This window comes from Diceros bicornis, chromosome 16 (genome assembly GCF_020826845.1).
Source record: "Diceros bicornis minor isolate mBicDic1 chromosome 16, mDicBic1.mat.cur, whole genome shotgun sequence".
Classification (NCBI taxonomy): domain Eukaryota; kingdom Metazoa; phylum Chordata; class Mammalia; order Perissodactyla; family Rhinocerotidae; genus Diceros; species Diceros bicornis.
This window is the reverse complement of record NC_080755.1, coordinates 63,159,967-63,232,055: the sequence shown is the minus strand read 5'-3', so window position 1 is coordinate 63,232,055 and position 72,089 is coordinate 63,159,967. Positions and strand designations below refer to the sequence as shown.

Sequence of the window (72,089 nt, the reverse complement as noted above, 5' to 3'; positions counted from 1 at the left end):
GACAAAAAGTAGATGGGCAGTTGCCTAGGGCTGGGAGGATTGAGGAAAAATGGCAAGTGACTGCTCATGGGTAGGGGGGTTCTTTCTGGGTGACACAAATGTTCTAAAATTGTGGCAATGATTACATAATTCTGAATATACTAAAAGGCATTGAATTGCACACTTTAAATGGGTGAATTGTAAGGTATGTGAATTATAGTGCAATACAGTTGTTATAAAAATAATAACCATAGGGCCGGCCCAGTGGTGCAAGCGGTTAAGTGCGCGCGCTCCACTGCGGCGGCCCGGGGTTTGCTGGTTCGGATCCCAGGCGCGCACCGACACACTGCTTGGCAAGCCATGCTGCGGCGGCGTCCCATATAAAGCTCAGGGCCAGTCTTCCTCAGCCAAAAAAAAAAGGGGAGGATTGGCAGATGTTAGCATAGGGCTGATCTCCTCACACACACAAAATAATAATAACCATAACTATAAGCACTCATTCGGTACTGTAAGTATATTACTGAGTACGAGAAATGTCTATAAAGGAAGCTAAGCAGCAGGTGAAATCAAGGTGAAAGTGAGCCATGTTCATTCATGAATGGATTAAGAACTTGGTCCAGTAGATGGTGCCAATGGGCTGTTCATGATCTCCCTCTGCCTTATATTCTGATAGGAATGAGGCTGGATCCAAAGCCAAAAGCCAGGGCCTGCAAATAAATCCGGAGGAAAGGACTCCTGCAGACCGACAGCGGCAGGAAGATGGAGCTCTGGGCCCCCAGGAAAGGCTCTTTGAAATGGAGTAGGCTATTTTTTGCAGCTGATCCATCTAAATTAATATTTGAACTTTTATTTTTCATTCATTCAATTTCCATTAAAAAATTACTTGATGCTCCTCTTCAATGAAAAATAAAAAGGGAAATCTGAAGAAGAAAAGGAAGCCACGGGAAAAGAAGGAAAACAGTGATTGTAGGGACTGAGACTATTTCAGATTTCAGGGGGCGCCTCCTCCCTTCCCAGTGGGAAGAGCACAGCGGGGGCTGATCTTCCTAAAGGAGTGTTCCTGGTGACGGTCCTGGCCACAGGGGTCTGCACTACCTCCCTTTCCTCCTTGCTTCTTCCCCCTCCCTTTCCTCCACAGAGTGGACAAAGCATGCTATCCACTTGCTGTCCACAGAGTCCACAGAGACTGACATCGTGTGATAATTCTGCCTTTAAGATCTCAGGCGGGACCCCTGGGCCACGTTTGCTCTCCTCGAGAAGAGTCTCTCCTGTTTCTTTATCTTCCTGTTTGTTTTCTTGCGTTATAGCCATGCTTGACCTTGAACTAATCACCCAACAAAAGTCTAGAGGTTTAGAAAGGCTATTCCTGGCTTTGGCCTTTGCAGAAAGAAGAGGGAGTTGCTGGAGAATGGGAAGGTGATGATGGAGTCCAGGGACCAGAGCCAGGAAAGCCCTGGTCTTAGTGTTTTCTTGTGGGATGGGGGGTTGTGGGGGGCGGACAGGTAGCCCAGCCGGGCTGCGGGACCCTCACAGAGGAAAGCCCACCTGCTCCATAGGTTTCTGCTAGTTCCAGCTGGATGTTCTTAGATTTGGAACAAAAGTTTGAAGTGTCCCTGTGTTGAGTCTTGTTTTTAAATACTTTAACTTTTAAGACTTCTCAAGTCCACATCCTCATGCCACATCCTCTCTGGTGTAACCAAGCCCCACCCCGTCCTTCTCCCAGTCAATTCAGCTTCACTTCCTCAGAGCCTTTCTTCCCACTGCCACTCAGGCCTCCCACAGGACACGGCCTCAATCTTCATTCTCCTCTATCCTAGCTCTAGCCAATGACCGAAGAAAGTTAGATCACCTGTGTGCTTAGCTGACGGTGACCTTGAAATTGCCATGGGCTGCCTTAACCAATGACACTTCTACCTCCTGCTGTGAAAACAGCAGGCATCCCAAAAAGAGGCTGGGAGTGGGGTCAGCTGTTGATAAATCCCACTCCTGCACTGAGTGCTGCTGCTGTTTGTTTCTGAGGTTGAATAAAACAAAGAATAGAAAATGAAAACATTCTTATGAAAAACAGTATGTATCTTCCTCAAAAAATTAAAAATAGATCTACCGTATGACACAGTAACCTCATGTCTGAGTATTTACCCAAAGGAAATGAAAATGGGATAGCAAAGAGATATCTGTACTCCCATGTTCACTATAGCAATATTCACAACAGCCAAGACATGGGAACAACCTAAGTGCCCGTCATGGGATGGGTGAATACAGAAGATGTGGTGTGTATATACAATGGAATATTATCCAGCCCTGAGAAAGAAGGACATCCTGCCATTTGTGACAACATGGATGGAAACTTGAGGACGTTATGCTAAGTGAGATGTCAGACAGAGAAAGACAAATACTGTATGAAATCAGTTATATGTGGAACCTAAAAAAGCCAAACTCTTAAAAACAGAGAGTAGAGTGTTGGTTACCAGGCGCTGGGTGATGGGAGGGACAGAGCAGACGTAGTTTAGGGTACAAACCTGCAACAAGTAGTAAACAAGCCCTAGAGATCTAATGCACGTTGTAGTGAACATAGACAACAATACGTATTATTATCATCAAACTTGCTAAGAGACTGGAACTTAATTATTCCAACCACTAAAAAGAAAGGATAATTATGTGATGTGACAGAGGTGCTAATTATTGCTACAATGGCAATCATATTATGTAAGTGTTTCGAATCAACAGGTTGTACACCTTAAATTTACACAATGTTATATGTCAAATATATTTCAAGAAAAAAAAGAAAGAAAGAAAACAAAAGCATTCTTGCCTCCCACCTCACAGAGCCTCGGGCCAAGGGTGGTTCCTCCCCGTGGGCTCTCAAGAGCCAGTCGTGAGAAGCGTTAGTGCCGGTCACGGTGGGGGTCAAGAACCCACTTACCGACTCGCCCCGAGTCCGTGCGATTGCTTTTGCAGAGGGTGCTCTGCCCGTGTCTGCTTTGATGAATTGTTACAATACAGAAAAAATGCCTTATTGGCCTAGTTCATCTCACCATGACGGGATTAAAAATAAAAAACAAAAACCAAAAGACAGGCTTTACTGGATTCTGCTAATCCCCCTGCAGGTGCGGGCCCAGCCAAGCGATTCCCAGGGAGATAACTAACTCTGGCAGCAGAGAAGGAGCGGCGAGGGCGTGGCCTTCAGGGGCGCAGGACACGCTCCAGTGGGAAGGAAGCAGTGTCAAGGAGCAGACCTCCCCAGAAAGTCCCGAGAACTGCGAGTGTCCCCCCATCCTCTAGTCGGGTCTGACCGGCGTTTGACCCCCAAGAAGAGCCTTGGCTGAGGCCGGGTTTGGCTGAGTCTCACTCAGGGGGCAGGGGGCAGAGGTCACCAGCACCCGGGGATGGAGGAGGGGCTGAGCGCGGGCTGGGCCGCGGGGAGACCTTGGAGCCAGGCTCTAGCTGTTGCTGAGCTGGCTTGGGGCCGGCAGCACAGGCTCTGAAACAGCACAAAGCACCACCACGTGTCCTCAGGAGAAGGCAGGAGCCTGTACGCTCAGCATCGGCCCTTGCAGGGCCCGGGCTCTGCGCAGAGTGCTCCATCCTAGACAGCTAGACATGCTCCTGACCGCGTGGGCCTGTGTCATTTCACAGAGGACCCGAGCCTGCTGTCCATGCAGGCCTCAGGGAAGGAGAATGAACACTGGCATTGTCAGTGTGTGATGTCACCTCAGAAAGGACTCTTGTGACCCTTTTCATTCCCCCCAGTCAGACCAGGGATCTGGGCCTCTCCAAACATGGGCCAGAGAGACAGCACCGGCTCTGCACCACTTCCGGAGCCTTCTGACACCAGGAAACATGCCAGGAGCTTGTAGCGAGAAAAAGAGTAAATGAAACAGCCAGAAACTCCCGTTGTTTCTCCCGCAGGCAGTTGCTAATGTCCACGAAGTCGATACACGGGAAAGTGCCATCCGGCGAGTGAGTGTCACCACACAGAGCTGGATTGGGAGCCCCTCAGGGCAGGAAACGGCCTGTGATTCTGGGCCTGGGACAGGGTGAGGTCTTCAGTTCTGAGGAGTGAAGGCCGTGAACCCCGAACCATCAATGGGGGTATGCCTGACCCTGGAGCCAAAACCCTGAGGTGAACTTAAGATCTTAAGATCTCCTAGCTGTGGTTAGACCAGAGCCACCCCCTTCTTTTTCTTCTTTTAAATTTCATTTGAGTGATTTTTGTGTGAAAGTGTTAATGGGATAAATGTAAAAGACCTGCAGGAGTGACTGAATGACCTCAGGGACAACAGATGAAATCAGGGCCATCTGGCTGCAGAACAAGAGAAGCAGCAGAGAGCAGGAGGAAGGGGTGAGGACAGGTCAGTGGACCTGAGGCGCAGAGGAGAGCCAGGCTCAGGACAGAAGGAGAGGAGGCCAGGGAAAAGAAGATAGAGATCTCTTGGGGTCAGAGGAGGCGGAGCTGGCAGGACTGGTCTAGCAGGAAAAGGCACCGTAATGGAGATCTCACCCAAGAACACATGTCTTTTCTAGAAACCTGTAGTTCCCTAGATACTGTTTAAATGTTATCTTATAGAGCCTTAAGCTCACAGCAAACTTGTTTTGACTTCAAAGCATGGGGTTTTAGTTGTCTTCACAACTGGGAAGCAAGAGCCCAGGGAATAGGAGAAGGATGAATTCCAGGCGCGGCCACCCTCTGGAAGAGCACCACAGGCTACACTCTGTTGTGAACAGAAGTCCAGCAAGGGAAAATTCAGGAACACGGCAGTTTTGAGGAGAGAGCTGGAACTTTCAGTCCCTTTGTGTTAGTGTCCTGTGGCTGCTGCAACAAAGTACCACAAAGTCTTTTTTTCTTTTTCTTTCTTCTCTCTGCTTCCTGGGTGAATTCCTCAGTCATGTTTTCCAATTCGTTTGTTCTCTCTTTGACTGTGGCCAGTCTAGAATTTACATGAACTATTGAGTTTTTTCAATGAGTATTTTTCATTTGTGGGATTTCTAATTGGTTGTGTTTCACATCTATCTTTCTTGACTCTCATGTGCCTGCTTTTGTTTTATAATTTCTTATTCTTTTATGTGGGTGTTAGTCCTTCATTTATGTCTTGAAGATTTTAAACATAGTTCAATTGTATCCATTTTAAATATGTCCTACTCTTTGCATTTCAGTGGCAGTAAACCCAGCTCCCCATTAATTTTGTGGGCTATTGTTCTGATTGTTCATCTTTCTTATATATGTCAGAATTTTAACTTGCAGGCTCAACTTGAATGACAGTTGTTTTATTCTCCCTCTCTGTAATGATTTGTCCCTAGAAATGTGGGGTTACCTCCACCTAGTGGTTCAGGATGCCCAGTCCGGGACCAGGTCTTAAGTTGGTGGCTTAGTGTTCCCAAACAGTGTGCAGTGGAAGGCTGGGCTGTGTCACCAGCGGGGAGACTCACCCAGCCCCCAGGTTTCATGCAGTGGCGCTGGCTCCAGCAGCCCTCTGTGCCTGAGTGCTTTTGGCCCCCGTTACCCTGCAGGAGCCTCAGTTCTAGATGCCATGGCCTATTGTGGACCCAGAGTCCAGCAAAGCTGCAGCTCTGGCCCCTGCTCCCCACTGTATGCTTCTGTTTTGTTTCTATTTGGTAGAAATATTTTTTATGTTTTTGAGTCTACGTTTTTTTTGTGTGTGTGTGAGGAAGATTAGCCCTGAGCTAACATCCGCCACTGATCCTCCTTTTTTTGCTGAGGAAGATTGGCCCTGGGCTGACATCCATGCCCATCTTCCTCTACTTTATATAGGACGCCACCACAGCATGGCTTGACAAGTGGTGTGTCGGTCCACACTTGAGATCTGAACCTACAAACTCCGGGCTGCCGAAGCGGAGCATGCGAACTAAACTGCTATGCCACCGGGCCAGCCCCGAGTCTATGTTTTTTTTAATTAAAAACTTAAAGTATATGTAATTGTCTTGTTTGAAGTGGGGGGAGGAGTTTAAGAGTGAACTCATACTGAATCTGGATCAGAAGTCCCTATAGTGGTTTCACTTCTCAGAGGCAGTCTCCACATGTGCCACCCTCAACATACAGTCTCCACATGCAGACTCCTTGGAAACATGACCCAGCACAGACTTTCCCAGTTAGAGGGGGTAGGACTAGCATGGAGATAAGGAAAAGCTCCCTTAAAAGCTTGTGTTCTCTGATCACTGTACCTTAAAAGATATAAATGTCCGTATCCTGGATATCCTCAGCCTCCAGGGCAGGGACGTGGGATTACTAATAACTGTGGACCCCGAACCATGAGCTCAGGATCCAAAGGTGCAAGGTCGGCAGGGGCGTTGGGCTCCCTGTGATTGCCCCAGGGCAGCCCTCCTGCAGAGGCCCTTGGACTACAGCGTGAGGTGTGTAGTTAGGTAACAAGGTGCCCCAGGCAAACTGTAAAGACGAAGTCTGTTAGTAGCAAGGACTCGGGAAGGCCAGGGCACTCAAGCTGCTCGTGGACCGTGCAGAGGTCTCCCTCCTCACTCCACAACCTTTGCGGAGCTCCATCTGTGCATACCTCCCCCTCACTTCTCCTCTCCTTCCACAAGGCCCCCATTCGCTCAGGGTATTCTGAGTCCCATTCCTTCAGGGGTTGATAGGGGATAATGCCCCCAACTTTATGTGCTACTGGCTGCCGGAAGCAGAGCGTGGTCTTTTTCAGTGCCATGCCTGCATCCAAAAGGCGCCTCTGTTCCAACCAGAGCGCCTCTGAATGGGGAGGATTGTAATCGCTTGAAAGGGCAATTGAGATGGTGGACACTTGAGGCGTTATGGGAGCCAGAGGGGAGAAGTGCTTTGGGGACAGAAGTCCCTCACATTCTGGTGTGTAGGAGTTACCTACCGTCCTGTGTGCAGGGCTGGGATGAGGTTCCTCCTTATGGTTCAATTCTCCCTGCCCCAGCATTTCTCTTATCTGCCCAGAAATGGCAAGACCTAACTTGTAACAGCTTGTCTGGGCTCCATCACATATATGATATGCCATATTTCCCTTCAGGCGGGAGCTCTTTGCTCGGTGCCTGATAGGGTCAAAGAAAGTGTCCGAGAGGACTGAGGCTGACTCACACACCCCCTCTCTTCTCTCCTCCTGTGACATCTCCAGGAGCCCAGCTCCTGCCACCAACCAGTGACCAACTCAATGATTATGTTTTATAAAATATGTCTGCTTAAAAATAGTTTCCAAAATCTTCTTGGTAACTTGAGACCTTAAAGTTATATTAAGTTAAATGATGAATATTCATTAAATATCCAGATTATTTCTAAATAAGATAAAATACTGAAACGTTAATTTCTAAACATAAGTTTATCTACTTTTGGCTTCTTATTTGAGAGAAACTAAAGATATTTGAGTCTGTTAGTAAATATGTTCTTTCACCACATTGAAAATAAATTGTACTATGAGGAAGCACATGCCTCTAGAAATTATGAAATGCTGTAGTCATAAATTTGCTCATCTACTACAGAGTGTTGGTGTGTGACAACTAGTTCACAACTGCTTACCTCCTAGTGTTCACTAGATATTAAAGTTACTAAGGTTTAAGAATTCTAATCTATAGATGTAAGTGAGATTACTAGGAATAATAAAGGTAAAGAAAAAAGCTCTGTATACAAAGTGTGCAAGGAAAGTAAGGTGTGTTTTTGGTAAGAAAAAGTATAAGGTATGAAGATGTGTTCTTGGTAAGGGAAAAGAAGAGTAATTTTTTCCTAGTTTAGAGATAATTTAAAGGATGTTTCAAAAACGTAAAAAAAACAGTAGAATATGGGATAAAAACTAGATAGGTATAAAAGTTGGGAAAAGAGAGAGAGAAAGAGAGAAAAATCTTACGTTGTATGGTCAAGCTGGCTAAAATTACATAAATTTATTACAAGGTTTTTTTTTTTTCAAAAAAGGAGTTTTAATGCCAATAGTGTGCCTATGCAAAAACTAGAATTTAATGTTCTTTCTCTGTTGAAAGGACAAAGTTTCCTTAGATTATTGTAAAAGATTTTTCTTTACTTGTTGAATTATCTGCTTAGAAAACAAAAACAGAAATTAAATAATTTCCTGTACTTCATGTTATCTTAATCAGGTCTTTGATTACTTAAGAAAACTGAATCTTCTCAATATTAAAAGAACTAATTTTTTTTTTATCACTATGTAACTTTCTGTATTTGCCTTTGAGATTTTTTGTCACTTTGGTTAAACAGATAACCAAGTATTGTTTCACAGTGACCTGTGATCATATTTAATAAAGTGTTTTATACTTTTTGATGTTTTTGACAACTTCCCAAAGTCAAATTCTAAATAAAGTCTTGTTGAGCTGGAACCAACTTTGGAGTTTTTGTAGAGGGCCCTTGGAAAACCTCAAAGATTTGTTCTCTTTCCTTATAAAAAGAATAATATAAACTAATTAGGCCTATTTGATATGTTAAATTATGTGAGAAGCATTGTCAAATAAAAGTGATGTTTAACCTTCAGGTTATATTTGTATGAGTATATGTTACTAATATAAGTATTTCAAAAATTGTATACAATTTCTAGAAATTTGTCAGTGTCCTTACTATTCATATAATCTATCATAATTCCAATTTTTGTCTTAAAATATTGTATGCCTCAGAAATAACTAAATTTCCTTGTCACTTAAGCTGTTTTTTTAAATAAGCTCTCACCATATCTTTAATCAGGGTTATTTTAAAGTCTTTTGTCATTCACAGACAGTTATTGTTTTACTCTGATTCTCCTCTGAAAGCATTTGTAATTAGCTACAGGCAAGAATGCTCCATGATGGCACCATTTGAACAACTTTAAGATCATGCCACTGGATGGAGTAAGGGTTTCCAGAACTAATGAAAAATCTGATGGATTCATAAAACTTCTAACCCAAGATCAAGCAAAAGAAAAATTACTTGGGACTGAATGAACTGATAAGGATGATTGTAATTTTATGACTTTTTGTTTGAAATATTGCTGGTTCTTTAATGTTTTGTTTTCCAGATTTAAGGAAACCCTTTTTTCTCTTGTTATCTTAAGCTATCTATAACTTTCAGTAACCTGATAAATTATATCTTTGTAAAAAGAATTGAAACATTTGTTTTTCTCCCTGATCCCCCAAGAATTTGTAAATTCTTATTGAGTGCTCTTATTTTCATGGCAATACAGTTCCTCTCTATATAGGAAAATACGTAAGTTAAATAAGAATCTATTCTCCTTATAACAGGACATAATTGAAAACATTGGTTCCATAACCAAGGCCTTGACTGGAATGCCATATTTGAGAATGACGTGCACAGAATCAGCGATGACCAGACAGTTTTAAGGAACTGAAGTTGACTTTATGGAGCCATTAAAGCCTCCTGAAAAAATTAGCCTGACACCCTGTAAGGCTTACAGGGGTCCTAGCCTTACAGGTGAGTAAGGAAGGTCACTTTCTGGTAGACCCAGGAATCTTAAGATATATTGGAGACCTCAACAAGAGAGGAATTCACTCAAATCTATAAGTATTGCAGGCAAAATCTGATGGCAAGTCCTTGGCTTGGCTTTCTAGTCTAGAGAGGCTTTTAAAAGTCTAATCTGAAATTGCTTACTGAAAGTTCCAGTAAAACAAACTTAAAAAAAGCTGATATGACCAATCGCTATTCTTGCTGCACTTATGTAAATAATCAGGTCAAGTGTAATGAGACTAGACTTATTTTACAAACAAGTTAATCTTACTGTGATTATATCTGACAGAAATGGAGGTGATTGTAGAGAGAAAATTATGTTTCAATAAAAAGATATAGTGTACCCATTATCAGATCCTAGCCATATTCATTGTCTTTGAGGTTTTGTTATCTACCTGTGAACTGGAGTACATCCTGAATTCTTCCAGTTGCCTCCAATATCTGGCTACAACTCTCCAAACTAATGTTCCCAATTTTCTCCCACCCTTTTCTGACTTGGAATCACTAAGAACTAAAACTACCCATTTCCTGAAGCCCTACAAACTGAAGTTGGACAGCTTGATATAAACTTCAGAGAAAGCATCACAATGGATCGTGTATGGACACTTTTCTTGCCTGGTGCTCTGTGAGCCACTCAGAAAGTTCACAGGACACCCAAAACCATCACCAGAGTCATTCAAACTACAGACCAGGAAATTCGTTAGAATCACCCTCACTCCACTGTGTAAAGATGCTTCAAGGCCAACATCTAGAAATTTTCTCGACTGACTGCCCTCTGGACTCAAAAACGGAGTTTGGAGTTTTTTTCTAATCACTAACCTTCATTTTTGTTTCCTTAGAAATGTTTCTTATTAAATACCTGATTGCTTGCACCATAGGGAGACCTAAGTGAGATACGAGTAGATTAGCAGTTGCTTAAGGCTGGGGGCAGAGGTAGGGGAAGAGGGAAGTAATTGCTAAGGGACACAGGATTTCTTTTTGAGGTAATGAAAATATCCTAAAATCAACTGTGGTGATGGTTGCACATATCTGTGAATATACTAAAAATCATTGAATTACACACTTTAAAAATGCAGATTTCCAGGCCTCCACCACCAAACTATTCACACTAATGTTTGTGGGGGAAAAAATCAGAGTTGAGTGTTTAGTGACAAAGGCAGCAGATTGCACCTGGATGTACATAGGTCTCCACATCTTCCTCTGAGTTGTACCTGCCTTTTGCATACAGCAGCTACAAGTTCTGCTCTGTGGTTTTAATAAGAATATTGCTTTTTGTGGAAAGAAAAAATGAATACTGAAAAGTGTGCTATTGTATGTCCTATTTCACTCCACCTAGACAAACTGCTAGTGCTCAGAGTCCACACCCCATGTCAAAATGGACTGTAGTGGAGCCATTTCTAAATGGAGTCAGAGCTGCCTGTCCAGAGAAACTGCCTTGCTGTCTTGAACCTTGGACTGGGCCAAACCTTTGGACTGGGCAAAAACCACCACTGTTTGTATAACTAATTGTTTGAGAAGGTAACAGAGAAATGAACATCCTGATCACAAGACTGAGGATTATGGACTTTCTATTTGAAGATAGAATCAGTAACCAATTAGGCACAGACAGGGACCACTTAGCTTATTAACAACCATAAAAATTCTTATTTCTTTCATCTTTAAACTCATGTAATTATTCCCTTCCTTTTCTCATAAAAACCCCTTACTTTCACTCTGTAATCAGGACGCTATTTGGGCTTCTGCCTGAATCTGTGTTCCCCAAATTTCAATTCTTTGATCCCAAATGAATGCTTTGTCTGTTAAACTGGTTTCTTCTTTTTGAAGGTTGACACCCGGATTCTGCCATTTACCCAGCATAACTGTATTCCAGGCACATATAAACTATTTGAAAATAATGCCACTTAATTATTTGCAAGAATCTACAGCCACTCAAAGCATACCTACCGATAAAGGACTTCCAAGTACCACACCCCTCAGGCTGAGACAGGGAGCGCCTAAGAACATTTCTAAGTAGCAGCATCTCAGGGACCACACAGGGCATCTGCTCTGTTCACCTGGCTCAGTGGCATAGCACACACACTCTTTAGGAAAACGTTAAGTCTAGCACGCTGGTCCCCTAGGCTCTGGACATTGGAGGGCCTACTCACCATTCTTCCTAGTTTGGGATCCATGGGGCTGGAGTTCTAGCCTATAGCAATTCCCCTGGACCTCAAAGGAAAGTGGAAAAGGAGGTCTCATCAAGGCTCTCGGATGGTCACATTAAATATCTCTCTGTGAATTGCTAGTCTGTGCCCCCACCCCTCCCCCAGAAGGAAGACAAGGCTGGCATAGTGACAGATTCACATTTGGAAAACAAAGAAGCTTCAGAGATATTTATTCAATTCAAAGGCAGAGGAAGAAACAATGCATCTCATATGCACAGATATGGGATGAGGTAGTGGCCAGGAAGTCATCTGATGTTATTGAAGGCCATCAGGGCTGGCTCAGGCTGTGTGTGACAATGCAGGTGCTTCACTGGGTGCATGTGCAGGGTGTTGCCTTTGAGAGGAGGCAGATGCATGTGCCCAAGGCCAGCAGAGCTGAGACAGAGGTGACGCAAATATACCTTGTTACCTTGAGCAGCTCTGTCACTGTGGGCTCTCAAGCTAGAATGCTGCAGGTGAGCTAGGGCAGCATTACAAGCTATGCGTTAGTTTGCTCGGGCTGCCATAACAAAGTACTGCAGACTGGGTGGCTTACACAACAGAAATCTAGTCTCGCCCAGTTCTGGAGGCTGCAAGTCTAAGATCAAGGTGTCAGCAGGGTTGGTTCCTTCTAAGAGCTGTGAGGGAGAATTTGTTCCTGGCCTCGCCCTCGGCTTCTGGTGGTTGCTGGCGATCTTTGTTGTTCCTTGTCTTGCAAACACATCACCTGATCTCTGCCTTCATCTTCACATGGCCTTCTTCCTGTGTGCATATCTGTGTCCAAATGTCTCCCTTTCATAGGGACATCAGTCATATTGGATGAGGGCCCACCCTACTCCAGTAAGGCCTCATCACAACTGATTACATCTGCAAAGATCCTATTTCCAAATCAGGTCACATCCTGAGGCACTGGGAGTTAGGACTTTAATAAATAATTGAAAAGTAATAGGATATATTGGAGTATATGAGGAAGCCGTTTGGTTTAAAACTAATTTGGCCTGACCTTGTTTTTCCAAAAGGGCCTGATGTGGCCTGTTGAGCATGCAATGTATATCTGCTTTAAATATTTACTATGTCCCAAAGACAAGAATGCTGCCCTTAAAGATAGGGATGTAACTTCCCCCATATTGGCATTTCTTTAAGGATAAGCATCTCTTCCTGGGAACTAAGGATTAATTCCCAACCTGCTGTGCTCACCTTGTGGCCACTGACCTGCTGACCACTGATCTGCTGTGCCAGCTAAGCATCTGATGACAATTGTAAATGGGACATTCCTATCGTATGTGATGTATGCTCTTTGATCCAAGATGGTATATAACCGCTCTGTACACCCCACTTCTTTGGTGCTCTTCCTTCCTTGCGGAAGGAAGGCCCTGGGCTAGTCCTCAGATCTGGCTCATGATAAACTCACCCCAATTTTGATTTATAGATTGATTATGGATTATTTGCATAGACATTTCTTGGCATAGTCAGCAGGATTTCAGAGATACCCACTGGAGACCACCTGGAATCTACACTGAACTGGCATTCAGTACAAATAGGGGTCTATTGAGCCCCCCCTCCCAGATCACTGCATTCTTCAGGTGACGCTGGTGAGTTCTCCTGAAACCTGGACCTCCTTATTTTAAGTTGATGGTCCAGAGTTTATATGAACTGTTTCAAACCTTAACACTAGATGTCTTAAGGGGGTACCAGTACACACTCTAGTAAGAGAAACCTACAGGGGGAGTTCCTAGGAAAGAGAAAGCTAGGGGGAATTTCCTAGGCCAAGGGAGCCTAGGGGGAACTTTAGAGTGAATGCGGCAGGTTGACCTTTAATTTGGATTTAAATTGGAAAGAATTGTGTTTATAAAGTCTGAACTAACTGCTTGATAGAGAAATGAGAGTCTGAACTTGTTCAGCTCTGAAGAGAAGGGACATCAGCTCCTCCCAGCCAAAAGGCATTCTCAGGCTACTGAGAACCTAGTGAGAGTGTCTGAGGTTGAGCCTTGAGACTTGTAGCGGGCCCATAGGGAACTCCAATATCATTCACATTAATTAATTAAAGGCTCATCTGTGGAAGTGCATATGAGCGTTGGTTGCCCATGCACTCTGAGCCCCTACGGTAGTTTTAGACTGCTGGCAGGAGAAACTGAGGCAGGTAAGAGAGTGTTTATGACCTTTCTTTAGGGAGTAACACTCACAAGCAGCACATTTCCGACCCACTACACTGTCCCTAGAAATTGTCCAGACTTTATAGTAAAATGAAACTAAAAGGAAAATGGGAAATCGAGCTTCTAAAAGCTTACCAGTTCCTGAATGGGCAGCCTCCCCTCGGAACTCCATCTGGCTTCATGCTGAAACTTGCAAATGCTTAACAAAATAAGGATAGCTGTAAACAGCTGGCAAGATAACTCAGGATAATTTAAAATTACAGTGCCCACTGTGGGGCTCCTTTTTAAGAGCCAGATAACAGAGAAATTTTTAAAGAGTCAAGTCACCAACTTCAGGCACAATTGCTCAAACTAAAAGTTCTGGAAGCTGTAAATATTTACAAAGAACAGCAAAAAAAAAAAAAAAATCTTAGCAAGCTTGTTTCATGTCCTGAGGGTTTGGCTTAATATTTGCCAGCTTGAGGTTCCAAAATATGGTCAGATAAAAATGTGGTTGCACCCTATCTTGCAGTCAGAGATAGGGAGAAATGTGGGTTGCACTCCATTTGCGGCTAAGGGTCCTACCAAACTGCCGCCAGCCTCAGGGAAATTACATTGGCCATTAGAAGGAATGTTTCGATTAGATAACATCATTCAAGAAGTGCACTTGAAAGCAAAGACTTCAAAATTCCAAAATAACCTTATTGAAAGTTTTGTTGCAAAAAGCTAATAAAAATTAAGTTACAGAAGGTACCTAAACAAAAACATATTAAGCCATGACTTGACACACACCTCTGTAATCTACTCCCAGAGTTAATGAGACTCTGAGAGATTTTGTGGGAAAGCGCTACATTGAAGATTAATGGAACTGTTTGATACAGCCAGGTAGTTACTGTTTGTCCCGGCTGAAACCTCACAAGGTATTTGAAAGGATTTAGCAATTTATGATCAGAAATTCGGCCAAACTGAAAGCTGATATTCAGAGCCTGATAGGAATTTTCTTTCCAGGACTTCTTCCCCAAGTTAAAATAAAACTAAGCACCCAGAGGGAAGAAAGCAAATTAGGGTGATCTGGTTGGACAGGTAGAACAATTGTCCTCAACTTACAAACTCTTTTTTTAAAAATTTTATTTATTTATTTTTTTCCCCCAAAGCCCCAGTAGATAGTTGTACATCCTTCTAGTTGCTGTATGTGGGACGCGGCCTCAGCATGGCCAGAGAAACGGTGCGTCGGCGCGCGCCCGGGATCCGAACCCGGGCCACCAGCAGTGGAACTTACCACTAAGCCACGGGGCCGGCCCTCAACTTACAAACTCTTGAAAAACTAAAAAGCAGCTCTAGAGGCAGTGCAGATTCCATCTAGTTCCTTTATCTCAAAAATGATCATTGCCTGGCCTCTCTGGGAACCGTTATCTAGACCATCACTAATTCCTAAAACTAAAGGAAAAAAAAAAAAAAAGGAAAAAGTCAAGAAAAATGGCCACAAGAGCACCCTCACCAAAAATCTAGCATCTTGAGTGTCTTCTCTACAAATATTAGTAGAAGAGGCTTAAAACAAAATTTGGATTCATAACTAGGGAGCTTTGTATTACTGTACCTGACTCATGGCAGTAATTTTAAAACAATAGCTGTGAAGTCTCTGTGTATGTGTGTCTATATATATGTTATATATGTGTGATATTTTTACCTCTGGATGGTATAGTTTCTAAAGATCCCTATTTAATTGGCTTAAAGTAAGCACTTACATAAATTATTTCTAAATGTAATAGAAACTAACCCAAATGTCTTTCAAGGTAATGTGACATGAAATAATCTTTGGTAAATAAAAGCTTATTTAAGTTTGTTGGTTTGATTAAAATAGGCATGTCTTCAGAGTTATCAGCATTGGATATGCTGCAGACATGCAGCCCTTATTCTACATTTATTGGTCAAATAAGATGATGTTATCTCTATTACAAAACTGGTTAGCAAAAATAACAACTTAAAATGATGGCTAACTTTCCCTAATGTCTCATGAAGTTTTGAAGACAATCTAAATAATTATTGAGAATGAGTAAACTAAATAGATGTGAAAAAAATAAAAGTGTTGGATGAATTTTTTAAAATAATTGTGTTACAGCATGTAGATTTAAGATAACTTCCAAAATCTCTCTGCTAACTTGAAACTTTGAAGTTTTGCTAGGTGAAATTAAATGATAAAAATTTACTGAATATCCAGGTCATTTTAAAATAAGATAAAATGCTGAAACATTATCACTAAACATGTATAAGTTTACCTACTTTTGGCTTCTTATTACAGAGAAACTAAAAGGTATTTAGGTCTATTAAAAATATGTCCTGTAGGGGCCAGCCTGGTGGCACAAGCAGTTAAGTGCTCATGCTCCGCTGCTGCAGCCCGGGGTTCGCCGGTTCGGATCCTGGGCACGCACTGACGCACCGCTTGTCGAGCCATGCTGTGGCGGCATCCCATATAAAGTAGAGGAAGATGGGCACGGATGTTAGCCCAGGGCCAGTCTTCCTCAGCAAAAAAGAGGAGGATTGGCATTGGATGTTAGCTCAGGGCTGGTCTTCCTCACCAAAAAAAAAAAAAAAGTCCTGTATTTTATTAAAATTATGCTATGAAGAACATGTTTCTAGAAATTATAAAAACTATTTATAAATTTGCCAAGCCACAGAATGCTAATGTAAAAGACAGTTTATAATTACTTCTTAGTTTTCACTAAAAGTTAAGGTCTATATGGGTTAAAAATTCTAATTAACATATGTGATTAAAGTTACTAAAAATTAATAAGGAAAACATCTTTGTATTCAAAGAAAGTAACATGTATGTTTTCAGTAAAGAAGATATAAACAATGGAAATATTTTTGTTTGTTTTGTTAAGAAAGATAAATTTGTCCCAAAGTACTAGGAGGGGAAAAAAAAGAAAGGCATGGGACAAATTCTGAATGTAAAGAGAAAGTTATAGAAAGTTTGTTGAAGAGGAACCCTAAGGAAAGAGTTTTATGCATGGTCAAGTTGGCTAAGATTAAAATAAATTTAACTAAGTGAATAAGTTTTAATGTCAGAAGTAAGCTGGTCCCAAAATTAGAATTTGGTTTTCTCTTTCTTAAAAGGATAATTTTCCTAGACTTTTAGTCTGCTTTTGATAAAGAGATTATAAAAGGTTTTCTTTACTTTGGTTAAATGAATAACTAAGCATTGTTTCACAGCGACCCTTGTTTCAAGGTGACAAGATCAGCAACCCTTTGATCTTGCTTGACCAAGTTTTTTTTTTTTTTTTGGTGAGGAAGATCAGCCCTGAGCTAACATCCATGCTAATCCTCCTCTGTTTGCTGAGGAAGACCGGCTCTGAGCTAACATCTATTGCCAATCCTCCTCCTTTTTTCCCTCAAAGCCCCAGTAGATAGTTGTATGTCATAGTTGCACATCCTTCTGGTTGCTGTATGTGGGACGTGGCCTCAGCGTGGCCAGACAAGCGGTGCGTTGGTGCGCGCCCGGGATCCGAACCCGGGCCGCCAGCAGCAGAGCGCGCACTTAACCGCTAAGCCACAGGCCAGCCCGGAGCGTGCACACTTAACGGCTAAGCCATGGGGCCAAGTGTTTTAAAAGCTTTTGCTGGGCCGGCCCCATGGCTTAGCAGTTAAGTGCGCGTGCTCTGCTACTGGCGGCCCGGGTTCGGATCCCGGGCGCGCACCGACGCACCGCTTCTCCGGCCACGCTGAGGCTGCGTCCCACATACAGCAACTAGAAGGATGTGCAGCTATGACATACAACTATCTACCGGGGCTTTGGGGGGGAAAATAAATAAATAAATAAAATAATTAAAAAAAAATAATAAAAGCTTTTGCTAAATTCCATAGGAAGCATTGTCAAGTAAATGATGATCAACCTTCTTACGTTATATTGCATAGGTAAATATTATTCACTATCTTAACCCTGCTACCTTGCTTCCAACATCACAAGAGGAAAAGACCACAACTGCATTCTATTATCTAATTCTGTTTACAGATGGGTCTTACTTAAATAGTAAGCAAGGACATTATCAAGCTGGATAGGCTGTCGAGCCTCGAGAATGCCTGCTACTTTCTATTAACTCTGCTAACCCAGTGAAAGGTTTTCTTCTACAGGCTCAAGAAATCACCACGGAAGAAAAGAAATAAAGGTGGTAACAAAAGGGGGAAAACAACACTTTTGGAAATTTTCTCCCACAGTGGCTCATAAAGCCTATATTCGTTGTGCTATATGCCCAAAATATAATCTAGGGAAACTATTTCATGAATCACAAGGCCACTCTCCCCTTCCTAAGGGACCCTTTGAAGTATAGCAATTGGATTTCATTTAAATGCCACCATTTCAAGGATAAATATATCTTGAAATGATCTGCATGTTCTCACATTGGGTTGAGACCTTTCCTTGAAGAAGAGTGATGGCTTTAGATAAATTATTATTGGAAAGGATAATTCCTGTTTGAGGAATTCCTGCTGAGTTACACAGTGACCGGGGACCTCATTTCACGGGACAAATAATTAAATCTATTTGTGACAGTTGGCCAATAATGCACCATTTTAACTAATGGTCCTATCAAAACTCAATTGGCAAAGCTTTCAGAAGCTTTTAATCTCTCATGGCCAAAAGCTCTTCCACTAGACCTTTCAAAACATACCAGGCCCACAAATCCAAATCTCCGAGGGTTATCCCTGGGCGAGTTAGTCCCTGATCTCTCCCACACACAAGGTTGGGGCCACAGGACCATCTGCCTCAAACGTCTGGGTCAAAGTCCACACTGCTCCCTCTTGGATAGGGTTTGGCCATGACTGTCTGTTGTTCTTCAGCTCCTACTAAACAACTGTTCCTTTCAAGTTGTGTATTGAACTGTATTTTCATGCATCAGTCCATTTAGGAGCCATTCTCTTATGATGGAGAGTCATAGATTCTACTAAGTATAGGTGATTTATGATGCTGAATATGAACCTGAAAGGAACAGACTGTTCTGGGCTCCACCGTTCATTTGGGCTCATTTGATGTGAAATGGTGATAGGAAAGGAAAGGCAGGCGGGCAACACCCTTCGGTTAGGTTTGCTTCCTGCTCCCACTCAGCATGATCCCTGAAGCCTCAGAGGCTGATGCAGATGTTAAATGAATAGCAAAGTAAGCTCCATGAGTCTTTCCTCTGTCTAATGTTATATAGGGTTTATTTTCTTCTCTCAGTTTTCCTTGGGACAAAAGTCATGGCGTAATGGAGGAACTTAGAGGTTGACTCCCTATTTGGGGAAAACTGACTATCGTCCCCAATATGTTTTCCTTCTCCTATAGCATGATGGGAACTTCAGCCAGGTCTATGTCCCTGCATCCTGTGCAGTTAGGAGTGGCCATGTGAGTACTTTCTAAGAAGCAAATAGAAGACGCTTCTGCTAATTCTGGATTGTGCCTCAAAGTGAAACAATATGTCTTCCTTTCCCCCTCCCTCCTTCCCACAGGCTGAAATGCAGTTGGGATGGTGGGAGTTGGAGCAGAGATCTTGGCCCATGAGATGAGACTGAGTGTGGAGGAGGCACCATACCTGCCCTGGCCTGCCTGTGCGGACTTTATGTGAAGGAGAAATGCGTCAGCTGTCACCGCGGTGAAGCCTTCGTCGTTTGGGTCACAGTAGCCTAGCCTGTATGCTCACTAACAAATACACTGTGGATTAAGGATCCTGACATGTCTAGCATCTCTTCCTGACACCGTTACCAAACAGTAACAAGAGTAGCATGGACTTGACTTTCCCTCAGTCACATGGAAATGCTTAAGTTCCTTCAGGTCAGAAGGGCTCCTCTCAGCTCATTCTCTTCTAGGTCAAGAATGCAGCCCAGTAAGTTCTGTCTTCTAAATGAGACCAGGCAGTTGTATTTTTGTTAGTAAACAATACAGGACAAGCTTTGGATCTGGCAACTGGGGAAGACCTCCCCTATGCAGACACTTCTGGAATGTTTGTGATGAATGCCATTTCATTAGCATTGAGTAAAGCTTTTATTCCCTAACTGGAAACAAGAGTTCAAGTGCAAAGACCCCTCAGGGAGGTAGCTAAGGGAGGGGGTCCCTTGAGCGCACAGTGATTGGTATCAGATTATTTTCCTGGGATAAGCCTCCCAGAGCAGACTAGAAGGATGGTGGGGGGGTTAGGAAGGAGATAATGAGATTACAGGAGAACACAAGGCTTCTGAGGACATTGTGGAGGTGACTCCAGGGGTAGAGGACCTGGGAGGGACGGTGTAAGAGAGGTCATGGGGGGCTAAAGGACTTCCAGTTGTCACTGATGCTGGCCCTGATATCAGTTCCTCTACATTGAACCCAGCATATATGGGGTTAAAAACCAAAAGGCACTCATTCCCTTCGGCGCTTCTCTAAGGTCTGCTCACAGGTAGATACGGGTTGTTTCAGCCTTTCTATCCCTGAATTCCACAAGGCAAACGGAGGTAATAAATTGTTACACACTGAAGTTCCAGCTCATTACCAGTTCTTGAGGTTTGTTACAGGGAAAGTGACATCCAAAAGCCCCCAAGAAGCTGAAGCTCCCAACTCCTGGTTCCCGGCACGGAATCCACCGTTCATCAGGGACACAGACCAACCGAGGACACCTGCAGCTTCCCGTATCTCGGCCAAATGCAGGCTGATGGGAGGACACCCGACTGCAAACCCACAGCTCCCCCGCCCCATTTAAACCTTGTCAACCTTCTAGTCGTTAATTGGCGGCAGTTTCCTTCTTCTCCCCAGGGCCCAGTTTCGGGTGGCGTGGGAAGATTGATCAGTGGAGCCCTAAATCTCCTGCTGTAGATAGATAACAGCTGACCTGGCACCAGAAGGTCTGGGACCCCTCCAATACTCCTCCCCAACAAATAATCACAGTCACGAAGAGTACATTCTTTCCCACAGACTTTCCTTTAAAAACCCCAACTCCTAATGCCTCAGGAAGACTGTGGGACTTGGGGCACGAGCCCACCACAGCTTCATTTTGCTGACAAAATTAAACCAGTTTTCTTTTCCTGGATCCCTGGTGACTGTGTTCATCGATTTGGCTACGGTGACAGCATCCCGAGTTTTTCCAGCTACATCACCATTCTGTTCTATTCAGCGTTGGGTGTGAGAAGACCCGATAAAGAGCACCCCTTTTTCCCCTCCAAGTCCTGACCTGAGTCAAAACAGTCAGCAAAGTGGACAAAATAGAGACTTTATAATGAATAAAGCCCTGCTCCTCTTAGTGGAGTTTACTCTGGTCTTTTACATCAGCTGGGCCAATAAACTATTTTGTTTAAATCACCTGACTTGATTTTCAGTGACTTGGCAGTATAAGGAGTGGGGATGGGGACACTTCCCTAACACCACTCCTCATGTGGACTGGGGAGAGGAGCCCCACATCTGGTTTTCTGAGCCCTGCCCCATCCCCACTGGGAGCCAAGACAACAAACCACACCGCCCTGACACACAAGTGTGCTCCACGAGTAGGTCAGACAGGCACCAACTCTTCCAGAGGCTTCATTTTTACTTTTTACTTAGCATCACAGAATGAGACCAAATAATCCTTCCAGTTAGGTTTAGGTTGTGAGGGATCATAACAAAGAGAAGACAGGAAACGGCTAAGGTCTGGAGAAAAGGACAAAATCTGCATGATAGCGAGGGATCAGAAAGGGTGGCCCCTCAAGGCATCAGATGCCCCTGACTAAATGTTCCAAGTGTGCATGACCCTGAATCAGGAGGCAGAGATGGGACAGGAAAGCATCTAGTCCTTGTTTTAGCCCAACTGGATGGAACCAGAACTTTCTATAGCAGAACTAGTGCTTTCAGACCTTGGCTATTTTCTGGAGACCAAGTCATGCTGACCACCTCTGAGAATTTGGCTGTCATTCAGGGTCATTTATAAGCCTCCAGGACTGCATTCGTAACTGCCCGGTATAGGTAACTCAAGTCACGAGACCAGTGGTTACTCTTGTGTCCGTTCTTGGAAGTCTGTGTATGATCTGACAAGAGAGAAGAGAGAGAGAGGAGCTTCCACTGTCCTGAGCAATTGGAAGACGACAAGGGTAACGGGTGGGATTCCTCTGGTGGCGCTCCATGGAAAATAGAGTCCTCTCAGTTCTTCAGCTGAGACACTTCGTACAGGTATGCAGCCAGCATTTTGGTTCCTTCTATGTAGTTATGCCTAACATAGAAGAACAAGTCATAGTGTTGGCTGGTGTCCTGAGGCCCAGGCACACACATTCTTTCTGGGAGCATCCCTGTCCTGGCTTGCTGGCCCTGAGTTCCGCTTGCCTTTAGAATTTGGCCACCTGGTTCTCAAGTGCAGGTTCAGTCCAACTGCCCCACCAGGGACGGGCCTGGTCCTGGTCTAGCGGAATATACTTAACGTGGAAAGCCTTATTTTGATCATGGGCCCTCCTTTTGCTTGTTTGGATCCGAGGCTTCCACCTCGTGTCCCAGTACCCAGGTCTCTGTCCCCTCCCTCTGCCCTTCAAGCAGGGGCTTTGCCTCTGTCTCAGTCCCTGACTGGCCCACTCCAGTCACTCCATGATGGCCCCCATGTTCTGTCCTCCTCAGCTATTCCTGAACACCTGCCTGGATCTCTGCTCACCACTGCTAACTCACAGACCACCTTCCATCCCTGTTGAATAAGAGAATCCCCATCATGTCTGCATAAGCCTGGAACATATAAAAGTGGCTTATGAAGCCAACAACGATATTACGAATTTTCAGACAGGAAAAGTGCAGAGGTTCTTTAGGAGTCATAGATGAAGTACAGAGATGAACACAGACCACTGGTCGAACCTTGTTCTGAAGAAGCACCAACTCCCCAAGGCCCCTTTCCCTGCCTCCCATCAGAAGTTTGCATCACCTTGAGGACAGGTGGTAGAAAGCACTGGAGGTGGGTGGTTCCAGAAATCGCCACCTCCTGCTCTCCTCTCTTAGCAGCAGGAGAGCAGGAGGCGTAGAGGAGGAGAGGACTGGAGGGGACACCTTGCACTTTCTCAGGATTTCTCATTGGTACCCACGAGAAAACTAACTCAGACTCAGGACAGAGGACCCACAGACTCACCTGTTGAGCTTTTCATTCTGGGAGTGGGCGCCGTCATCAGCTGACCCCACAGGCAACAGCATGACATTCTTGCCCGTGGCCTCCTGAAAAGTCAAAGTCACAGGAATACTGCCACCTTCCCTGGTCAAGTCTGGCTCAACACCAAAAACTGGGGGGAAACAGAATAAAAAACACAGTGAGCTTTAGGGCTGTGACACTGGGGATCACTGCAGATCTACTCAGCAACAGTGTCCAGATCCTGCGCAAGGCCTGAGGACAGCAGCTCTACTCTCAAGGTTGGCTCGTGGTGCAGCCCAGCCTGCACATCGACTCTCCTCAGGGTATCAGTGACGCAGCTATGTGCCCATACAACACAGCAGAGCCCTACTGGACAGGCTAAGGGTCCTGGTATGCGTCCCCAAGGAGACGTCTGACCTGTTTTCAGGGCTTTTCTTCCAGCCATGTAATGTGGGTGGTTGAAGTCAGACACCCAGGGCTTCCCGCCATGGCCCATGTACACCTTGAACTTGTTTGGGCTGTGCAGTTCAGCAAACTTCTTAGTCAAGTAGCTTGTAACCTGAACCACAAACAAAAGAAACACCATGTACCATAAGCTTGGTATCTGATCCAATGCTAGTGATCTACTCCACAATAGCCCACAGTGCCTCTACAACAGGTCTACAAAGGGGCTACCAAGTCTATAAGGGTCTACTAGTTTACAGTAAGTCTACCACAAGTCTACAATAGGTTTACAGGGGGTCTACAGTGAATCTACAATGGGTCTACAGTGAGTCTAAAGTGGGCCTACAGTGAGTCTATAATGGGTCTACCGTAAGTCTAGGAGTCTACAATGGGTCTCACTTTTTTCTGCTAAACACTGATCTACATAACTGTGATAAGAGAAAAAGGGGTTTTATCAAGAAACAAAATCCAGTTATGTGAAGGTAAAAGGTAATGTTTTAATTTCAAGTAATTCACCCTTTAGCAGACGTTCCCATATAATCATAATATTTAAACCAAGTTTTAAAAAAATGTTCCTTGACTTGCTTTATAAAAACAATCGTATCTAGACCAAAAATGGAGCCAGGGTGCTAACCCAGGGCCACCTCCTGATGCAAAATCCCATCCCTCAGTTTCCTCTCCCAGTAGGGAAGACCTTGATTCCATCTCTCCAGGAAACCTTCCTGGCTGACCTGGGGCTATCGAAATTTGCCCCTTCCGGAATCTTCCCCCTCCAGAGATGCTCTTGGATTCTCACCATAACGTATTCAGCCCAAAGTCAGCATTTGACCTGAAGCCTTAGGATGAGGTCAGAGGTCCGATTTCGGCACGCTTTAGCAGTGACAAAAGTCACTTACGTGTGTTTTTTTATATGGCCTTTATCTTTGATCAGTTTCTGACTGCTTATTCTAGTAATTATTAAGTTGGCAAGAGCCAAGAAGTGGGGACGTGTAGGTTTTGGGTTTGTGTTTTCAGTTGTTCAGAGCCCTAGTAACCGTCTTTTGTACTTGGGCCCGGCAGCCCCCTCCCGCACCCCAGCGTCCCTACATGCCTGCTTGCTGACAACTTCAGGAGTCATGTTCGGCACGAGCCTGATGGAGAACTTGCCGACCACTTTCCTAGGAATCACGGTCTTGGCCCCCGACCCAGAGAAGGCGCCTTCAATCCCGTGGAGGGAGAGGGACGGATACCGCCATCTGTGCATCAGGATGTCCTTCTGCAGAAAACCACAGAGTGGGTCAGAGGACACCACTGTCTCTGTCCTTACAGAGGACATGCGAACGTTGTCTGGGAAGTCCCTCAGTCAGCAGCAGGCCTGGGGAGTTTGCACAGCCAAAGGAGGTACAGACCCCAGAAGGGCTGGTGGATGAGCCAGCCCCAAACGTGCTCTGGTACCTGCTACGACACACCACAAAGGGGGCTCTGTGTGCTCCAAACAGCCTCCAGTGTGGCATCTCCTTGCCTCCCTGCAGCTCTGGACTGCTCAGATTAACAAAACTGACTGCACGAGCTGTGGGGCTCCTGCCAGCCATGCAGAATCCAGCGGGAAGTCACGGTCCCACCGACATCAGAGCTCCTGCAGGGCCACAGGTACCAGGAACCAGGAGGAAGAGAAAAGCATGATACAGCCCATTTGTGAAGGCCTCCTAGGCCCTGGGCTGACAGGACAGAACTTGGGGGTAGTTCCTCCTGGGAGAGGAAAGCCAGGACCGTTCACTGTGTCCTGTGCCCAGTGACCACGGACAAGCACTGTCACGCTCTGCTGAGGGGACTGGCACCAAGCAGCCTTCTGTCTCCCAAGCATATAATCGATACTGCCACCTTTCATGCCCCACGCATTCCAGCAGTGGCACAAGACAAGTCAGGAGAGGACCCACAGCCACCTGAAGGGCCGGCTGACAGAGAGACACCTGACAGAGCTCCCGGGGCTCCACAGTAACTCAGCCACTTAATGTGTGGACTTCCTGTTTGTGAACCAAATAGCTCAGTAATATCTGGAAGGAATGTGCATGGCCCTAAAGCAGACACCCTACATAAAAGCAAACGTTAATTTGAAGGCAGCAGGACAGGAGGAAACACAAGTTGTTGAGAGCCCAACTTTTCCCAGACTTGTCCCTCCCCCAGGACGAAGCTCTCCTGGCCCAGGGCATCAGAACCCAAGTGAGTATCGTGGGTGAGGACCTTCTCTATCTGTTCCACCTGCAAAATTCTTACTCCATTTGGCCCTGTTGACTCTCTCTGATGCGCCCTCAGCTTAAGAAGTCCCCCTACCCAGCTCCTTGTCCCCAGAACACCAGCTCAAGGCTCTCTCCCCTGCAGCAGCCTAACTGGTCTCCCAATTCCACTGCCTCAGCTCCAATCCAGCCCCCAGCCCAACGTAATATGTCCACAGTGAGATCTAATCAGCTCAGCCCTCTACTCAAAACTGGTCACGTCCGTCGTATTCTAGGAGAGCATACAAACTCCTCGGCAGATCACAGAGGCCTTTACATCAGGCATTTCCGGTCATAATCCCAGGCCTTACCTAGCTGGCCCTGCTCCACTGCTCAGCCCGTCCTGTCTCCTGCAGGCCTCATTGTAAACAGCGCTCCTCTCGGATGAGGCCTCACCCCTCCCATGCACCCAGCGCTCTAGACCATCTGAGTGGCCTGGCACATCGTTTTAGACTTCTTGGCTTGGCTGTCTCCTGGAGAGATGACACTCGAGGGTTGAGCCTGGAAATATTCCTCTTATGTCCCCAGGGCTGTTGCTGCCGTTGAGTTAGCACTGGCTAAATCAAACGTGAACTTATATCTAGGCCTCATAAACCAGGAATTAAAATAATTAAGAGAAAAGTTATGACAAAATTTTCTCCTAACAGTTAAGTAAACATCTTGTGCAAATACTTTCTACCTTAGCACCCAGCTCTCTTAGGAATGGCTTAAATCACCTCTGCGCCCAGTGGTAAAGAAATTATCCTAAAAATGCAAATAAGGGAAAAGCTACTTGCCACTGTGTTTTCTCTGCATATATTCTCCAGTTCTTAAGTCGTCAAAAGTCAACATTTGACATTTTTAAAAACCTCCCTGCTTCCCGACTGGTAACGTGCTGCTTTCTGGTGCCTGTACCATCTGATAGCCCATGGACACACGGATATGCCTGAATCTCTGCCAGCATCTCCGGCTCCTTCCCACAGCGGTCCCCTGGACAGGGCATGTTATGAGGCCTGGCGGACGGACAGGTCACATGTCACACTAGACCCCGGGTGGGGTGCCAGACCCCAGATGCGACTGAGGCAGCACCTTGCAGTCGTGCAGCAGGGTCTTGGCTCCCACGTCCTTGGCGTACTCCTCCAAGTCAAAGTCGATCTTGTCGTAGAGCGCCAGCTCCTCCTCTGTCACGGGGGCCACCGCTTCGCTGATGCCGGGGATGAGGATCTTCCCTTTCTTGTCCATCAGGGAGCCTGGGGGAGAGCGGAGGACATGCACTCAGCACGTGGGTGGCACAAAGTGAGCTGTGCTTACCGCAGGAGCTGGGGAGCCAGGTGCACAGAATCAGGGAGCCCACACCCCCACGGGCCAAGGGTTCTTTCTAGAGCAAGAGCTGCGGGGTGACGCCTCCTGAGCACGCGCCATCTCTCCGGCACTGTCTAAGCCCCTATGCCCACCAAGTCATTTAGTTATATCCTCACAACCCAGTGAGCGAGCAGTGTCATCTTTCCACCTTAAGATAAAGAGGTTGCCATATGGAAAGGTAGGTGAACTGTCACAGACCAGGATGCACACCGAGCAGACTGGCTCCAGCAGGCTTCCTCTAAAAACCACTACACTACCCAGTATTTCTTTTTTAATGCACGTTCCACAAGAAACCAGCTGCTCCTCAGCCGAGGAGGGAAAACGGAGTGGGACAGAGTAACTCCAGTCCCAGAAACAACATCAGCTCCACATACGGCGGCCATCGTTTGCAAGGGAAGGAAACAGGACTCACCAAGCCGTGGGGTGAGGCAACAGTTACGTCCAGCCTTACATTAGGAGGATGCCAGGAAGAGTGAGCTGCGCTCTCACTCTCAGAGCTGACCACGCAGGAGACCTTGCTGTGGCCAATTATAACATCAAACAGACTGAAGCAGACGCTCTCCGAGAGCCATAACATACAACGGTGTCCAGAGGAAGGACAGACATGTGATTCTACGGGACAGGCCAGACAGGGCCCGGCGGGGCCAGGGGTAGAGAGTTGGGTCTTGGAGGCGAGGCAGGGTTTAGGAAGCAAGGAAGACAAGACGGAGGCGAAACGGAAGAATGTGTGTTTTTTAAAGGGAACAATGAGTAGAGGGCGGGTGGGAGGGAAGGAGAGAGATGTAGTTAGAGAGACAACGTGGTTCACGAAGAATGCTGAAATGCACCAAATGCTGATGACAGCCTGGAAATAAGGCCCACTCCACCCTTTCTCCCAAATCGCCAAGGAGTGACAGAAACCCGTGCTTACCCATCAAAATAATGAGATCTGTCATGGCCTCGTGCACTGAGCCCCCGTACACACCGGAGTGGAGGTCTTTGTCACTGCATTCCACCTGGACAGAAACAAAGGCCACTTTATTTGGCTGCTTAGTGGGAGCTTATTCTTATCACGTGACAGTAAATTGAACAAAGAATATTCACAAGACCTGATTATTTTCAAAATTAAAACTTGCTCCCTCAACGAGCAAAGTAAGGCGTTTCCTAAATTACAAAATTTTGGTGGCAACAAAAAAAATACTCTAGGGAATGCCGACCACAGGTGACAGCATGCTGCAGGGCAACTCCCAGAGCACTCAGAGCTTTTTCCAGCAGTTTCCCCAAGACCCTGCACCTATCTACTGAAAGGGCAACACCTACCAGGAAAAACAGCCCACAGGGACCTGGAGCCTGAGGGCCTGGGGTCAGATCCCGGCAACACTGACTAGCTGTGGAACCAGGGGAAGGCTGCTAACCGCTCTGGGTCGCAGTCTCCTCCCCTGCAAATGGCATCGTAAGAGTGCTCACCTCCCAGCTGCTGCTTTCCTGTGTTGGGTTATTTGTAAGGCAAGCAGAACAGCGCCTGGCACAGAGTGAGAGCTCAGTGTAGCAACTACGATAATTTCCAGCACTTTTCAGTCCACTTCAGAAACACTTCCACATACAGGGTCTAATTTCATCATCAGTCACCCTGTGTGGCGGGTGTCCCACCCTTATCTGAAGATGAGAAGACCCAGGCTCAGCGGGCCAGCCAATGACTGGCAGGGCTACCCTGGCCGGCCTCTCCCGCCCCGTCCTCTTGAGTCTAGTGCAATGTCCCAGTTCCTCCAAGATCACTCCATCAAGAGCACGGCCTGCTTCTTGGTACCTGCCTACCGCAGGCGAGGGAAGGACCAGGAGACTACAGGGGGGGAAACACCACAAACAGGCCAACAGCAGCAGGGTACCTCGATGAAAAAGTAGCAAATGCCCCTGAGCCCGTACGTGATGCAGGGCTTCTTCTTTCCCAGCCAGTAATTGTCAGAAATGCAGACGTAGTCCACATCTTTAAAGAATTTGTCTTTCTGGGCAAAAATCAGCTCGTCCAGGCCCTCGGAGCCCGACTCCTCCATGCCTTCCAGACAGAATCGGATGTTGACAGGAATCTTCTGTGAAAGGAAAAGGGTGTTGGTAGGCATTCACCTTTCGTGTATTTTTATTTTTTTAGAAACAACAGACAAGAGGTCACCAAATGTTTTGAAATCACAAATTTCAAATACCTGACTTTCTCCAGACTAACCACCTGGGTGGGCTGCGTGTCCCGTAGTGACCCTCAGTCCCCAGGCGCTGGGCTGTCAGGCCACAAGCGTGGCTCCAGTGTAATTACACACTCACTGAGGCCTCCTTCCAAGGGCCCTGCCACAGTGATGTCTCCCATTCACAGGGATCTCTGCCCTCACCCAGCACGAATCAGGAATCCCAGAAAACCCTGAGCTGCTCTCTCTAAAGTAAAAGCCGTGACACAGAGAAAACCCTGGCCTTCGTCTGCACCGTTGCGGCCACCACCAGTGCACATGAGGGAGCGGGAGCCTTCCCCTCATTTAGCAGGCGCTCCTGCACCACGACCTCCGACCTCCACCCTCCACGCACCGAAGTCCCTCTTCCTAAAGAGCTGACAGTAGCTCTTAAACTGCCGCTGTCCGGCTGGCTCCTGGGGTGTAGTTTTCCAGGCCCCTCCGACGCTGTGCGGTGAGGCAGGTGGTCCCCTTCCACAGATGAGAAAACGAAGCGGCACCTGAGCAAGGTGACGCCAAAGGTCACAGGCGGCGGGAGGGCAGGCCCCCACGTGGACTCAAGTCTACGGAGCCTTGATCAGAACTGCCGCAGGCAGCACTGTTCACTCGCACATCGCCTCCTCCTCCCCCGCCCCTCAAATGAAAGCTTTCTTGGGACCGGGGCACAAGCAACAGGTGTAAGCAGAGCTGCTCTGGGTGGCTCTGCCTCGAACACGGCCCCCCTCCCCTCCATCACCCCAGACCCTGAGGGGCCCTGGAAGGCGGTGAACCTTCCCAGTCTCTGCCCGGGGGTCCAGCCACTCAGAGGTTCTGGGCCTTGGCTCCCTTCTGTGCAAAATGACCCCCTGGACCAGAGGCTCCGAGACTCTTTTCAGATCCACCAACCCACGTCCTGACAAAAATGCTTACCTTATTATTCTTATTTTATCACGATACAAGATAAAGCAAGATGCAAAAACTATCTATACACTATGATTACAATTAGGTTAAAAACAGTTGAAAAGATTGGTAAGTAACAAAATGGTTAGTCTCTGAGGGTTGGGATTCTAGGCACCATTTTTCTCTCTACTTTTCCATATTTTACAAACTTTCGACAAGGAGCGGATGTTTCATAGTTAAGGAAATATATTTTTAAAAACAAAATTTATGTTTAGGAGGTTAAAAACCACACAGAGAAAGTAACGGGTGTGTTCACATTACAGAGCCCACGTCCTGGCCTGGCAGACGAGCTCCCTCTCAGGTGGTCAAGGACTGAGAACTCAGTCCACGTGTCGGCTGGATTCCTGCCGAGTCATCAACACTGTGACCTCTGAACAACTGTAAAGCAATTACACCTTTAATGCTCCCTAACGCTGGAAAACAAACCTGCAATCTTAAATCTGACCGAGCTGTGCTGATACGGTTTTGGAGGAATATACTTTCTCACATCCCAGTGATCTTTGATCTTTACAGGCTGTTCTGGGAACAGAAAGCCCCACTTTGCAGCGCTCAGACAGAACATGGTGATTCAGGGAGCTGGACGAGGCTGAAGTACCTGGCTTGTTTTCTGAAAGGCTTCCAGGGCATTGATCCAGCCGGCCACTGGCCCCTTATCATCTGTTGCACCTCTCCCATACAATTTGCCTAGAACAGCAATCAGCAAATTCACAAAGTTATGATTATAGTGAAATAGAAAGGAGAGCATATCTACCGTGAACACCTGATAACATCTTAGCACAACCACACGGGCCGTACTAAGCCTTTCTCTTCAAATAAGCAGCCCCATTTTCAGTCTATCAGAAGCCCTGACTCTCCATCCAACCCTTGTTAGACTGTAGCAGAGAATTCGCCATAGTCTAACAGCAAGCCACGCGGAAGCTTCCAGTCTACCCCCCTCCCACCCCCCGCCCACGGCTCCTCCAGTGGACGCAGCAGTCGGCCAGCGCCCACATTCCTGCTGACTCAGGGCACGGACTGCAGACCCAGCTCCAAGAGATCAGCACCAGTTGACTTAGTCGGTTAAATCTACTTCCATAACCAGCTGGTAGCAGTAAGGGTGGGAAGTCTGGTCACACATAGGAGCCATGATGCACCATTATCAAAAGGGAATTACAAATCTCACCCTTACCCAAATTTTGACACCTAATTTGATAAAGAATAGAACTCAGGTTTGTTACTTATTTCTCTAGGTTATCACTTTGAAAACTAAAGGACCGGATATTGCTTCTCTTCGGTGTAATCAGTCATAGTACCTCCCCTCCACACACCTGCTCCTGCGACCTCTTACGAAGGCGGGTGCCTGGGCTGGGTACTGGTCGCTATGAACAACTGGAGAAACAAGCCCGACCCTCCTCTGGGCCCTCTGTCACATGATGCAGAGCACAGCCCGAGGGAGACCAGGGCAGAAGAAGGACAGAACCCCGGCCATCACGTGCTCAGGGCTTGCCTTCTCTCTGGCCCTTGGCCGGTGCTGGCCAGTCCACCGGATTCCTCATTCTTAGCTTGTTTTTAATGTCTGGCAGTTTCAACATGACCCACCCCAAAGTAGTACGAGGCTTAAACACTTAAATACATCATTACCTCGGGAATCTCCTTTTATAAACGAAATTCACTTTTCGCAAAAGCTAAAGAGCTCTTCTAAAAAGCATCCTTGTTCCCATGACAAACACTGACTAACTATGGTGTACAAGAACTGTGCTGGACAGAGGAGCACAGAGACAAATGCAGAGTGCTCCCTACCCTGCAGGGCCCCTGAAACAAGAAGAGACAGCACACCACCGGATGTTTGCAAGCAGGCTTATCCGTGGCTTATCCGTGGTATGAGGAGTTATTCCAGCTTCATCCACGCCCAAGAGTCTACCAAGGGTGTCTCTCTGCCTGTCTGGTGGGACCGGGGAGGGGCTGAACGGGAGGCCTCACAGAGGGTGTGGTGGGCGACCAGTGCTGGCGCAGAAGCAGGTGTCCACATGGCACAGCTGGAGGAGGAGTGACGAGCGGGAGACAAGACTGGGAGGCAGGGGAGCAGTGTCAAGTAGAGACCCAGCACGTTGAGATCACCATGGGGCAGGACAGAGAGGGCGCAGAAACCAACTTCAACAAGCGACGGGAGTGCCTTCAATGGGAGAAGAGCAGCGGCTGGGAGAGATGGCCTGGTAGGGACTGGGGGCTGCGGGAGTGGGGATGAGGGACCAGGATGAAAATCTCTGGGTTTCTGGTGCAGGTGGTGGGGAGACGGCGGTGCCATTCAGAGACACGGAATTCTGTTCCAGACAGTGGCGAGGGGAACAACCCAGTAGATATGTGGGTCTGATGCTCAAAAGGAGCCTAGTGCGTATGGAAGCCTAGTTCTACGGTTAAAGATGTTAGCAGTTGTACTGAGATGATGACTGGGGTGTGGAATTGAATTCCCTCACAGATATTGCTTTAAGTAAAAAGGTTTCTCAACTGTGCACAGTAATGAACACAACTGACACTGAGCCAAGAAAAGGTCTGAACAGAAACTCAACGTATCCAGTTAGAAGGATTTAATTAAAGATAGTCTGGACTTAGCCTGAGGGGGAAAGTACAAATGAAGGGGCTTCTTCATCTGGCTAAAGACTGCCAAGTACGGAAACGTGAAAATCCAGAAATGAAGGCAGGAGGAGCCTTCATACAGAAGGGACAGGGGGAAGAGAGGTCAGCCTGTGGTGGGTCCCAACAGAGTCTGCAGTGCCTGTGAGGGCCTGGCCGGGAGGCACTCAGCGATTCCCACCAGGGTGGGCAGGGCTTGGGGAAAGACCGATGCTTTCCTAACATCCACCACAGAAGCAGCGACACACCAGGTCAGGGGTTAGATCACAGGTTTCGAGGGCGGCACGGCTTCAATTCAGAACACATTTTCTGAGAAAGCATCAGCAGTGGAGGGAAACCTAGCCGACCCCAGGCCACAAAGACCTCGTTTCCACGAGGCATGGAAGGCTTTCTGATGTTTTAATACCTAGTGCTGAAGCAAGAAACTTCCAGAACTCAACTTCTAGATCATGTACAGACAACTTGTTCTGGAAACAGGTTCGCCAAGAGACTACCAGTGATTTTCTTAAAGTAAGAGGGGAGCTGCTTTTCCAGATGCTACAAGTATGTTTCCTCTAGGAAAGCGTCCCTTACCGTCTCGCTCTGTCAGGGTGAAGGGCTCGCTGTCCCAGCCGTCCTCGAGGGCTGCCGGCTGCACGTCCAGATGTCCATAAACACACACTGTTTTCTTCTGTGGGTCGGAGCCCAGTTTGCCGAGTAAAATGGGAGGAAGTGGTATCTCCGAGCCATCAGGGAGCTAAGAGCCGAGAGGGAAGCAATCAAGGCAGCCTTTGTTTAAAAAACCCAGGGTTTATATCAGATACTATTAAAATACCCTGAGTGTTGTTATCTGTTCTCATCAATTCCCCTCTGTGGTAGAGTTTAAGATCATATTGTTCCACTGAGTCATTAATTAACAAGAATTTACTTTCCTATTATCCAGAGCACATAGGCTGAATTATGTTTCTCAACCACCGGTAGTTTGGAAAATTTTTAAAGGCTGATTTTTTTGTTTAACTTTTATGTAACAAAACATATTATGAAGCCTCAGTTTGGGATGCAACTTAGTTGATTATTTTCTAAACTAATGGATAAAAACAACCACAATTTTAAAGCAGAAGATAGCTTTTAGATCTTCTATATGTACATTACAACTCCGCACAGAAAGGGCCATAGACAAGGATATAACGAAATACAATTCACAGGAGCCACACTAAACCAAGCGGTGAGAACTGGGACTCCTGAGCTGTCTCCCAAAGGCCTCATCGGTCTACTACAACCCTGGAAGAAGGTGTGTTAACCACAGCATCCTCTTGATCTGGAATAGAAATGCAGGTGGGGCCAGCCCCGCGGCTTAGCGGTTAAGTGCGTGTGCTCCACTGCTAGCGGCCGGGGTTCGGATCCCAGGCGCGCACCAATGCACCGCTTCTCCGGCCACGCTGAGGCCGCGTCCCACAGACAGCAACTAGAAGTATGTGCAACTATGACGTACAACTATCTACTGGGGCTTTGGGGGAAAAAAAAGGAGGAGGATTGGCAACAGATGTTAGCTCAGAGCCAGTCTTCCTCAGCAAAAAGAGGAGGATCAGCATGGATGTTAGCTCAGGGCGGATCTTCCTCACAAAAAAAAAAAAAAAAAAGAAATGCAGGTATTTGGAAGACAACTGATATCAAACGTCACATCACTCAGGTCCTTCCCACTTTTCAGCACAACAGCTCCACCTCCGCCTTCAAGCCACAGCCCACTCAGGCCATCAAAACACCCTTCACCTATGTATTAGTCTACTTACTAGAAAATACTCTTATGAAACTATACACTAATAAACGTAATACACAAACTAAATTAGTAATGAGGCTAAATTAACAACTTACAATTAAGAGGTAAAATGAGCAGCAACTAAAAATGACAAGCAAATCAGGACAACACTGGTGATGGGCTGACAAAAGCGTCCTTCCCCAGTCCCTAGGGGCTCTGAGCATCTCTGAGTGGACACAAACATTAGAGAACGTGTCAGGCTGCAGAATTCTTGTAAGATATAGGATTCGTCTTTTAGTAAACTCTACTCATAAATGTTCAACTTGAGGGACTCTTGATAGCCCCACAGCTACCCATGTGCAGCCCCTGGAGGACAGCCTGTTGCCACCAGACTACAAAGAGTTGTCCCTTAAACTCACTGCCCTGATCACATAGGATGTGGAGCTCTACAATCACAGCTGGCCCTCAGCTTGCCTCAGGAGGAAAATGATTTGTAAACGACAACAGGTTTTCTCTAAATAAATTTCTACTCAATATACCTCCTCTAAAATACTTTACATTTTTCTAAGAAGCCATTTGGGCCCATAGGTAAATCTGTACTGAAATTCATGCTGCAAATTGCAAATCTCTCTGGGTATCTCTAACTGCTCCCAACATTAAGGAATAAAGTCTGGCTGAGAAACAAAGTCCAGTGTTTACAGGACTAACACACGATCCTCTACTGGAGCAGCTCTCCGGGCAGAAGTCTTTGACAGGATTCCACATTCCTCCTTCCTTTCCGCCCCATGCCCATGGCTACCACCCTAATCCAGCTCTCAGCCCTCGCTTCACTGCGTCAGCACCCAGCGGGCCCTACTCCTCCCTACACGTTGTTAACTTCTTCCCTTATGTCACTTCTTGACTCAGAAGCCGTGACTGTCCATTCCTGAGGTCCTCTGCCTGGAGGTCAGGCCCTCGGTGACCACGTCTCCCACAACTACTGGCCAGGCACCCTTTCTATTCTACTGCCCGGGGCAGCGGCTACGCAGCAGACAGGCCCAACTTGACGTCTCCTGCCCCAGCCTTGGTAGTGAGGCCCAACACCAAATAGCCCCAAATCAGCCTTTCACAGTCAGCGCCTGTCCCCTGAGCCTCGTCCACGAGGGACCTGGTCTGTCACTAGGACCAGGAACTCCCAACGTCATCTTTCCTCCACAAGCCTGAAAAGTGCTCCAGCTTCTGCACGTACAGTGATGACAACCAACTCCACCTCCACACCTGCCCCAAGTCATCATCGCTTCCTGAAAAATGGAGCACTGCTGCCAAACGAACTGATGCGAAGAGAAGATCAAATGTGCTGTCACCTCACACTACAAAGATCTCTGTAGAACTTTTCCAACAGTGATGAAATCTGTCAATTCCTTGATAAAAATTGGCGTAATGTAATTCAAAATAATGTGGTAGCCATTTTAGTCTTTTGTAGAAGGTCCTTTCTTAACAACTGCACATTGCAATGTTAAATAGAATAAATCTATCTACTGTAATGAAACAATTCTTAAAAATTATTTACCACCTGGACTTTTTTACATATACAGTCATGTGCCGCGTAACGACATTTCAGTTAACGAAGGACCGCATATATGACAGTGGTCCCCTGAGATTAGTACCATACAGCCTTGGTGTGTAGTAGGCTATACCATCTAGGTCTGTGTAACAGCACTCTATGACGTTCGCACAACGACGAAATCACCTAATGACACTTTTCTCAGAACGTATCCCCATCATTAAGCGATGCATGACTGTATTAGGAAAAAAGGCAGGGGGAGCAAGTCAAGTCTGCTCCTAAAAGAATATGAAGAAACTTGGTTTATTTCCTCACGAGTGGGGAAAAGTCCCGGGAAGCTGCAATGTATCTTACTTAAGTAATCTTAAGTTAACTACTAAATTTGTTGTCAGAAGAAATCTCAAACAAACAACACTGGACTGGGAATCGGAGGCCCAGGTTTTAATCTCCTCTGCCATGAACTGATTGTGGGTTCCCAGTGGAGACACAGCCCATCTGGGCCTCCGGGGTCTTCCACTTATGAAAAGAGCAGACTGGGCTGAATGTCCACCTGTAAAATCCCAGGACTATGATTTCAACTGACACTTATATCATCTGGTAAGAGAACTAAGATGAACCAAACCTTGTCACGCCCTACAATATATTACAAACTTTCAAAATACATGGTATGAAACATGTAATTAATGTGAGTCTGAAATCATCTGAAACTAAAATAGTAGAATAATGTGGTACGAAATGAGATTGCTCATTGAAGTTAGGAAGAGAACAAACCAATTTCATACGTCAGAATCCTGCATTAAAATGCAACTGAGCCCCCAGCCCCCACACAAAGCAGCTTTTTTTCAGCAGCCAAGTCCTGAAGAAGAGCTATTTCTACCAACTAGGATGCTAGGGACACAGTGTGAGTGGGAGTCTTCACTACTTTCACATCTACAGGGATAGAATGCACCTTCCTCGTTTGCAAGTTGACTGATTTCTAGGGGAAATCTCAGCAGTTTTCTAAGAATGGCCATTACATTAACTTATTCTTGAGTAACTCGCATCAGTTCTCCTTTCTGGAGAAAAAGCCGAGTATCACAAAACTGTTGCCCCAATCCAGCTGAAGAAATCACAGACTTTAGTATCCGAATCAGGCCTTGTTTGCTTGCTTCAAAGACAAGCAGGTTATTGGAAGCAAAAGACGGTTTGAATCTGCTGAGCCCTGTCAAGTCCTCAGGCCGACTCTGCTCACGTGAGGTTCTGCTGTGTGGAGAACGCCAGACTCATACTTTCTGTTTCCCGATATCGACCAGCTCCACGGAGCCGCCCAACTGCTTGATATCCGCAGCGGCCATTTCCATCATCCTTCTGATTTCAGCCCTCTTCTCGGGCCATGCAGACACGCTCTGGATGGCCACCCATTCTGCGAGCTTCTGTTTGGGGGTAGTAAGCAAAAAGGGATTCTGAAAAGGTGCTCCTTAAGGAAGAAAGGTATTCATAATTCTGCCATGTTTTGAGCACCCAAAGTTGGCTTGCTCCCTGTGGTCACTCCATTTTGGACATGTGGACTAGATGTAGAAGAGATCCATCACATTTGCTTTTTGTTTAAGATTTTAACAAATCATTTGTAATGACCCTGTACCAAGAACTAGAGCATAACAGAAAAATGTCAGAATGTGTATTTTTAACCATTAAGTATGAGGTGAATGTAAAATGTACAAAGTTCCATAAATATGTTTATATCTGAATCTAACAAAATTACAACAGAAAGATACAGAAACTACCCAACATTTTCACAGTTCAAGTTAGCTTATTCATCACCCTGACAATGGCCAAGTTCTCTAAAGTAAAATTTTTAGAATGAGAACTCTAAAGACTTCATCTGAAATCTGTCTACTAAGTATAATTTTAAAGCATCACTGTTTAAGTAAATGTCAAGAAATAGATTAATATATAACATTACTGAATCATTTAAAACATACTATATGTAAAACAGTTCTTTACATCTACCACAAGAAACTGTAGATGGAGACTAAACAAAAATCTCAGATTAGCTCTGATATTTCTAGAAACGTATATTAAGACTTTCTGTCAGAAGCCAAAAGTGTAAATTAGTATATATATACTGTAACGAGGAGCTAGAGGGCAAGATCTCTAGACTATATATATATATATATATAGTTACCAGTTTTTCTGTGGTGAGAACACTTAAGATCTATTCTCTTAGCAACTTTCAAGTACACAATACAGTCTTATTAACTCTACTTACCATGCTGTACACTAGATCTCCAGAACTTATTCATCTTATAACTGAAACTTTGTACCCTTCGACCAATGTCTCCTCATTTCCCCACCCCCAACCCCTGGCAACCACCATTCTACTCTGCTTCTGTGAGTTCAACTTTTTTGGACATATAAGTGAGATCATGCAGTGTTTGCCTTTCCCTGTCTAGACAATATTTTTAATACTTGATTTAAACGGCATAATTCATATTAGTTTCTCTGAGCCCCAGAGGATTAAACCAAATTTTAATGTTTACTAGAATAAACATTCTCTTACCTTAATGTAGCGATCCTGATTTTCATCAACATACTTAAACAGGGTAGTGAGGACCGACATCTTTCAACTGGACCGCAGACCTTGGAGATTCCTGGAAGGAAGAACAACCTGTCAGTCCTGCCTCTAGATCGGCCGATTGAGACGACTGAGCGAAGGGCCCAGAAGGCACCTGTTAAGGATCATAAACTGCTACTCCACCCTCGAGCCAGCACTGCAACAATGCAGTCATCACGAGGACTCCAGGAAGTGACCACAGAGGCAGAGACAAAAGCTCTGGGAAAGTTAGAGGCTCAGGTTGATCTCCCATCCTTTTTTCAGAAGGAAAATGTACCCAAAATTGTGTCAAAATGGCAGGTAACTAAAGGAAGGGCCTGAGTTGAAGACAATCTGATAAAAATTAAAAGTAGGTATTTCCCTACTGATCTACTAGCACTTAATTTTTTTTTTTAATTTAATTTTACTCTCTTAAAGCACACGGAGAACTTCCCATGTGTTATGACCACAGAGGAAAGAACCACTTTAAGGATCTCAGCAAAAACGTCACAACCTGTCTCTTATGGCCACAAACCCACAACAGAGCAAATGAAGCCTAAGGAGAGGTAGACAAATTCTGTTTAAGAAAGTCGGTAATCTGAGTCCAGACAGAGCCAAAGGCAACATGTGAAAACATCACAAAGACCTGATTAAGAGAAAGAAACTTCCATCTAACGTACAGACTCCCTCCCAAGTGCATTTTCCAACACCCAGTTTCTCATGTGAGACCTAGCACTTCTGCCCCACCTTACAGGGTACAAGAAATCACTTGACCGATCTTCTTTAAAAATTGGAGTGAATATGAAACAAAAATGACCCTGGTATTGACACATTCAAAGTTGATTTTGTCCCCTTCCTTGAACTGACAATTCAGATGCCATCAAGTGGCAAGACTCAAAGCTAAGCAGTAGTTGAAAAGAGCTCAGCAGGGGTACGAAGTATTTCAGAACTGCAGCAGCAGAGTGACCACATCCTACCACGTCTAGATAGTTCTGAAGTGGGATGCCAGATAAATGCCTGTGTATTGACACACTGTAGTTTTTTTTTCTTGGTATAGGTATAGGATTCCAAAATGATTTCTAGATAGAGGACTCTGTATACCCTGTGCCGCGAAGCGTGGCGCTGTTGAGCAGAATGAGGAAGTTACCCAAGCTGTGTACTGTGAGTTCGCTAAGGATGAGAAATCATATGACTTAGTTCTCAGTGCCTCCTTTCTCCTCTTCAAACACCCACAACAAAGCACAAAACATGCACAAACTTCCTAGGCAACCCAGACTGCTTCAGCTGAGGCTCTTATCTGAAGGAGCCCAGTAAGACAGTCCATAAATGCTGTAGAGGTATTTCATGGGCTTTAATAAGCCAAATTCTCATCCATCTATCACCAAAATTGTAAATAAGGAAGCTATCTAGGACAATATGCTACAGCAGGCACTTTTATTTCGGTTCCTGGTCACTAAGGACCACAAATCCCAAGCTCACTGCGGTATATTCTCATTAATAATATGTTCTCTGCAGCCAAATTATCCAATGGCCCTCCAATAAAGTCACTCAAAGATGTAACTATTTAAGTTGCACCTTTTACCAAAGGCGAGTTAAAACATCGACAGATCGTTCAGCCTTTCATGCCAACTCACCAGGGCTGGCTAAAGAGCAACGCCTCTGAACCACCAATCCAGTCAGAGCAGGTTAGGCCAGGTCCATTTTCTCCCTCCCACTCACAGTTCTGCTATTCCTGGCCCCACTCTCCCCGCAGCAGGAAAGCCATTAAAATGGGACCACTTTTGGATGCCCTGGTGAACCTCATTTGTTAAGGTAAAAGCGCTGGGTTGGAGCGAACAAAAGCAAATATTAATTACCCTTTCAAAATAAATGCCATGTCCACTTCCCTCTTGAAATCTACCGTTTCTGGGGACTAACATAACTAAAATAGGGAAACGAGTGAGAGGAGGAGAAACGACGCTGGCAGCACTTGGAAACATCTCGCAACACCTGCAAATGACTCAGTTCTGAGTGTCCCAATCCTTGCCCCTCATTAATTCAAGGCTTATATTAAATAAATAGCTGAATCACGGCTTCAAATCTCTGTAAAAACCACTAAAACGGACAGGAAACTCCAATATGCCCAATCTAGAGCTTCCTTCCAAACACACAGTTCTGTGAAATTGTCTTTCGCCACTCCTCCCTGCCAGCATCAGGGACAACGAAGGCGTGAAGGAAGGGGCCCGGGCAGGCCCGCCACCTCGTTACACTGCGGCCGCACCAGGATGACTCCCCCGCAGCCCATCTGGGCAGGGGGGCGGGCTGGCGGCCCAGGCTCTCAGGACGTTAGTGCAAGCCCACCCGGGAGCACGATCACCTCCGCTCACGCAGAGAAAACCGAGGCTGGTGGAACCACTGACCCGCCTGCCTCTGACCTGCCAGCCGCAACCTCCCCGCCTTACACGCTGGCAGGAGCCCGCGACCCCCGACCCCGGGCCCAGGCCGTCCAGCAACACCAGGCTGAAGCCTCGCCAAACGGAAGCGCTGGCGAGAAAGGCTCGGCTTTCCGCAGGCCTCGCCGGAAGCAGGGCGCGACTGAGCCGTGCTGGGCGCGTCCTGGTCCGCCCCCGCAACCCACCTCACAGGCCCGCCGCCGCAAAGCCCCGGATCCCCGCGCGGGCCGCACTCTGCCCGGACACCCTCTTCCTGCCACTGCTGGCCACGCGGACCAGACGGTGGTTGGGCCCCGCGCACGCCCGGCCTCCACTGCTCCCACTGGCTGCCGCCCGGAGCCCGACGCTCCCGGCCTCGCCCCCGCTCCCACACACCCAAGCGCGACCCCCGCCGGCCCCCGGGAGCCTCCCCGGCCCTGCCCGCCGGCGATGGCCGCTTACCCACTCGCGGCCGCCGCGCCGGTTCCGCACCACGTGCCCCGGACACGCCCCCTGAGCGGGCCCGCCCCGCCCCGCCCGTCAATCCCCGACCTCGTCCAGAGGCCGCTGCTCCGCCCCGCCGCCGCCCCGCCCACCAATCCCCGACCATGTTCGGACAGAGAGCTGCTGTCGCCCCGCCCCCCCACCGCCCCGCCCACCAATCCCCCACCTCGTCGGGAGAGCAGGCGTCGCCCCGCCCCCTGCCGCCCCGCCCACCAATCCCCGACCCTGTTCGGACAGAGAGCCGGCGTCGCCCCGCCCCCCGCCGCCCCGCCCACCAATCCCCCACCTCGTCGGGAGAGCCGGCGTCGCCCCGCCCCCCTCCGCCCCGCCCACCAATCCCCCACCTCGTCGGGAGAGCTGGCGTGGCCCCGCCCTCTACTGCTGGCACGGAGCCTCAGGGTCTTCGGGAGGGCTGGCATCGCCTCGCCCCTCCCCGGCACGGGGCGGAGTCGGGTGACTGGGCGGGTGTTCCCGCGCTGAGACCCCGGGGAGGCAGGGGTTCCGGGAGCGCGTGTCTGGGCGGTGACCTGTCTCCGCGCTTCCCGCTTGCTCTGACTTGGTGCCTCCGGGCTGGTGCCTCTAAGGTGGGGTCCGAGAGGTGCCCTTCAGTGCGGTTCTGAGGTCCGAAGTGGGGGACCCACTTCCCTCTGTGGGGGACTCCACCCGCCTCTGAGCCCTCAGGCTTTGGGGGGTCCCCATCCCCGCAGGCTCCTGAAGGGTGCACATTTTGGTGTTCATGCACGTTTCGGTTTGACGTAGCTTGGGCACTTTATTCGCAAAGCCTTCAGCAGCACCATGATAGACTTTGGTATTTAAAGTCCAATAATCCTAGAAATTAGTGAAGAAGTAGAGCCACCATTTATTTATTGTCTACTAATTTATCTTTTTAATCCTTACAAGGGTCCTTGACGGTAATGATTATTTCCCTTCCAGTATTCCCAAAAGGCTTTGGCAAAACTTGTGGGGTAATGTCGACCTTTAAAACAGAAAGGTAAGGGGTTTAGCCAGCAGAATCGAGCTTATTCGGGCATAACAGAGCAACTGCCATTCTGGACATGCAAACTATGGCGAGCAGAACCACAGGCAAGCCGGAGGACAAAGGAGAGGAGCCTTTTATAGAGGAAAGGAGAAGGTTGGGAGGGGCTGGTTTTGAAGGAAGGTTCGTTGGAGGAGGGGGAGAGTTCCGGGTTGTGGTGCCTTCTCATTGGCAGAGTTGTGGGGGTGTCTCATTGGCTGGGTTATTGCTGGGCAAGGAGGAAATCTTCCTTCCTCCTGCCGGGGTATGTAAGGTAAGCTTTGATTAGTGGTACCTGCAGGAGAGCTCTCCCTTCGGGGCTTCCTGACTTCATTCTGAAAGAGGTTTTCCTTTACTCCTCACATGTCCCACATTCTTTTTTTTTTTTTTTTTCTTTTTTGTGAGAAACATCAGCCCTGAGCTAACATCTGATGCCAAGCCCCCTTTTTTTTTTTAAGTGAAGAAGATTGGCCCTGAGCTAACATCCATGCCCATCTTCCTCCACTTTGTATGGGATGCTGCCACCGCATGGCTTGACAAGCAGTGTGTCAGTGCATGCCTGGGATCTGAACCTGGGAACTCTGGGCCGCCGAAGCAGAGCAGGTGCACTTAACCGCTTCTACCACCCGGCTAGCCCCATACATGTCCCACATTCTTTAAGTTTTTTTTTTTTTTAATAGTTGCAAAGGATGTAATTTCCCATATCCAGTAAATAGTTTAAAATAAATTTACTGGGCTGGCCCCGTGGCTTAGCGGTTAAGTGTGTGCCCTCCGCTGCTGGTGGCCCGGGTTCGGATCCAGGGCGTGCACCAACGCACCGCTTCTCCGGCCATGCTGAGGCCGCGTCCCACATACAGCAACTAGAAGGATGTGCAACCATGACGTACAACTATCTACTGGGGCTTTGGGGGAAAAAAAAGGAGGAGGATTGGCAACAGATGTTAGCTCAGAGCCAGTCTTCCTCAGCAAAAAGAGGAGGATTAGCATGGATGTTAGCTCAGGGCAGATCTTCCTCACACACAAAAAAAAACTTACCTCCCCCTTAAATCTTACATGGTTTGTTTTCCCTTTGAAATTCTATTTCCATCCATATCCATCATGGAATTTTGTCAAACTGTAACATTTTTATGCTTGATAGTCATCGATGATCCTATCATACTTCTCTGCAACAGAATATGTATAAAAATTTAAATTAATATTTACTTTCCTAAAACTAGAAAGCTCTAAGTGTTAAAATTTTTCTTCTGGATTAAATTCTCAATGCAATGATTATTGATTGATAAAAACCACCTAAGTATATTATACATTTTGGTAAAGAATATTTAGATATTAAAAGTAATTTATTGGAAATATATCTTTTAATCATATTTATTGGGCTTTAAAAAAATTTGTTCAGGTATTTATACGTGAGATTATTGCTGGAATGAGACAGGGTTCAGTAAAAAATGCAGCAAAAAAGTGATTTAGAGTAGAATCCATAATGCAGTACCCATTAAGTTTATTAAAAATTTATGGGTATGTGGTGATAATAAAGAAACGAGCAAAAAAGCTTTGGTAAATAAGAGCAAAAAGGAGGCTTGGGTCCAAGTAAAAAGTAAATATGTGTTTACAGTACCTAATAATCATCTGACAAAAGGTAATGAAAATGTTTCTCCTACAAATTTGAATAACAGTTAAGAAAATAAAAAATTTACTCTTGATATAGAACTCTTTTACTTGGAAATACGATGTTAATTTTCAGGAGGTGGAACTTTCTACCTTCTGCCCTTTGAAATAATGCAAAATATGCACCTGCCCAGTGTCCTTGATTAAGGAAGCATCCTCCAATAATATACTGTGGTACTTCAAGTTGTCCCTTTGTTTGGAGCATTTGAGGCTTTTAAAGAGTTAATAAACATACAACACTTAGAATGATGGTGGCACTGAGCATCTTGGTCTGTTTGGGCTGCTGTCACTACCATAGACTGGTTGGCTTGTGAACAAGAGAAATGTATTTCTCACAGTTCTGGAGGCTGGAAGTTCAAGGCTGGTGCCGTCAGATTCAGTGTTTGGTGAGAGCCGCTTCTTGGTTCACAGATGGCAGTCTTCTTGCTGTGTCCTCACACGGTGGAAGGGGCAAGGGTGCTCTCTGGGGGTCTCTTTTATAAGGGCACTAATCCCATTCATGAGGGCTCCACCCTCATGACCTGATCATCCCCCAAAGGTCCCACCTCCAGATACCATCACCTTGGGGATTAGGTCTCAGCATATGAATTTGGGGAGACATGAACGTTCAGTTTATAGCACTGAGTGTCTTGTAAAGAGAGCAGGAAGGCAGGAAGGACAGCAGGTAGCTCCACTGCCTGCATGTTCTCAGGCCTGTCTGTTCAAGGAGAGAGTACACATGGAATCTGAGCAGCTGGCAATTGATGCCTTTAAAACTCTTTGAGCCCACCTGTAAAAGTCTTCTTGTGCCCCCAGGTATCTCCGTCGAAGACCACAGCCCTATACAGCTGTTAAGTAGATGAGCTAATATTTAAACCTAAGAGTGGACAGCTCGGAGTCTCCAGCAGGTGGCGCTGCAATCCATTTCTTCTTGGATAAAGACTGCTTTGCAGATTGCTGGGTATCCACAAATCTGATCTTAGCTTAAGGAGCTAAGTAGAGAGGTTTCTCTTCTTCCGTACTGGATTTTTGGGGAACAGGGACACTATGAGAGAGAACAAGGAAAGAAGTATGTGGACAGGTGACCAGAGGTTGGATGTTGCAGAAAGAGAAATGATGTGACTTATTCTGAGAATTTAGGGAATATAAGCATTATGAAAGTTACTACTATTGATAACAGATCCACTCATAAAACATTAGATTGTATTCCAATTACCACGATTTTCAGTCCCAGCAGGAGTCACAGAGCTCAGTCTCCAGAATCCCAGTCAGTTCTGTTTAACCAAGCTTAACTAAACACACAGACCAGGGGAGCACCCATCACTCCGGAAAACTGAGAATTTTCCTGGGCACAGAGGCCACTTTGGAGAGCTTCATTCTTCTCCAGATACCTGGATGCAGAGAAGTAGTAGGTCCCTACATTAAAGAATGCCTGTCAAGTAGGATGGCATAAGGAAGAAAGCAGAGTATCGGGCGGCTAGGAGGGAACAGCTACACGTGGCCTGCGTCGCTCCACATTTCCTCAGCCTTAAGTGGCTGGTGAATTCCAGTCCACCCCGCAGGTGGTCTCTACGACTCTCTCTCAACCCTGCTTTCATTCCCATGGCATCAGCTAATCTATTTCTCCAGCCCCAAATGCTTGTATTTCCTCTGACCTGCAGGACCTTCAAGATCGATATGTCTGTCATATACCACACCCCATTGTTCATGACGAGAACCTGGGGCCCCTTGGAGACTCAGGCCGAGAGTGAACTTTTTAGTTTCTCTCATATTTCAGCTGCAGTCTCACTGTCCCTGATCCCAGGGGAGCGTAAGGTTTGATCCAGAGTGAGAGCAACAGCATAGATGTAGGGACAGTGGGCTCTAAGTAACCCCAGGTTCATATTTCACCCCACCATGGCCCCTCTGGGTGTGTGTGTCCCCCAGCGTAGAGCATCTGTGAGCCACGGTGTCCTCTGTCCTCCCTAGGAGGTGGGGATTAGGTCTCTGCCCAGAATCCCTTTCTCTAGAGCAGTGGCTCCTACACGCAGGACGGTACAGCACTCTGTGGGCGGTGACTTTGTACTGAACAAATAGCTTCGTGCTTTCCTATTCTCAGCCCAGGAAGATATTTCAAAAATAAGATTAAACGTGAGTTGGGGAAGGTAGTGCAGCTTCTCACTGAGCCCAGTCTTCTTTTGTTCTGTCTGTTCATCCCCCAGCCAGCCCTTCAGCCTTCACATCACTCCAGGGTAAGGACCATGTCTTCTGAGTCCCCTGGGATAGGCCTTTAGCTTCCACGCGGGTGCTAAGACTGAAAGGGGGCTCCTAGAGAGAGCTTCCCACACACAGCCACTCCACGTCCCTGTCCACTCTGATGACCCAGCAGTTACCCGAGGAGTCCACGTCACTCATGCCTTTGTTTCCTGCTGCCACAATTCTGCTTCCACTTACTCGGATATTGAGAGGTTCATTTTCTATGTCTCGGGTTGAAATTTCTCAAAAGAGAGCATATGATTGCTTTAGCAAGTCACCATTAGGAATCGAGTTCCCCGGATGGGGAGAACACTTGCCACAGATTCTCTCCAGGCCACTGGCCCACATGCTCATGGCTGCCTCTGGGTCCACCTGGTCCAACCCCTAGGAGGCAGAGTCACACGGCTCACAGCGTAGTGCTCTGTGCTTGAGGACCCCAGAGAACAGGCTGTGGGCACAGCAGGCCTCTGGGCTTGTCCTCGGATGGGGGCGGCATAACCGGCAGGCCCTCCCTGGCCTGTCCTTCACCCCAGGGTACTGGACATGTAACAGGAGAGTCTTTTACAGGTGGGACTCTCGGTGGCAGTTGGCACTGGCTCACTGGTGATAGGGTCGGAAAGTAACGATGAGCAAGCAGCAGAAGTTTCCCCTTCTTTCTCCACAGTTTTGGGATCAAGTTGGGACTCTGTTCTGCATTGGTAGAGACAGAACTGCTTTTATCCTCAAGACAAAAGCTACACCTGGACTCAGTACCTACTTCTTGACTTAATGGTTCCAGGGTGGCATTTTCGTCCACAAATCTGGAGGTGCCAACCTGGGCAGAGAAATTGGAGGAGACACTTGAGAGAGATGGAAACCAGCATGGAGAATTCAGCCCTTGAAGTCTTTTAAATCTCTACCACGAAGAAAACTCCAGTTATTCCAGTGACTTCCTCCCTCCCCCAAATAAACAACAAGAACAACAGCAGCACTTCTAACAAAACCCCATCTTCGCTTTTTATTTAGCATTTCCTGCTTTGTGGTCCGGAGCAATTACACACTGCCTTAACTCTAAGGATGTTAAAGAAAGTCAATTTAGCCAAAACCTGCTGAAGCTTTCTCTAAGTCAATAAAATCTACCTTGACAGTGCCAAAGATTTTCGAGTTCAGAGAGCTTGGAAGAGCTTCAAGATGTAAGACATTGCTGTTTCCAGTAATATTTACGGGCTTTTTACAAAGGTCAATAAAAGCGTCCTGGAATTGGAGTCAATATCTGTGTGCCAGCGGTTAACCTTTAGAGTCTGTGGCTGTGGCTCTATGTCTTGTGTTGCCATGTCTGGGCGTGATGGACAGTCTGTCCCCTGCTTTACTGCAGGTATTCTCAGCCGTGTAGTTCTCAGTAGAGAGAGAGTTTGGCTGCCATGTGTCGGAATAGGGGCCTCGTTATCAGTTTAACGCTGGATTTTCCTTTTTAATGTTTGACTTTTCAGAGATACGTTTTTGTTAACGTGCTAGAGTGACAGACACACAGATCTCTGCAATATAACACTTTGGAAAAAGTGTTCTGAAAGTTGAGGTTGTGTCATACCAACCAAAACTGTCACTGAGGACACTGCACTTGGGCCGAGAGTACTGAACTAGTCCAGTGCCTGGCACACGGTAGGTGTTTGTTAGGAACTTGAAGAGTGAAAGGACAAATCAATGGATGGGTAAAGCTGTTCTTTCTTTTGTTCTCTCCCTTCCTGCCTCGGCAAGTCCCCTCAAGCAGGTGTATCAAATTATACATACTGTGTGCTGAGAAGGCTTGAGACTCCCTCTCCTAGTTACTTACTCATCATCTGAGGCTGGAACTCTGAATAAGTGCATAAAATTCTACTTTTGTAAGTCCATAAATGTCCACAGGCAATCAAACACCTTGGCAATTGCATCTAAGGAAAAAAAGTCCAAGATACCCCACCCCCTGGCAGAATTTCAGCACAAACCAAAATTTCTGACATATACACAGTCCTTGGACAAAGGGGAAAAAGTCTCTCCTCAATTCTTTACAGGTTTTGAGATGCTCTGACCAGTTACCAGTGGGTGTGTGACAGCCATGTAAATAGTCTCCAAATGGTTTTATGTTATCAGGTAACCTTTAGATTTAGTCTGGAATTAAATTGAAGTAATTTCCCTTGAGGTTTCTTGCATTAATTAACTCTAGGGAAAATGCAGAAACCCTCATTAGAAAGTACTGTCTCCAAAACTTGTAATGTGTGGTGTTGACAGGGCGTGTTTCCATTCTTTATTTCATCTGACCCTCAGAACCAACACTGAGGCAGTATTTCCCTCTGTGTCCTGCCAGCTTTCTCTTTATTTTTATTCCACCTGTATCATGCACTCAGCTGAGGTGGGGTGTGGGCGACAAAGAGGGAGTCTTCTGTCTACAGTTGTGACAGTGTCCCCTTGATTCTTACCAAAACCCTGAAAGACAATGGAATCCATGAATTTTTGCCTTTTTTCAGGGGAAAAAAAAAAAGCATGACTCTCGATATACAAAAAAGTTAACTTTGGCAGAATTTCCAAAAAGTTTCTTTTTTATTGTGGTAAGAACATTTAACATGAGATCTACCCTCGGAACAGATTTTTAGGTGCACAATACAGCATTGTTGACTCTCGGCACTGTGTTATACAGCAGATCTCCAGAACTTATTCATCATGCGTAACTGAAACTTGATACCCTTTGAATGGCACCTCCCCATTTCCACCTCCCCCAGCCCCCAGCAATCACGATTCTACTCTCTGTTTCTATGAGTTTGTTATTTTAGATGCCTCATACAAGTGGAATCATGCAGTATTTGTATTTCTGTGTCTTGTTTCTTTCCCTTAGCATAATGACCTCAAGGTTCATCCATGTTGTTGCATACGACAGGATTTCCTTCTTTTTTAAGGCTGAATAATATTCCATTCTATGTATATACCACATTTTCTCTATCCATTCCTCTGTCAGTGGACATTTAGGTTGTTTCAGAAAATTAAAAGTAGAGCTACCATATGATTCAGCAATCCCACTTCTGGGTATTTATCCGAAAGAACTGAAATCAGGATATAGAAGAGATATTTGTGCTTGCATGTTCGTTGCAGCATTATTCACATAGCCAAGATGTGGAAACAATCCAAAAAGTATTTTAATTATACCATTTGGCGTTTTTAAGTACAGACTTCACGAAGTCCTTCATTCTTTATACTTCAGAGAAAAACATTAACTTGTTCAAGAAAGAGAAACTGGCATTGCATTTGTAAGTACAGTAGATATCTGAGAAAGTAAAAAGAGAACTGAAGTCATGCTGTGGCCCATTGTATGAAAGGAAATTTTCTAGAACACTCAGAGACCTAAAAGAGGCACCGTAAGCAGGGCCAGCCCGTCCCACATGTCATCACAGGGAGTGAGCTTGGAGAACGTATGGCTGTCCATCACATCACATCACAGTGGAAAGGTCTGGAGTAAGGGACAAGAAGGATCGGTTATCAAGTTTCCTACCGGGGTTCTGCTTACATGTATACCTTTAGCACGATACCAACTTGAAGGAAAATTATTTGCCTTCCACTTTAGCCTCTGGCGTCTATTCTACTCTAATAATGTGCGTGAATGTCCACACTGTTGTAAGAATTTCAAACTGATTTTGAAGCTTTGCAAAATGATTCTAATTGGAATTTTTCCTCTTTTTTAAGTTGACAAATTGTCAAGACTCACCTGTGAGCTGGTGATGAGCCTTCTGGGTTTATATCCTCTCTCTTTCCTGCGAGAATACCATTATTCATTTCTCAATATATTTAAAAATACCCAAATATTTAAGGATTATATTTGTTAACTAATCAAGAAACAACTTTTTTACGTTTAAGGTTGCTTCTCCACTCCCCATTCTGCACTGATTATTTGGAAAAGATCCAAATGTTGAGTTTAATTAAAAACATACAACACTTGTTGTCTCTTCAGATTTAAAAGAAAGGGAATAAAACATAATATAAACATGTGTGCTCACCAAAAATTATACCCAGTACCAGTAACTCACAGTAGATTTCTGCAGAAACCAACTCACGTGTTGCATTCAGTGGCCCATGATTTTTCACACCTTCCCTATTTCTAAGCCAGCGCAGTTTGTTCTTAAGCACATAAGGATGGTCAGGAGAAATGGTTTCAGTTTCCCTTTTTTGATTGACTGACTCTCCAGTTAACTTTCATTTTCTTATTTGAGAAGGGAAGTGTATATTTGGGGATTTTAAAGAATTCATTATCTGTTTTCCTTTGATTGTCAGATTGAAGCTATTTTCCCTGATTGTTTTTCACGTGAGAAAAAAAAACAAACCTTTCCTGTTTCAGAATATAAACAGCTTTAAAACCCTTGGATAAGCAAAGGGAAACTGAAACTGTCTAACGTTCCAGCAAATATCCAGAGTCTGTGTGTTTTAGGTGATAGCGATCTGTCCAAAGGCTGGTGGAGTAGAAGAACCGGGGAGAGCGCCTGCACAGTTCTGTGTGTTATGTATTTACCGCACGAACTCTGCAGACACCGGCTGAAAATTTCACTTCTCCTTTGGGCTTAGCAAAAGAACCACATGCCCAGAGAAATGCTCAGTGATGTGACTGACTTTTCTGTTTGCATTCAGATATTTGGCACCTTCACTGCCCCAGGTAAGGTTTTCAAAATGGTGGTTGGCTCAGAAGCAGTGTTTGCAGTTGTCTCAGTTAAATCGATTATTACCTCTCCTGGGCCCTTTTGCTTTCAGGTCTTCCCTCTAATCGTAAAGCAACGGCCATGTCAAAAACTTCAGGCATCAACATGCAAATTGAGATTTTTTTCCTCCCCGGTACCATATATATGCTCAGCCGCACGCTTGAGCCTGGTTGTTTCTAAGTAGTTTATGTACATGTATCTTAGGTTCCTAGGGCTCTGTAACAAATTACCACAAACCGGGTGGCTTACAAACAACAGAATGTGTTGTCTTACAGTTCCAGAGGCTAGAAGTCTGAAATCAAGGCATCAGCAGGCATGGCCCTCCTCCTTCTGAAGGCTCTAGGGGAGGATCCTTCCTTGCCTCTTCCAGCTTACGGTGGCTCCAGGTGTTCCTTGGTACTCCTCAGCATTCCTTGGCTTGTAGCTGTACCTCTCCAATCTCTGCCTCTCTTCACATGGCGTCTTCCCCATGTGTACCTCTGTGTGTCCTCTCCTCTTCTCATCAGGACACCAGTCATTGGAGTTACAGTCCCCCCCTAATTCAGTAAGACCTCATCTTAATTAATTACATCTGCAGAAACTCTTATTTCCAAATAAGGGCCCATTCTGAGATTCCAGGTGGCCAAGAATTTTAGGTGACACAACTCAACTCAGTAAAGTACTTCACAAAAACCCATATTACGTGTGCCTGTCCTCAAGGAAGCTACAGTTGACTTCATGCCTGATGGCTCCCATCACTCTGCCAGATCTCAATCCACTGATTTAGCCAAATAGACACCCCCACAATCAGTGTCCAGAGGGGTTTTTGGCATCTACTGGTACTTCCAGAAGAAAGAAGAGAAATAGAGGGGGAAAAATGGGGAAAAAGGAATGCCTAGTAGAGACAAGACAGTGAGGCAGGAGGGGACAAAGCAAGCCCCTGGCTGTGGAGCAGGCTTAGCAGCAGAGTGCATCCTGGCCATGAGAGTAAGAGATGGCACAGGTTGCCAGTCCACAGGTCTTGGGCGCATCTTTGAAGCACAAAGATGTGGGTGGAATAATGCCGGAGATGGAATTTTCCACTGATTGTACTCAAATGGAATTGTACGTAGAATATTTGTTCAGGAGAGCACACAGCACACAGGCACCGTTCACCTACTGTGCGTCTGGAACAGGCCATCCTGGGAAGAGCCCTGCGTGCGGGTAAAGCTAAAGCCAAGGCTTTCGGTGTCCACTTTCTAGAACTGAGTGAACCCTCAGAGGGTTTAAGGCCACCATTCCAGCCATCCACAAATGAGGGAGCAGCTGGCTGAACGTTTCAGCACATAGCTAGTTGATTGGCATCATACAGAGACAGCCTGTGATGGAATATTTGGGCCTAATCAGAGATGTTATTTACCATAAAATTAAGGAAATTTAAGGTTCAGGCTCCTCTCCCACAGCCCTCTTCTAAATAAGTATCCACCTTGCACCTAATTTTTATTCATAGTTTTGTATTCCTTTTCCTAAAGAGATCCCCTGAATTCCAAAACCTTCAGGTCCCATAAGCCTGGGTCCAGCCTGGGCTAGTGAAGAATAGTAGAGCTGCCCAGACCACCAGGCATAACGTTAAAGGCCCACCCTCCCTGGGTCCCAGCTGCTGCCTCGAATCGTCATTCGGGATGACGTGTAGGCTTCATTCCAGAAGCTTCTGCCATCTCCTTGTGATTTAAGTTGTGCTATTTTAAAAAATCCATTTAGCTTTTCACTGTACTTAATTTTACAGAAAATAATTGAGGAAACCTTCTGTATCCGCAGTTCTATTACTTCTAGCTTGGGCTCTTGATTTTCTTTGAGAACTATCTCAGTCCAGGAAAATCCCCTGGGAAGCTTTAAAAAATACTGTTGTCTCCCTGCGGGTTTCTGGTGGTTCCAGTGTAACCGGTATTGGGTGCGGCCTGAGCATCAGGATGCCCAAAGCCCCCAGGGCTCCCAGGTTGAGGGCTGCTGCTGACATAATCCAGGTTTGTTTACCTGGTGTGGTTATGTCATCAGGAGAGGCCATCTGGGGAAGAAGTGAGGGGATTTCTGTCCACTCGGGGGAAGGTGACGGATGGGGGCGTTGGGATGAAGGAGCCAGGAGCACACCTGGGGAAAATGGGCAGTAGGAGGTCTCTTCTCCCTGCTACTCTTCCTTTGGGATCTGTTAATGAGACTCCTATGGAAGGCTCTCCTACCTCAGGAACTGCAGGTCCGGGGAGGACTTGGAGCAGGTGGGGAGTGCTGGCAGGGAGGGCTGAGGATGAGGTCTGAGCACCTGTGGGGAGTGGAGCGTGGACCAGACCTGGTGGAATCGCTTTTCCATGGGCTCTGCTCTGCACCCAGGTGCCCAAGCGAGCATGTCATGTTGACTTTTATTTATTTATTCTTTTATTTTTTCTTTTATTTATTTATATATATTTTTTATCACAGTAACATTGGTTTATAACATTATATAAATTTCGGGTGTACATCATTATAGTTCAATTTCTGTGTAGATTACATCATGTTCACCACCCAAAGACTAATTACCATCTATCACCACACACACGCGCCTAATCACCCCTTTCGCCCTCCTCCCTCCCCCCCCGCCCCTCTGGTAACCACCAATCAATCTCTGTCTCTATATGTTTGTTTGTTGTTGACTTTGTCTTCTATTTATGAGTGAGATCATATGGTATTTGACTTTCTCCCTCTGACTTATTTCACTTAGCCTAATACCCTTAAGGTCCATCCATGTTGTCACAAATGGCCAGGCCAGATTTCACCCTTTTTTATGGCTGCGTACTATACCATTATGTATATGTACCACATCTTCTTTAATCCATTCATCCCTTGATGGGCATCTAGGTTGCTTCCAAGTCTTGGCTATTGTGAGTAATGCCACAAGGAACATAGGGATGCATATGTATTTACACATTCGTGTTTTCATGGTCTTTGGATAAATACCCAGCAGTGGAATAACTGGATCATATGGTAATTCTCAATTTTTTGAGGAATCTCCATACCGTTTTCCACAGCGGCTGCACCAGTTTGCACTCCCACCAGCAGTGTATGAGAGTTCCCTTCTCTCCACATCCTTTCCAACACTTGTTTCCTGTCTTGTTAATTATACCCATTCTGAAGGGAGTGAGGTGATATCTCATTGTAGTTTTGATTTGCATTTCCCTGATAGTTAATGATGTTGAACATCTTTTCATGTGCCTGTTGGCCATCTGAATATTTTCTTTGGAGAAATGTTTGTTCATATCTTTTCCCCATTTTTTAATTGGGTTGTTAGTTTTTTTTTTGTTGAGATGTATGAGTTCTGTATATGTCTTGGATATTAACCCCTTATCAGATGTATGGTTTGCAAATATCTTCTCCCAATTGTCAGATTGTCTTTTCGTTTTGTTGATGGTTTCCTTTGCTGTGCAGAAGATTTTTAGTTTGATGTGGTCCCATTTGTTTATTTTTTCTATTGTTTCTCTTACCTGCTCAGACATGGTACTTGAAAATATGCTGCTAAGACCAATGTCGAATAGTGTACTCCCTATGTTTTCTTCCAGAAGTTTCATGGTTTCAGGTCTTACATTCAAATCTTTAATCCATTTTGAGTTAATTTTTGTGTGTGGTATAAGATAATGGTCTACTTTCATTCTTTTGCATGTGGCTGTCCAGTTTTCCCAGCACTATTTATCGAAGGAACTTTCCTTTCTCTATTGTACTTGGCTCCTTTGTCAAAAATTAGTTGTCCATAGATGTGTGGGTTTATTTCTGGGCTCTCGATTCTGTTCCATTGATCTGTGTGTCTGCTTTTTGCCAGTACCATGCTGTTTTCATTACTATAGCTTTGTAGTATATTTTGATATCAGGGAGTGTGATACCTCCAGCTTTGTTCTTTTTTCTCAAGATTCCGTTGGCCATTTGGGGTCTTTTGTTGTTCCATATAAATTTTAGGATTCTTTGTTCTATTTCTGTGAAAAATGTCATTGGAACTTTGACAGACATTGTGTCGAATCTGTAGATTGCTTTAGGAGGTATGGACATTTTAACTGTGTTAATGCTTCCAATCCAAGAGCATGGAATATCTTTCCATTTCTTTGTATCTTCTTCAATTTCTTTCCACAATGTTTTATAGTTTTCAGTATACAGATCTTTCACCTCTTTGGTTAAGTTTATTCCTAGGTATTTTATTCTTTTTGTTGCAATTGTAAATGGGATTGTATTCTTAATTTCTCTTTCTGCTACTTTGTTGTTAGTGTATAGAAATGCAACTGATTTTTGTATGTTGATTTCATATCCTGCAACTTTACATATTCATTTATTATTTCTAAAAGTTTTTTGGTGGATTCTTTAGGGTTTTCTCTATATAAAATCATGTCATCTGCAAATAGTGACAGTTTCACTTCTTCCTTTCCAATTTGGATCCCTTTTATTTCTTTCTCTTTCCTGATTGCTCTGGCTATGACTTCCAATACTATGTTAAATAGGAGTGGGGAGAGCGGGCATCCTTGTCTGGTTCCTGTTCTTGGAGGGATAGCTTTCAGTTTTTCTCCATTGAGAATGATATTAGCTGTGGGTTTGTCATGTATGGCCTTTATTATGTTGGGGACTTTCCTTCTATACCCATTTTATTCAGAGATTTTATCAGAAATGGATGCTGTGTCTTGTCAAATGCTTTTTCTGCATCTATTGAGATGATCATGTGATTTTTATTCTTATTTTGTTAACGTGGTGTATCACGTTGATTGATTTGTGGATGTTGAACCATCCCTGCATCCCTGGAATAAATCCCACTTGATCATGGTGTATGATCTTTTTAATGTATTGTTGTATTTGATTTGCTAGTATTTTGTTGTGGATTTTTGCATTGAAGTTCATCAGTGATATTGGCCTATAATTTTCTTGTTTTGTGTAGTCCTTGGCTGGTTTTGGTATCAGAGTAATGTTAGCTTTGTAGAATGAATTAGGAAGCTTCCCCTCCTCTTTGATTTTTTTGAAAGAGTTTGAGAAGGATAGGTAATAAGTCTTCTTTGAATGTTTGGTAGAATACACCGGGGAAGCTGTCCAGCCTGGACTTTTATTTTTTGTGACGTTTTTGATTACTGTCTCAATCTCCTTACTGGTGATTGGTCTATTCAAATTCTCTATTTCTTGATTCAGTTTTGGAAGATTGTATAATTCTAAGAATTTATCCATTTCTTCTAGATTATCCAGTTTGTTGGTGTATAGCTTTCTGTAGTATTCTCTTATAATCTTTTGTATTTCTGATGTGTCTGTTGTAATTTCTCCTCTTTCATTTCTGATTTTATTTATTTGAGCCTTCTCTCTTTTTTTCTTGGTGAGTCTAGCTAAAGGTTTGTCAATTTTGTTATCTTTTCAAAGAACCAGCTCTTAGTTTCATTGATTGTTTTTTTAGTCTCTATTTCATTTATTTCTGGTCTGATTTTTATTATTTCCTTCCTTCTACTGATTTTGGCTTTTGTTTGTTCTTCTTATTCCGGTTCCTTTAGGTGCACAATTAGATTGTTTGTTGAGGTGGGCCTGTATTGCTATAAACTTTCCTCCTAGAACCACTTTTGCTGTACCCCATACATTTTGGCATGTCATATTTTCATTTTCATTTGTCTCAGGGTATTTTTTTAATTTGTCCTTTGGTTTCTTCATTGACCCAATCATCCTTCAGTAGCATTTTGTTTAATCTCCACATATTTGTGGCTTTCCCGATTTTCTGCATGTAGTTGATTTCTAGTTTCATACCATTGTGGTCAGAAAAGATGCTTGGTATTTCAATCTTCTTAAATTTATTGAGACTTGTTTTGTGGCCTACTATGTGATCTATCCTGGAGAATGTTCCATGTGCATTGGAAAGAATATGTATTCTGTGGTTTTTAGATGGAATGTTCTGTAGATATCTACTAAGTCCATCTGGTCTAATGTGTCATTTAAGGCCAATATTTCCTTATTGATCTTCTGTTTGGATGATCTATCCATTGGTGTAAGTGGAGTGTTAAAGCCCCCTACTATTATTGTGTTGCTGTCTATTTCTCCTTTTAGGTCTGTTAATAATTGCTTTATATATTTAGGTGCTCCTATGTTGGGTGCATAGATATTTACAGTGTTATATCCTTTTCTTGGATTGTTCCCTTGATCATTATGTAATGCCCGTCTTTGTCTCTTGTTATAGTTTTTGTTTTAAAGTCTATTTTGTCTGATATAAGTATTGCCACCCCAGCTTTCTTTTCATTGCCATTTGCATGGAGTATCTTTTTCCATCCATTCACTTTCAGTTTGTGAGTGTCTTTAGGTCTGAAGTGTGTCTCTTATATGCAGCATATATATGGGTCTTGCTTTTTTATCCAGTTGGCCACCCTATGCCTTTTGATGGGAGCATTTAATCCACTGACATTTAAAGTAGCTATTGATAAGTATGTATTTATTGCCATTTTGTTACTTTTTTTCTGGGTGTTTTAGTACTTCTCTGTTACTTTCTTCTTCTCTTGCTCTCTTCCCTTGTGGTTTGATGGCTTTCTTTAGTATTATGTTTGGGTTCCCTTCTCTTAATTTTTGTGTATTTATTATAGGTTTCTGGTTTGTGATTACCATGAGGTTCATATATAATAACCTACATATACAGCAATCTATATTAAGGTGATGGTCTCTTTAGTTTAACCTTTTGCTAAAAGCTCTACTCTTTTACTACCCTTCTCCTACATTTTATGTTTTCGATATCATATCTAATCTCTTTTTTTGTGCTTGTGTATCTGTTACCCTCTTACCATTGAAATAGATAATTTTAGTACTTTTGTCTTTTGACCTTCTTATTATCTTCATAGGTGGTTGATCTGCTATCTTTACTGTATATTTGCCTTTACCAGTGATTTTATTGCTTTTTTTTGTTGATAGTTTCCTATTCTTATTTGTGGTTTTCTCTTTTCCACTTAAATAAATCCCTTTAGCATTTCTTGGAAAGCTGGTTTCTTGGTGATAAACTCCTTTAGTTTTTGCTTGTCTGAGAAACTCTTTATCTCTCCTTCCATTCTGAATGATAACTTTGCCAGGTAGAGTATTCTTGGCTGTAGGCTTTTTCCTTTCAGCAATTTAAATATATTGCGCCACTCTTTTCTAGCCTGTAAGGTTTCTGCTAAGAAGTCAGCTGATAGCCTTATGGGGTTTCCTTTGTATGTAACTTGTTGCCTTTCTCTTGTGGCTTTTAGGATTCTCTCTCTATCTTTAATTCTTTTTTTTTTTTTTTTTTTGTGAGGAAGATCAGCCCTGAGCTAACATCCGATGCCAATCCTCTTTTTTGCTGAGGAAGATTGGCCCTGGACTAACATCCATGCCCAGCTTCCTCTACTTTATATGGGACGCCGCCACAGCATGGCTTGACAAGTGGTGCATCAGTGCGCACCCAGGATCTGAACACATGAACACTGGGCCACCACAGCAGAGCATGCACACTTAACTGCTGCCCCACCGGGCTGGCCCCTCTTTATCTTTAATTCTTGACATTTTAATTATAATGTGTCTTGGCATGGGCCTCTTAGAGTTTATCTCGTTTGGTGCTCTCTGTGTTTCCTGTACCTGGATGTCTGTTCCTTCCTTAGATTAGAAAAGTTTTCAGCTATTATTTCTTCAAATAGATTCTCTGCCCCTTTGTCTCTCTCTCTCCTTCTGGGACACCTATAACATGGATGTTAGTGTGCTTCATGTTGTCCCAGAGGTCCCTTAGACTTTCCTGACTCTTTTTAAGTCTTTTTTGTTCTTTATCTATTTGGCTTGGGTGATTTCCTCTAGTCTTTTGTCCAGCTCACTGATTCATTCTTCTGTGTCATCTGCTCTGCTATTGAGTCCCTCTAGTGAATTTTTCATTTCTAGTATTGTATTCTTCATTTCTGATTGGTTCTTTTTTAAATTTTCCAATTCTTTGTTGAAGTTCTTACTGAGTTCATCCATTCTTCTCCCAAGATCTGAGCATCTGTGTGACTATTAGTTTAAACTCTTTGTCAGGTAGATTGTTAATTTCTGTTTAGTTTAGTTCTTTTTGGGGGATTTTGTCCTATTTCCTTACTTGGAAATTATTCCTTTACTTCCTCATTTTGCCTCTTTCTCTGTGCTTATATCTGTGTATTAGGTAGGTCAGCTTACATCTCCTGACCTTGGAGAGGCGGCTTTGTGTAAGAGATGCCTTATGAGGCCCAGCAGTGTGTTTCCCTTTCATCATAAGTTCCAAATGTTCCAGGAGTGTCTCCTGTGTGGGCTGTGTGCGTCCTTCCGTTGTTGCAGGGTTACTCTTGCTGTAGGTGCTTGGGGAGGCCAGGCCATCCCCCTGGCCAGCTGATTGTAATGCTCAGCTGTGTGTGGCTGCTATGGTCCTTTCAGTCACTTTATTGGGCATGGCGAGCCCAAGCACAGTTGGCTGCAAGGTCTAATAGCACACTCCTGCTGCAGTTTTTCTGTTAAGTGAGTGAGTAGGCCCCTATCATGACTGGTTGCTAGGATCAGGGGCCTACAGTTGCTGTAGATCTCTGGCCTGCAAGGCTGTTGTCAGCTCTCTCAGGGTTGCAGCTGAGTGGGGCCAGCCCCAAGCATGGGAGCACCCGATTGTTTCAGGCATTGGAAGGTGGGGGCTGAACCCCTGTATGGCTGTTTGAGACGCACAAGTCTGCTGAAGCTGATAGGCCCCACCACCCACAGGGCCACACATCCCATCAACACAGTCCTTCCCCATGTGTGCACTCTGACCCACTGAAGCAGACCCAGTTGCCCCACAGCAGAGGCCCCACACACTCCACCAATGGAGAGAGTAGGCCTGCCCCTCATGCACGCCCCATCCCACAGAGGCAGACTCACTCACCCCGCTGCAGAGGTTCCAGACACCCTGCCTACATAGGTGCACAAGTTGCCCAAGGGCTTGCTGTTAGGTGGGGCCTGTCCCTAGGGCAGGCTGCCTGCCATGGCTGAGTTGGATTAAATCAGTGCACTAGTGAGTGGGGCAGATCCTGGGCTGAGAGTCCAGGGGAAGAACTCCAACCTCTTCTGCCTGTGTCTGTGTCAGCACGCCTGTACTAGGTCACAGTGATGGCTGCTGCCAATGTCTCAGTCCCTGGAGAGGTCTCACCTCTCACTGAGATGCTCCCAGAGCCTAACAGGTGAGTCTCTTTTCACCAAAGGACTGTGCACTTTTCTTTCTGGTGATTTTAGGTTACTTTCTGAAATGGATGAATATGTGTGTGGGCCCTTTAAGAGCAGGCTTTTTTTCCCCTTATGTCCAACAGCTTTTCTAGGAGTATTCCCTGTTGTAGTTAATAGCCAGCAAAGCCAGGTGTTATGACACTTGTCTCGATCGTGCTGAGTCCAAAAGCTGCTTATTGTGGTAACACTCCCCTGCTCAGATCCTCCACTCCTCCAGGAAGGCTTTGTACCTTAAGGTTGCTCTTGGTCGGCCATGAAGCGTTGCAGCTAGAAGGTGGCTTTTTTCTCTCCAGCAAGGAATTTCTGCCTCTTCCACCTCAATCAGCACTGTCCCTTGTTATTAGGGTTCTTTTTATCCAGTTTCTGTTCTTTCTCAGGGGTAATTTTTCCAAGAGTAGTTGTAAATTTGTTGTGTCCATGGGAGGAGGTGAGTTCAGAGTCTGCCTATGCCGCCATCTTGACACCATCTCCCCTCAAGTCAGCTTTCAGAGCGGATGTTGGTGTCCTCATGATGAGCAAGGCTTTGCTGAGGACTCTGCAGGCAGAGCAATGAGGCAACAGTTGTTGGAGCTGAGGGAAGAACCAGGGGGCCCAGGGTGCTGCCTTCAGCCAGTGGACAGTGTAGAGTCCTAGGTCACCCCATTGGAGACACTGAGAAGTAACTGGGGGCACCATGAGGTGGGTAAATTTATAGCATCCAGAAGACTGGGTGGTTGTGCCACAATAAGAGAAGAAGTGTGTCCTTTTTTTGTAATCAAAGTCTGCTAAGACCTGGGACACAGGGCAACATTAATATGAACTTCTCTTTCAGTTTGGTGGATTAAAGAATTTCCTCAATACAATCAAAGACAACAAATTTCCTATTAAAGCTTTTATTGAACAGATGGGGTTCAGTTGTTAAATGCTGCCGGGAACCCTGCACAAAGTTTTATTCTCCTTAAACATTTGTTTCCTGTTGGGTGAACATAGGCAAGATAAATGAGGACTTGAGTGCAAAGACATAATCTGCTCATGGATTATTTAGCAGATTTTCAAACTGTAAACAGTTGTTGTCACTCACAATTCAGGTGTCATTATTTATTGTGGTTCTAAAAAGAAAAAAAAAGAAACTGGAACTTGGTTTTATGGATGTGAGGAACTCATCCTTAAACTAGCCCACAATGGTGAAGTGCTCCAGTTTTCCCTCTAAGTCTGTTGAAAATCTACAGGAGACAGCTGAAAACCCATTTGCATTTAGCACCTGCATTTAAGGAGTATCATAACTGTACGTTACGTTCTCTAACTGCCTGGAATATCTGGAGAGTATTCCTTCCTTCAGTAAAAGATATGTGTATTAGTTTCCTGTGGCTTCACAAACTTAGTGACCTAAAACAACAGCAATTCATTCTTCTATTGGTCTTTGGTTCATAAGTCTAAAATCAAGGTGTCAGTAGGGCTGGTCCCTTCTGGGGGCTTCAGGTGAGAATCTCCATCCTTGCCTTTTCCAGGTTCTAGAGGCCACCTGTACTCCTTGGCTCATGGGTCCCCTTCCTCCTTCTTCAAGGTGTATCACAGCGCCTGGTTCTACCATCACATCCCCTTTTTCTCTTACCTCCCTTTAACAAGGACTCTTCTGATTGCGTTGGGCCGCAGGACAATCCAGGACGATCTCTGCATCTCAAGATCGTTCCTTTAATCTCACCTGCAAAGTCCCCTTTACCGTATAGGGTGACATATCACAGGTTCCAGAGATTAGGATGTGGGCATCTTTTTTGTGTGTGGGGTCGTTATTCAGCCTCATAACAGATGTGAGGTATTAATGGAAAGGTCTCCCGGGAAATGAACAAACTCAGATCAAAGACCCATCTTGAAAGTCCAACTTTGCTGTGTACGTGATGACCACCAGAGGTCTCATGTTCCTGCACAGTGAGTTCCAGCATGGCCTTGGGCTTCTTTTTCACTTTGCTCACATCAATAGAAATGCTCAGCTTTTCTTTTCCATTCCTCCCTCCCTTCCTCCTTTTGTTGATAACTGTCTTGTTTTATGTGTGTGACCAGATGTTCAATGTGACTCTTCCTGTAGGTTTGGAGTTGTGAAGGAAAGTTCTAAGATGAGAACAATACAACAGGTCCACATATTCTGACATCCTAGTATGAGGGGCTACACTAGTCAAGCAGGACTTGCACAGGAGGTGTCCACAGTGGTCCTGCCAGGATTAGCCCTTCTCCTCTATCCAACTCTGGGCTACAAGTAAAGCCAAGACCATTCAGAGAGGCTGAAGAGGCAGTTGATGAGAAGCTCCTTGGGGTAAGAGGTTGGGGTGCCGAATGTTTGCTCTCCGCTCCCCATTGGGGAGAAGAGGATGTGCTTGAAAAACCTTGAGCCACTTGAAAAGCTTGACTTGAGTCTACTGACATGAGTGTTTGATTTATGCTGGAAAAGCCTACGGTTGAGTGACTATGGCCACTGGTCGCCCTGCGAAAACTAGAGGAAGTGGCTGGGATGGGAATGGTCTGTCTCCAGAGTTTTCTGTGGGCCACATGTGGACTCTGCAGAAGGGAACCAGATTGGATCATCTTGAGAGAGAGTCTACCCAAGAGAAACATGGAGGAGAGGCTCCAAGAACAGAGGCAGAGAATGAAGTGTAAGCAGCTAGAGGAAGTCTCAGACAATCAAGGGAATTGTAGGTAAGAGACCCCCAGCCCTGGGAGAGTTATCTCTGAAGAGCTCATAAAAGCATCTCTTGAGGAAAGAAATTAGCATTTGAAATATGCCATATCTCAAGGGCCCCAATGTCAAATTACATCTGTCCTCATCAAGTAAGACCTTTCCCTCCCAAGGCTGCCATATACACGTGAAAGTCACCTCGTGGAGTTTTGCAGTGCACAACCGATGGCACTATTTCTCACCTCTCTTCTATCTCCTGTTCCACAACTGTAAGGTCCTGAAACACCAGCTAGCAAGTGGAGGAGGGTTTCCAGTTCTTGCTAAAATCGAGACTTAGCATGGGCTTCTGCCTCTCTTTCTACAAATCAGCCTTGGATTATAGAGAAGAACGTGGGATCAAAGAACAGCAAACAAACAAATGAGAATCCCCTGGGAGACTGAAGGCTGGTGTGGCAATGGAGTGGGATGAGAGAGTGGCTGGTGGTGGCAGTGGGAGGATAAGTACATGGAAAAGCAATTTAAGTTCTGTTCTTGCCTTGCCCAGTCATTGCCTTGCAATAATCATTGCCAAAGACCAATTATGTAAGTGTCCATGGGACTAAAATCAGGGCAGCACCAAAGCCATGCTGAGTGAGGAGTCAATTCATTCATTTACTCAACAAATATTACCAGGTGTCTCCCATGTGCCAAACACTAATCTGGTCACTGGATACAGCAATGAAAAAACAAAAACAAAAAAATCCCTGCACTCATGAATGGGAGCAGCAAGTGCAAAGACCCTGAGGTGGAGGTGTGCCTGGTGTCTCCAAAGAACAGCAAGAGGCCAGTGGGGCCACCATGGAGAGAATGAAGGGAAGAGAATCAGGAGATGGGGATCAGAGAAGACACCAAGGGCCAATTGTGTAGAATATGGTAAGGCTTTAGCTTTTAGTGTAAGCGAGATGGAAAGCCATGGGAGGGTCCTGAGCAGAGGACCATCTGTTCTTGAGACTAAACTGCAGGAGGGCAAGGGAGAGGCTGGGTGAACAGTTAGGTTGTTGCAGGTACAGATGTGGATGTACACAGGGGTGGCAATAGGGTGGTGGTAAATGACTGAATCTTGGATATATGTTGAAGTAGAGCCAACAGGATTTGATGATCGATTAGATTTAGGGGTAAGAGAAAGACAGAAGTCAAGGATGATACCAAAGATTTTAGCCTGAGCACTGGCAAGAATGAAGTTGCTGTTAACTAAGTTCAAGAGACATGCAGAAGGAATAGTTAGGGACTATTAGGAGCTTGGTTTTTGACAGGTTAGGTTTGAGATGCCTATTAGTTATCCTGCTGGAGACAGATAAACAGGCCACGAGTTCAGGTCACAGGTCAAGGTTGGTGATACAAATTAGGTAAGTTATCAGCACATAGACATTACTGAAAGCCAGAAGAATGGATGAAATCACCAGAGAGTCAGTGTAAAGAGAAATGGGAAGTCCAATGACTGAGGTAAATGAACTAACTAATCAAAAGGCAGAGATTGGCAGAATGGATATATAAATATCATCAAACTATATGCTGTCTGCAAGAGATACATTTTAGATTCAAAGACATAAATAGGTTGAAAGAAAGATAATTGAAAAATATATACCAAGCAAACAATGCCCACAAGAGAGATGGAGTGGCTATACTAATATTAGACGAAATAGATTTTAAGACTAAATTTTTACTAGAGACAAACAATGACATTTTATAATGATAAGAAGGTAAATGATCAGGAAGACATTACAATTATAAACATATGTGTACCTAAAAATAAAGCCCCAAAATATGAAGGAAAAACTGACAGAATTGAAGGGAGAAATAGACTATTCAATAGTAATAGTTGCAGACTTGAATACTCCACTTTCAGTAATGGATGAACAGCTAGACAGAAGATCAATACAGAAATATAAGACTTGAACATCACTAAAAAACAACTACACCAAACAGACATATATAGAACACTCCCACCAACAACAGTGGAAAACATATTCTTCTCAATTACACATGCGACATTCTCCAGGATATAACATGTTAGACCCTAAAGCAAGCCTCAGTAAATTTAAAAGGACTGAACATACAAAATATGTTCTCTGACCACAACGGAATGAAATAGGAAATCAATAAATGAAGATAATTTGGGAAATTCACAAATACGTGGAAATTAAATAACACACTCCTTAGTAATCAGTTGGCCAAAGAAGAAATCATAAGAGAGTTAGAAAATACTTTGAGAGGAATTAAAAAAACACACAACATGATAAAACTTATGGCATGCAACTAAAGCAGTGATTAGAGAGAAATTTATAGTGTATATGCCTATATTAAAAAAGAAGAAAGATCTCAAATCAATGATCTAATCTTCTAACTTAAGAAATAAGAAGAAAAGTAAACAAAATCCAAAGCAAGCAGAAGAAAGGAAATAATAGAGATTAGAGCATAATAAGTGAAATAAAGAATAGAATAACAATAGAGAATTAACAAAAGTAAAAGTTGGTTCTTTAGAAAGATCAGTAAAATCAACAAATCTTTAGCTAGACTGACCAAGATAAAAAGAGAAATGATATAAATTATTAAAATCAGGAATAAAAGAGGGGACACCACTACCAACTCTACAGAAATAAAAAGGATGATAAGGGAATACTATGAACAATTGTATACCAACAAATTAGATAACCTAGATTAAGTGGATAAGTTCCTAGGCAGACAGAAACCACTGAAAATGACTGTAGAAGAAATAGAAGATGTGATTATACCTATAACAAGTAAAGAGATTGAATTAGTAATTTTAAAACTTCCCATAAAGAAAAACCCAGGCCCAGTTGGCTTCATTGGTGATTTCAAACATATGTTAAAACAAAAATTAATGCCAATCCTTCACAGCTCTCCCAAAAAAACAGAAGAGGAGGAAATACTTCCACTGTCATTCTGTGAAGCCAGTATTACCTGATACCAAAACCAGACAAAGATCACAAGAAGAGAAAACTACAGACCAATATACCTTGATATATTGGTAATATATATTGGTGATACATTAAGACAAAAATATTTTGACAAATATTTTGACAAATATTAAGACAAAAATCCTCAATATACCAGCCAACTGAATCTACCAAGATATAAAAAGAATTATATAACATAACTGAGTGGGATTTATCCCAGCAAGGTTGTGGGTAGAGTGAACAGGATGCTTCGGGGCCTTTATAGATAAATCATATATTTATATAAATATTTACATACTTATTGCCTTAAATACTTATATCTTTTAAAAAGAAGAAGGTAAAAAATTAATGAGCTAAGTTTCAAACTTAAGAAGTTAGAAAAATAACAAGAGAGCTCCAAAAAGTCAAAAAAAGGAGATCATGACCTATATTGCCAGATAGAAAACAAAGCTATAAGAAGGCTGATCAAGCCACAAGTTGGTCCTTTAAAACTTCTGGCAGATTGCTTAAAGAAAAAGAAGAGCAGTTACAAATAAATTACGTTATAAATGAAAAAGAGGACATGACTAGATAGAAGAAATATTAGAAACTATAACTTACTACATGTGACTTGAGAAGAAATAGAAAGCCCAAGTGGTCCTGTGACTATTACAGAAATGTAACAGTAATTGAAAATCTTCCGGGGCCGCCCGTGGCATAGCGGTTAAGTGTGCGCGCTCTGCTGCTGGTGGCCTGGGTTCAGATCCCGGGCGTGCACCGATGCACTGCTTGCCAGGCTGTGCTGTGGCGGTGTCCCACATAAAGTGGAGGAAGATGGGCACGGATGTTAGCCCAGGGCCAGTCTTCCTCAGCAAAAAAAGGAGGATTGGCATGGGTGTTAGCTCCGGGCTGACCTTCCTCACACACAAAAAATAACTTCCCAAAAGAGAACACCAAGTTCGACAGATTTTACAGAAGACTTCTACCTAATTTTCAAGACACAGATCATTCCGATCTTACACAACCTCTTCCAGAGGAAATGCTCTCCAAGTACTTCTATGAGGCCGGTGTGATTTTGACACCAATATTAGATAAAAACAGTATATAAAAAGGAAATTAGAGTCCTATTTTACTCACGAATATAGATGAAAAGTTATAGAATATTAACAAACTGAATCCAATTGTGTATAAAAAAGATAACAGGGGGGCCAGCCCCATGTTGTAGCGGTTAAGTGTGCACACTCTGCTGCTGGCGGCCTGGGGTCTGATGCACCACTTGTCAGGCCATGCTGTGGCGGCGTCCCATATAAAGTGGAGGAAGATGGGCACAGATGTGAGCCCAGGGCCAGTCTTCCTCAACAAAAAGAGAAGGATTGGCATAGATGTTAGCTCAGGGCTGATCTTCCTCACCAAGGGAAAAAAAAAAAGATAACAGGCTATAATCAAGTTGGATTCATAAGAGTTCAAAGATTCTTTAATATTTGCATATCTATACATTTTATTTTCTACATTAAGAGACCAAATGAGATAAACTATATGATCATATCAATAGATGCAGAAAAAAGCATTTGATAAAATTCAGCATCCATTCGTGATAAAAAAAAATCACCTTGACTTGATAAAGGATATTTATAAAAAACGTACAAAATAAATCATCATAAACAGTAAATCAATAGAATTATTCCTTTTAAAGGTAGAAACAACAGGATCTGGAACCAACAGGATCTGTATGCTGAAAATACAGACTCTGTATGCTGCAAACTAAAAATGTGATGAAAGAAATCAAAGAATGCCCAGATAAATGGTGAAATACGTTGTGTTCATGGATTGGAAGACTCAAAATAGTAAAGGTGTCAATTCTTCCCAAAATGATCTGCAGATTTAATGCAATTCCAAACAAGATCCTAGTAGGATTATTTTGCAGATATAGACAATCTCATTTTAAAATCTGTATGGAAAGGCAAAAGAGTTAGAAGAGTCAAGAGAATTTTGAAAAAGAAGAAAAATCACATTGCCCTGTTTCATGACTTACTATAAGACAACAGTAATCATAACGGTATATATTGGCACATGGATAAGCACACAGACCAATGGAACAGAATAGAGTCTAGAAATAGACCCATGTAAATATGGCCCAGTGAATTTGTGACAACAGTAGAAAAGCAGTTCAGTGAAATGGGATTTTTTTTTTTGTTTAACAAATTGGATGTCTATATGCAGAAAAAGCCTCATTCTCAGGCTTTATTCAAAAATTAATTCGAAGAGTGAAATCAGCTGTTGGAGAATGAAAGGATAAGCCCCTTACTGGGAGAAAATATTTACACACCACATACCCAGACTATTATCCAGAATACGTACAGAACTCTCAACTTCAACAATAAGAAAACTCAATTTAAATATTGGACTTGAACAGGACTTGAACTAAATAAGGACTTGAACAGACACTTCACTAAAGAGGATATATGGATGGCAAGTAAGCACGTAAGAAGATGTTCAGTATTAGATACTAGGGAAACACAAATTAAAACTTCAGTGTGCTGTCCATAAGCCTTATATGCCCCTTCACGTCAATGTTATCTTAGACGTAAATTCCAGGAAGGCAGGGAATTTATTCTCTGTTAGAATGTCTAGAATAAAAGAATACTTCCAAGAGCAAGTCCTAGTGATGACACAGAGCAACTGGAACTCTCAGCACTGCTGGTGGGGACATAAAATGGTGCAGCCACTTTGGAAGACAGTTTGGCAGTTTCTTATAAAGTTAAACAATCCCATTCCTAGGTATGAAATTCCTAGAGATATTAAAATGTATGTTCACACAAAACCTCTACATGAATATTCATAGCAGCTCTATTCATATTCACCCAATACTGGAAACAACTCAAATGTTCTTCAACAAGTGAATGCATAAACAAACTGTGGTTCATTCATACAATGGAATATGACTCAATAATAAAAAGGAATGAATTATTGATACATGCAGTAACTTTCACGAATCTCAAAAGCATTATGTTGAGTGAAAGAAGCTAGCTCAAAAACGTATGACTGCATTTCTATGACATTCTCAAAAGGACAAAACTCTAGAGATGGGAAACATCCGTGGTCACCTGGGGATGGGGTGGAGGGAGAGGTGGATATAAAAGGGCAGCATGAGAGAGGCTTTTGGACGATGGAACTATTCTGTATCCTGATTGCGATGGTGGTTACACGAATCTACACGTGTTAAAACTCACAGAACGATACACATGCTCACACAAAAGTCAATTCTACTGTATGTTAATTTAACAATAAAACTATAAGCTAATATCAGTTAGAATTTGTTGTTGTCATTACCGGCCATCAAGTCTGCTCTGACTCTTGGTGATCCTATGAATGAGTGATGTCTGTGATGTCCTGTCCTCGACAGCCCTACTCAGCTCCTGTAGACTCATATTTGGTCTTCTTTTCTTGCTGCCTTCTACTTTTCCCAGCATTATTGTCTTTTCCAAAGAATCCTGCCTTCTCATCATGTTCCCAAAGTAGGACGGCCTCAGTTTTACCATTTTTGCCTCCAGTGATAGTTCAGGCTTAATTTGCTCTAGGACCCACTTGTCATCTTTCTGGCAGTCCAGGATATCCATAGAGCTCTCCTCCAACATCATATTTCAGATGAATCAATTTTTTTTCTGTCAGCCTTCTTCACTGCCCAGCTTTCGCACCTGTACCTAGTAATTGGGAATATGAGGGTGCAGATAACCTTGGCCTTAGTCTTTAACGACACTTCCTTACTCTTGATGATCTTTCCCAATTCTTTCATTTCTGCCCTTCCAAGTCTCAGTCTTCTCTTGGTTTCTTGGCTACAGTCTCCATTTGAATTAATGACTGAACCCAGGTAAAGAAAATCTTTAACAATTTCAATGTCTTCATTGCCTACACTAAAGTCGTGTAGTTTTTCTTTAGTCATGATTTTTGTCTTCTTGATGTTCAAATGCAATCCTGCTTTTTGGCACATGAATTATTATCAGGCACTTTAAGGGATGGGTATCAGTAAGGCCTGTATTATAGCAGAAATCCTTAAAGCTCCCGATACCAGTTGCACATTTTCTTCAGTTATACAAATAAAATATTTGATTTAGTCACAAGAAAAAAAAATAATGTAGGAAAAAGACCTGGATGCCTGCTACTACTACTTCTGAACAACATGGACTTGAGGTTCAAAAAAATAAAGACATGAGGAGTGTAAGGGAGAAAATCTAACCATTATTATTTGCAAGTAGGGGAGGAGGGAGACTAAGAAATAAGAGAAAAGAGATGCACCCCCTTCCCAGCGCAAATGTCCTGGTCTGAGGCTGACCTGAGCCAGGAAAGGAGATAATTTGTAAATAAACTCTGGAGTTCTAATGTTAAACAGGACTAGAGTCGTGACTACCTAGAAAAGAGGCTATTGTTTAGTGCTGAAAGCGACTAAGCTGTGCGAGTTGCCAAAAGTGTCAGGAGCCAAGAATACTGAGAACACTATATGTTGTGGGAAAAACCCACCCAGAAATCTGCTTTCTGATTGTGCCATAACCAGACAAGCTAGTTCACTACGCTGATGAGGTGTTCACCCTCTGATGGAGGAGAGGCAACAAACCCATGGGGGGCCAGGGCCTGCTCAGAGACCCCCGCCATGGGCCCTGGTTCCCCTCATCACACCCACTCATGCTGAGAGGAGCGGGAAACACAGGAAAACTTCCCAGCTCAAAGCAAATAAACTGGTACCTTCCCTGCCCTCCTGGAATTTGCAATCTAAGACAAGGGTGATGGGAAGAGGCGTGTACAGCTTATAGACAACTAAGCAACTGTTTTCCATTAAAACAGCAATCTGGAAAAGAAAAAGGGGTAAGTGCATTTGGCAGAAGTGAGTGAATAAGGGAAAAAATTACACTATAGAATACAAAGAACTTGGCAGTGAGACTGGAGACACGAGAGTGCTGGGGGAAGGCTGGTAGTGGGGAATTAGGTGAAGAGGGGTTGAGTTTAGTGGTCTGCATGGATGAAAGGCAACTTTGTTTGTTTTTGGGCTAGAGTTACTTGATAACTTGCATTGACTGGTATTTGTTGTATGAGATTTTCTTCCTGAGTAATCTTGTACCTTGGCAAGCATGTAAAACATAGTTTTTGTAACTTTTAAAAAATATTGCTGGTATATGTTAGTTGTAATCAGAACAGCTTCATAGAGAATCATGCTTCATAGAGAACATGCTTCATAGAGAATCCGTTTTCTGATTTCAGGGAGGCAGCCGTGATTTAACAGAAGGCTCTCTTTCATTATCATTTGACATTTCCCTTTATTAAGAATCATGTTTTCTAGCAGGGACTCAAACAGATATTTGTACATCCACGTTTATAGCAGCATTATTCACAATAGCCAAAAGGTGGAATCAACCCAAATGTCTATCGACAGATGAGTGGATAAGCAAAATGTGGTATATCCACACAACAGAATATTATTCAGCCTTAAAAGGGAAGGAAATTCTGACACACGCTACAATATTGATGAACATTCAGGACATTTGCTAAGTGAAATAAGCTGGACACAGAAGGATAAATACTGTATGATTCTGCGCATGAGGTACCTGGAATAGTCGCACTCATAGAGACAGAATGTTGAATGGTGGTTCCCAGGGGCTGGGGAGAGGGAAGAATGGGAAGTTGTTGTTTAATAGGTACAGAGTTTCAGTTTAGGAAGATAAAAAGTTCTGGAGATGGGTAGTGGTGATGGTTGCGTAACACTGTGAATATAATTAATACCACTAGTTAAAAAGGTATTAAATGGTTGAAATGGTAAATTTTATGTTATGCATATTTTATCACAATAAAAAAATCATGTTTTCTAATGGGAAATCTTTCAGGCACTTGTTTTATTATTAAAAATTAATATTGACAAAGAAAAATATATAACACCATTAATCTATTTATGAGCCACTTTCATAGTTTATCCTTAACTATTTTTGTCCTTTGCTCATTGTTTCAGTGACAAAAAATTATCTAGAAAATTTATCAAAGTGCATAAAGATTTAGGAAGTCATGTTGTGGCTCCCTTTCCTGCCTTGTATAAAGTTCTATTTGGTTCTGTAAAAATCATAGCTAGTGATGAGATCCGAGGAGGAAGCCGTAAGAAATGAGAATGTTTCTCATTTCTATGTATGTTTGCAGCAGAAGTATCCACAGAGACATTGTAGAAACAATGTGGTAATTCTTTAGCCAACTTTTCCCCAAGCTACTTCATTTCCTTTAATCGTCTTTTGGGATGCTGTCTTCCCCAAGTGTTACCGCACCAGGTCCGTTTTTGCCTGCTGCCCAGAAAGCCAATCACCGAGACGATGAGATTGCAGAGAGAGAGGGTTTAATCACAAGGCAGCCAAGTGTGGAAATGGAAGAATGAATCTCAAATCTGCCT

The 72,089-nt window shown here is 44.4% G+C and overlaps 1 protein-coding gene across 1 annotated transcript; it reads right to left on the bottom strand.

The window, feature by feature from the left end:
* Window positions 1–21,233: 21,233 nt before the first annotated feature.
* On the bottom strand, window positions 21,234–41,310 carry CNDP2 (carnosine dipeptidase 2). Its single transcript, XM_058557305.1, has 12 exons — window positions 41,292–41,310; window positions 38,382–38,472; window positions 37,111–37,254; window positions 33,138–33,300; window positions 30,550–30,638; window positions 28,689–28,889; window positions 27,734–27,818; window positions 26,551–26,711; window positions 24,321–24,485; window positions 23,204–23,345; window positions 22,790–22,937; window positions 21,234–21,898 (listed from the first exon to the last, which is right to left on the bottom strand). The coding sequence occupies exons 2-12, from the start codon at window positions 38,439–38,441 to the stop codon at window positions 21,829–21,831; spliced, it is 1,428 nt and encodes a 475-aa protein (XP_058413288.1). The 5' UTR covers window positions 38,442–38,472; window positions 41,292–41,310; the 3' UTR covers window positions 21,234–21,828.
* Between the last annotated feature and the right edge of the window lie 30,779 nt (window positions 41,311–72,089).

Excerpts from the sequence above, each read along its gene's own strand:
- CNDP2 (XM_058557305.1), bottom strand. The coding sequence starts at position 38,441 with ATGTCGGTCCTCACTACCCTGTTTAAGTATGTTGATGAAAATCAGGAT. Across the intron at positions 30,639-33,137 it reads CACCCTGACAGAGCGAGACG|GCAAATTGTATGGGAGAGGT; the intron begins GTAAGGGACGCT and ends TTGCTGTTCTAG. Across the intron at positions 21,899-22,789 it reads CAGAATGAAAAGCTCAACAG|GCATAACTACATAGAAGGAA; the intron begins GTGAGTCTGTGG and ends CTTCTATGTTAG.